Source organism: Tachyglossus aculeatus, chromosome 4 (assembly GCF_015852505.1).
Source record: "Tachyglossus aculeatus isolate mTacAcu1 chromosome 4, mTacAcu1.pri, whole genome shotgun sequence".
NCBI classification, from domain to species: Eukaryota; Metazoa; Chordata; class Mammalia; order Monotremata; family Tachyglossidae; genus Tachyglossus; species Tachyglossus aculeatus.
In genome coordinates, this window is record NC_052069.1 from 125,959,597 (window position 1) to 126,031,129 (window position 71,533).

A 71,533-nucleotide genomic window follows, 5' to 3' on the forward strand; every position below is an offset into this window, starting at 1 on the left:
TGATAGTTGAAGCCGTGGGAGCGAATGAGGTCACCAAGGGAGTGAGTGTAGATTGAGAACAGAAGGGGACCAAGCACTGAACCTTGGGGAACCCCCACAGTAAGGGGATGGGAGGGGGAGGAGGAGCCTGCAAAAGAGACTGAGAATAAACGATTGGAGAGATAAGAGGAGAACCAGGAGAGGATGGAGTCTGTGAAGCCAAGGTCAGATAGCGTGTTGAGGAGAAGGGGGTGGTCCACAGTGTCAAAGGCAGCTGAGAGGTCGAGGAGGATTAGGACAGAGTATGAGCCATTGGATTTGGCAAGCAGGAGGTCATTGGTGACCTTTGAGAGGGCAGTTTCCGTGGAATGTAGGGGACGGAAGCCAGACTGGAGGGGGTCGAGGAGAGAGTTGTTGTTGAGGAATTCTAGGCAGCGCGTGTAGACAACTCGTTCAAGGAATTTGGAAAGGAATGGTAGGAGGGATATGGGGCGATAACTAGAAGGTGAGGTCAGGTCAAGAGATTTTTTTTTAGGATGGGAGAGACATGGGCATGTTTGAAGGCAGAGGGGAAGGAACCAGTGGAGAGTGAGTGGTTGAAGATGGAAGTTAAGGAGGGGAGAAGGGATGGAGCAAGAGATTTCATGAGATGAGAGGGAATGGGGTCAGAAGCACAGGTGGCCGGAGTAGCACTTGAGAGGAGGGAGGAGAGCTCCTCTGAGGATACTGCTGGGAAGGATGGGAGAGTAGCAGAGAGTGTTGAGAGCCGGGGGGTTGGAGAAAGGAGGGGAGTGACTTTGGGGAGGTCGGACCTGATGGATTTAATTTTGTTAGTGAAGTAGGAGGCCAGATCGTTGGGGGTGAGGGAAGGAGGAGGGGGCGGAACCGGGGGCCTGAGAAGGGAGTTGAATGTACGGAAGAGTTGGCGGGGATGATGGGCATGGTTGTCAATAAGGGAGGAGAAATAGTTTTGTCTGGCAGAGGAGAGGGCTGAGTTAAGGCAGGAAAGGATAAACTTGAAGTGAACGAGGTTGGCATGGTGTTTAGACTTTCGCCAGCAGCGTTCGGCAGCTCGAGCATAAGAGCGAAGGAGGCGGACAGTGGCAGTGATCCAGGGCTGTGGGTTAGTGGTACAAGAGTGGCGAAGGGAAAGGGGAGCAAGTGAGTCTAGTTGAGTAGAAAGGGTAGAGTTGAGAGCAGTAATCTGATCATCAAGACTGGGCAGAGAAGAGAGGGAGGCGAGGTAGGGTGTGAGGCGCTCAGAAAGATGGATGGGGTCAAGAGAGTGGAGAGCTCTGTGAGGGAGTAATATGGATTTACAGGGGAAAGGAGTGTGAGTGAGGAGGCAGATGAGAAGATTATGATCAGAGAGAGGAATTTCAGAGTTGGTGAGGGTGGACACAGTGCAGCGATAGGAGATGATGAGGTCGAGGGTATGACCAAGTTGGTGAGTGGGTGAGGTGGGGTGGAGCAAGAGGTTGGCAGCGTCGAGGAGAGATAGAAGGCGGGCGGCAGAGGAGTCATCAGGGATGACAAACTTCATAGTGTCATACTTAAACACACAGTAAATGCTCAAGAAATACAATTGAATAAATGAATGAATATCTACCCCAATGCTTAGTGCAGAGCTAAACACATAGTAAGTGCTTACTAAATACAAACCTTCCTTTCCTTTTCTTTCCTTCTCTTCTTCCCCCAACCACCCCATCCCTTCACAATAAGCTGCCTTATTAGTGACCATTTGCCATCCCGCAAACAACACGGAAGAACCTCATGAAAGCCCTCATGGGCTCTACTTGAGGACAGGTGGTTGCCAGCCTGTTGAGTGTGGGATGGTAGGGGAATGAGGGGAGAGGGAACATGGAGGGAGGCATGGCTTTCTTTCCTTGTTCTACCCAGTAAAAGGCCTGGACCAATCAATGATTGTCACATAGAGCCACAGCTGCAACACCTAAAGTAGATTAAAGGCGGTTGCTTTGAATTGCTAGGGAGCAACTGGAAAAAAAGTATGCAGAAGCAACTATTCAAGGGGGGGTGAAGCACTCACAGGACAAACAAGAAGGAAGCGCAATGAAAGTAGAAGCAGCGAAAGAGGAACACTCAAAGACAGCAGCACTTGGAAGCAGAAAGAAGAAACAGGGGCAGAACAGGCTCCCTTGACTAGCAGACTGGAATTGGACCTTTGGTGAAGTGAGTGTTTGTGTGTGGGTCACTCTCTTGCACGTTGGTTAAGTTAAGTAAAAAACTTTGCACAGTAACTTTTTGGTGTTGGTGGTGTGGTTTGACTATTATGGGTCAATGAGGCTCCCCCAGTCCAGGAAAGTCATTCGTTCATTCAATTGTATTTATCGAGTGTTTACTGGGTGCAGAGCACCGCACTAAGTGCTTGGGAAGTACAAGTCCTAGTTGGTATGAGCCAGGGGCTCACGACACTTATCTCACTTCCTTTAGCCTGTCCTCCTCTATTCCTCACCCTGTATGTCCAACATCTTCTTTCTCTCATCACACCCACCCCATAGTGGTGGGCACATACTGACTTCTCTCCTTGCCTGACAATTGTGGGAAGTTTGGAAAAGTTGGGGTAGGTGCTAGGGAAGAGATTTCTGCTGACAAATTATAATGATTGTTAGTTAAGCACCTACTGTGTGCCAAGAATTGTATGCAGCTCTGGGGTAGATAAGATATCAGATGGTACAGACCCTATCCCATATGAGGCTCCCAGTTTTTTCTGGCCAGAGCAAGAGAACTGCCCTGTCTCTAAAAGGTGTAGGGAAATAATAATTAATAATAATAACAGTAATAGTAATAATAAGTGCTTGTATTGTCTTATGCTGGCAAGTTAATATTAAGTTATTTGCTATTTTAAATTTATTCACATTAATGTCTATCTTCCCTTTAATAATGGTATTTAAGTGCTTACTGTGTGCAAGGCACTATACTCAAACTTGGCAAATTGGGTTGGGCACAGTCCCTGCCCCACATGAAACTCAGTCTTAATCCCCATTTTATAGATGAGGTAACTGAGGCACAGTGAAGTGACTTGCCCAAGGTCACACAGAAGACAAGCAGCAGAGCTAGGATTAGAAGAACCTAGCACCTTTTGACTCCCAGGCCCGTGCTCATTATGGACAGGGAAGGTATCTGCCAACTATCTTGTACTCTCCCTAGTGCTTAGAATAGTGCTCAGCACATAGTAGGCGCTCAATAAATACCACTGAGTAATTGATTACTATGTGCCAACTAAGCACTGTATTAAGCACTGGGGTAGATACAAGATCATCAAGCCCACTTGGGGTTCACAGTCTGAGGAAGGAAAGGTTTCGAATCTCCATTTTACAGATGAGAGAACTAAGGCACAGGGAAAATTAAGTGAATTAGCCGAGGTCCCACAGCAGGCAAATATCAGCATTAGAACTCAGGGCCTCCAACTCCCAGGCCTGTGCTTTTTCCACTGTGCCATGCTGCTTCGCCCTGAAGGCCTGAGTAGCCCCTCAGAAGGGCAGTGATCTAAAGCCTGTGGGAGGAGTTGGGGCAGAGGCGGGATGGGCATACCTTCGTTCAGGAGCATTGCAGCATTGGCAGGTGTAAGATCCACGCTAAAGAAAAAGCTTCGGAATTTACTCTCCATTTCCCGTGTCACATATCTCTTCCGACTTAGAATCAGGAACAAAATCATAGCTTCAGAGGGCCAGGCTCCAGCTCTTAGATACCACAGCAGAAAGATTTCTAGCTTGTCCACGGAGGGAGGATGAGTGAACACAGGACACCCGGCAGATTGCAGCATGTATGAGGAGATGCTGAGCTTAGATGGAGGGTTGAAGTAGTGTGTGGCTAAGTGGATGCATGTGGCTAGAGATCGAATGCAGAATCAGAGGACAGGGTTTATTTTAGGGGTCCGGCCATGGGAGCGGGAAAACATTCATCAGTGGTAGCAAGTAATTGAAGGTTTTCCCGCTAGTGACCAGTGCGGGCCAGGGTCAGATCCTACATCACCCCTCCTGCCCCCTGGGGCAGAAGAGTCCTGGGCATCCTGGAGTGACAGAGGAAGAACAGACTCTAGGCAAGGAAGTGGTCAAGATTGATCCTCTTCTTCCTCCACCACTGCTGACCTCAGGGAGATCGGTAGTAGTCCCCAGGTTCTGTCTGGCTGCCCTCACTCTGAAACCAATGCTCAAGAAATCTTCTGTCTTATGATCAGTGGCACATCTGCCCCGCTCTGATTACCCAGGACCCATGCTCTTCTCATGGTTATGTTAAGCTAAAGGTCCACCTCCTCCAGGAAGCTGTCTTTGATTTTACCATCTAGAAATCTCAAGAACCACTCCATCTCTTCCCACCTATAGATTCCAAGCTTCTTGAAACGGGCAGGGAGCAACTTCTCTCCTTTCTGTTGAACTCTACCAAACTCTTAGTTCAATGTATTGTATGCAGTGGGGGTTCAGTAAGTACTCTAAATAGTACTTATTCCTACATGAGGAACATGCCAAGTTTCTAAGTTGTCCCACAGGAGCCTAGAGTGGCGCTTTCCAGCTCCCAGTGTAGTAGACAGAGCATAGGCTTGGGAGTCAGAAGATTATGGGTTCTAATCCCAGTCCCACAACTTGTCTGCTGTGTGACCTTGGGCAAATCACTTAACCTCTCAGTGCCTGTTACTTCATATGTGGAAAAATAGGGATTAAGAATGTGAGCCCAATGTATCCTAAACCTGGTTAACTTGTATCTACCCTAGCACTTAGAACAGTGCTTGGCACATAGTAAGCACTTAATAAGTACCATTATTATTATTATTATTCCTTCTGTACTCGGTGATGAGGGTGATGATAATTGACCTAATTATCTTATCTACCCCAGTGCATAGAACAATGTTTAACATAGTAAGCACTTAACAAATACCACAAGTATTATTATTATTATTATTATTTACAGGATAGTTTAAGTCCTTTTTTAATCAGCACTCTCAAGGGTCATCAGGGCTTCAAGTCTCCCCAAGTGAGCAGTACTTGCTCAGAGTTAATAATAGTAATAATTATGGTACTTGTTAAGTGCCTACCAAGTGCTAAGCGCTGTTCTAAACATTGGAGTATATACTAGTTAATCAGGTTGGATACAGTCCCTGCCCCACACAGGGCTCATACTCTTAATCCCCATTTTACAAATGAGGTAACTGACGCACGCAGTAGTTAAGTGACTTGCCCAAGGTCAGAGCAGTTGGTTCTCTAGGTCTTGGGCCTGGCTTCTCTTCACCCAACACAACCAGTTAATAACCATCTTCAACATACCATACAACATCAAATAGGAACTTTCTACTCCCTCCCGTTCTTCAAGGAGGTAAACTATAGCATATTCCATATAATCCGTATATAACACTCGGTAATCTTTTATTCCAAGATCTGCCAAAGAAAAGAATTAGCCACAGTCAGCAAATAGAGCCACAGTCCGTTGGTGCCACCTGGCATCTCCAAGCAGGGAATGACCCGATTAGCCAAGGCAAAGCCTTACCTGTGATTTTCTCAAAGGTGTCTAGGAAGGAGAGCTCCATCTGATCTGTTCGAATGGTTCATTACCTGACAGACAAGAGTCCTCTTCTTGGACTATTCTAATCTGTTTCCTTTTTTTTTCTCTCTGCCCTTGGTAGACATAGAGGACTACAGGACCATGCTTTGACCCACTTCATGAGTTCTCTACTGACCCCATACCTTTGCACATGATCAAAACACCTGTCCCCTTCCTTCTTCCCTCCCTAACCACCATCTTCAACTGTTCCCTCCCCAGTGGCTTCTTCCCCACTGCTTTCAAACATGCTGCTCTCTCCCTTATCCCCCACAAAAACCCTGCTTTGACCCCATGATTTCTTCCAGTTATCGCCCTCCTTTCTGCCATTCCTCGCTAAACCCTTGGAGTGTGTTGTCTACAACTGCTGCCTCCACTTCCCCTCCTCGACCCCCTCTAATCTGGCTTCTGCCGACTTCATTTCAACCGAAACTACTCTCAAAGGTCACCATGATCTCCTTCTTGCCAAAGCGAATGGTCTCTATTCCATCCTAAGCTTCCTTCACCTCTCAGCATTGTCGACCACCCCCTTCTTCTGGAAACATTATCCAACCTCGGCTTCACTGACACTGTCCTCTCCTGGTTGTCCTTCTATTTCTCTGGCTGCTCATTTTCACTCTGTTTCGTGGGCTCCTTCTCTGCCTTCCATCCCTGAACTGTGGGTGTCTCTCAGAGTTCAGTTCTGGGTCCCCTTCTAGTCTCTATCTACACCCACTCCCTTGGAGAATTCATTCATTCCGATAGCTTCAACCATCATCTCTATGCAGATGATTCTGAAACCTACGTCTCCGGCCTTGAGCTCTCTCTTTCTTTCAGCCTCAGTTTTCCTTCTCTCTTCAGGAAATCTCTACTTGGATGTCCTGCCAACATCTCAAACTTAACATGTCCAAAATAGAAACAGGATTAGAACCCTTGAACCTCTGACTTCCAGCCCTGTGCTCTGGATTTCTTGGCGATGGGTGGGCTCAGGTTGGCAGGGTGTCCACCAACACATAGGAGGTCGTCTTTCAGCCAACACTTAGGAGGTCATCTTCCAGCCAACACTTTCCCCCTCTCCTCCCCTGCTACCACCAACCTCTCCGGGTCCTTAATCCTCCCCCAACGATGGACTTTACTCCCCCTAGAGCCATCAGGACAGTGCCTGGCTCCTTGAGACAGTGAGTTTTCCTTTGGGGAGAGGGTCGGCAAGAGTTAATGAAAAGTTAACGGCAAGAGAAGCAGTGTGGCTCAGTGGAAAGAGCCCGGGCTTGGGAGTAAGAGGTTGTGGATTCTAATCCCAGCTCCGCCACTTGTCAGCTGTGTGACTTTGGGCAAGTTACTTCACTTCTCTGGACCTCAGTTACCTTATCTGTCAAATGGGGACGAAGACTGTGAGCCCCACATGGGACAACCTGATCACCTTGTATCCCCCTCCAGCGCTTAGAACAGTGCTTTGCACATAGTAAGTGCTTAATACCATCATTATTCCCCCTTCTAGATTGTGAGCCTGCCTCTACATGCTGCCGACTTGTACTTCCCAAGTGCTTAGTACAGTGCTCTGCACACAATAAATATGACTGAATGAATGAATAATGGTCGGCTTTCCATATTCTGGGTTGGGGCTAGCCAATTTTGACCACCCCGGTTTCCATTTAGCCTTTCTTGTTCTTTTCAGGGTGTTCACTTTTTCTTCCTTTCTCATTCTTCAGAGTGGACAAGAACCCAGCACTTGATTGAGTGGCAGAGTGCTGCGTTCCCAGGGGAAAGAGATGTGGAAAGGACAGCTCTGACCTCTCTCTGATCCCTGGAGGCAGGGCCTTCTTGGCTCCTATAGACAGTGGGTCCCAAATAGACAGATGTGGTGCAGCCAGCAGAAACTTCCAGGTCCACCTCCCACCCGCAGGAGAGAGTGGCCCTTGTGTCCCAGGGTCCATTTTTAAGGTCTCAGACAGCACACCCTTCCTCCTGGCTACTTAAGGCCTGGACCCTGTCGTGCGTACCTTCATTCCTGAAAATCCTTTTCGCCCTCTCCTTCTCCAAGGTGACTTTCTTTTTCTCACAACCTTCCTCCCTAGGAAAGAAATAGGACACTCGTGAGATAACCATGCCAGGGAAGGGGCCTGAATGACATGTGGTCCCTGCCTGCAGCTCTGGCTAGCAATTAGGGATCAGGATGAGGATTTGGAGCAGGGGGCACAGGGAAGACACAGCGGATGTCTCTCCAACAACTCTATGGGGCCCACTTGTCAGCTGGTTTGGGCAGCTGCAGGGCCTTTGGTGATTTGCATTAAAATTCCATCTTGTCCTGTGAGTAAGGGTGCTGCCCCTGCCATCACAGGGGCTTGCTATCTCACCCAGGAGCCACAGCAGTGTGGGCTTCAGAATCAGAGGACATGGGTTCTAATTCTGCTGCACCACTTGTCTGCTGTGTGACCTCGGGCAAACCACTTAACTTCTCTATGCCTAGGTAAACTCATCTGTATAATGGGTATTAAGACATGTGAGACAACCTGATTACCTTGTGTCTACCCCAGCACTTAGAACAGTACTTGGCATATTTAGAACAGTGCTTTGCACATAGTAAGCGGTTAACAAATGCCATTATTATTATTATTATATAGTAAGCACTTAACAAATACCATTATTATTATTAGCAGGCAGCCACACTGAGCCATTAGAGGGACTGGCCTCCCCAGGCAGGTAGGGCAGAAAATTCCTCACCCCATTTCACATTTTTCCAAGCCCCAGTGGGTCCCATTCAACTCTGGCAGGTGTGAGCCAGTGACAAACAGACATCTGATGGACCCGTCTGCAAGAAATGCCACAGTTCCTTGACTGACCAGCCTGGTAGCGAGAGATCATATGGAACCTGGGACATTTCCCAAGCAGTGAAGGTCAGTGGCCAGGGTCAGTGTCACATCAACTGCCCAGAGAGCCTATCTGCTAGATACTGACTGGGATGATGAGGGTGGTTGAATCATTCCAGTGGATCAATCAATCAATTATTTCTTATTAATAATAGTGGTATTTGTTAAGCGCTTCCTTTGTGCCAAGCACTGGTCTAAGTGCTGGGATAGATACAAGGTTATCAGATTGTCCCAGGTGGGGCTCACAGTCTTAATCCCCATTTTGCAGATAGGGTAACTGAGGCATAGAGAAGTTAAGTGACTTGGCCAAAGTCACACAGCTGACAAGTGGCAGAGTTGGGATTACAACTCACAACCTCTGACTCCCAAGCCTGGGCCCTTTTCACTAAGCCCCACTGCTCTTAGTATAGAGCACTGTACCAAACACTTGGGAGTATACAATACAGTTAGCAGACACGGTCTTTGTTGTCAAGGAGGTTACAGCCTAAAGGGGGAGACAGTTTTTAAATTGACCTATGGGTAAGTGGTGACCCAAAAGCTTAGTACAGTGCTTTGCACACAGTAAGCGCTCAATAAATACGAATGAATGAATGACTAAGATATGCATATGTAAATTTTGGGGTCAGAGATTGTGGGGGGAGAGCTAAGTGCTTTGGGGGTGGTACTAAGCACATCAGAGGGGCAGTGGGTGGGGGGCAATGAGAGCTACCTCTGGGAAGGCCTCTCGGAGGAGATATGATTTAAGTGGGACTTTGAAGTTGGGAAGAGTCCTGGTCTGTCAGATATGGAGGGAGAGAGAGTTCCAGGCAAGAGTGAGTGCATGAGCAAGGGGTTGCTGACGAGTGAGGTGTGAATAAAGGACAGTATTAATAATAATAATAATAATAATAATAATAATAATGACATTTGTTAAGCGCTTACTATGTGCAACTCAATCAATCAATCGTATTTATTGAGCGCTTACTGTGTGCAGAGCACTGTACTAAGCGCTTGGGAAGTACAAGTTGGCAACATACAGAGACAGTCCCTACCCAACAGTGGGCTCACAGTCTAAAAGCACTGCTGTAAGCGCTGGGGGGATACAAGGTGATCAGGTTGTCCCGCGTGGGGCTCACAGTCATCATCCCCATTTTACAGATGAGGTAACTGAGGCTCTGAGAAGTTAAGTGACTTGCCCAAGGTCACACAGCAGATATGTAGCGGAGCCGGGATTCGAACCCATGACCTCTGACTCCAAAGCCCGTGCTCTTTCCATTGAGCCACGCTGCTAGAGGAGCAAAGTGTGCATAATGGACTGTAATTGCAAAGGAGTGAGGATAAGTAAGAGGGAGAGCACTCAGTGCATTTAAACAATATTCATAATTAAATTAATGTCTTGCTCCCCCTCTATTTTGGAAGCTCACTGTGGGCAGGGAACATGTCTACCAACTCTGTATCACACTCTCCCACCTGCTTAGTACAATCCTCTGCATAGGCCTTCCCAGACTGAGCCCCCTGTTTCCTCTCCTCCTCCCCATCCCCCCTGCCCTACCTCCTTCCCCTCCCCACAGCACCTGTATAAATGTTTGTACAGATTTACTACTCTATTTTACTTGTACATATTTACTATTCTATTTATTTTGTTAATGATATGCATATAGCTTTAATTCTATTTGTTCTGATGACTTGACAACCTGTCCACTTGTTTTGTTGTCTGTTTCCCCCTTCTAGACTGTAAGCCCGTTGTTGGGTAGGGACCGTCTCTATATGCTGCCAACTTGTACTCCCCAATCGCTTAGTACAGTGCTCTGCACACAGTATGCGCTCAGTAAATATGATTAAATGAATGAAGTAAACTCAATAAATATCCACTGATTGATGGTGAGGAGCTTTTTGTTAAGGCGGAGATGGATGGGCAACCATTGGAGGCACTTGGGGAGTGGGAAGATGAGCACAGAATAATTTGTGGGGAGACCCAGGCAGCAGAGTGAAAAATGTCCTGGAGAGGCTGGAAGCTGGGCAGTAAGTGAGGAGGCTGATATAGAGTTGGTGGAAAATGACAGGTGCTTGAACCAGTGTGGTAGGAGTTTAAGTGGAGAGAAAGGAGAAAACTCTGAAGATGTTGTGGAGGTAGAATGGACAAGATTTAGTGTCTGACTGAAAGTGCAGGCTGAATGAGAGAGTTAAGTTGAGGGTAATGCCAAGGTTGCGGGCTTGTGAAGGATAGTGGTGTTGTCTAAAGTGAGGGGAAAGTAGTGGGGAGGAGAGTTTGGGAAGTACAGTTTTGGACACGTTGAGTTTGAGATGATGGCAGGATATCTGAGTAGAGATGTCCTGAAGGCAGGAGGAAGTACAAGATTAAAGAGAAGAAGAGAGGTCCTGACCAGAACCCGATTGAAAAGGGAAGGGAGCTGGGCAGTGCAGGAACTCATCGCACACACCATGGTGTCCCTTCACTGCTATCACCACTTTCTGGCCCCCAGGCCTGCCACTACACCCGAAGCGGAACCAAGTCTCTTGTCTTGTTTTTCAGCAGCTCTGGCTGAGAGAAATGATAGCCTTTCCCCACCTGTGTCACCTTGGCCTTCCTCCCTGGGTCACCTGCCTCAGGGCCTGACTGTTTTTGTCACCACACAGGTCACCCTCATCCAAAGGGAAGTGGGAAAGCGGGCTTCAGAGGGACTCTCAGGGAGGGCCCCCATCCTCCAATTACAAATCCAACACCATGCTCGAGAGCTGAACTTATCACTGGCCAAGGGGTTTCTATGGAGTACACGGCACAACCAGTCACTGGCTCTATGGGGAAGTTGTAGAAAATGGAATGCTTCACTTACCTATCAAAAGCATACAGTAAATCAAGGTTGTGGCCTTTCTCATAGAACTTTGGGATGGCGGCTCCTATTATTCTCTGGTTTATTGTCTACAGATATTTTGCAGAGTCAGTTGCAACACCCAAAATATACCAATTCCCTTCAAACTGGAGAAGGAAACAGATTGAATTGCTAACATCGCATTCCGCTTTTCTGATTTTGACCATGTCAGCAAGGGGGTGTCTGACATAGGGAACTCTGTGCACGGTTGTGATTACTGCATTGCCGGAATGACCAAATGGGACTGGAGAAGGGTCAGAGAAGGATGACCAAGGTGATCGGGGGAGGGAGAACTCTGTGTGAGTTAAGCAGCAGCATGGCATAGTTGATAGAGCACAGGCCTGGGAGACAAAGTCATGGGTTCTAATCTCATCTCTGCCACTTGTCCGCTATGTGATCTTGGGCAAGTCACTTTACTTCTCTGTCTGTTACCTCATGTGTAAAATGGGGATTGATACTGTAAGCCCCATGTGGGGCAGGGTCTGTGTCCAACCTGATTTGCTTGTATCCACCCCAAGGCCGGGCACATGGTGCTCAACAAATGCTATTATCATTATTATTATTATCATTATTATTGAGATACCAATTGGGTTAAGACTCTTGAACAAGTTAGGAAAGGGGGCAGACTAAGAGAGGACAGAATTGACACAGAACCTTGAAGCAAGGTGCCAGGGTGAATAGAGAATTGTTGTTTCTCACAATGCTCAGTACCAGACCTGAGACCAAAGAGTCTGGGATGACAGAGGGGAGCAGGGCATCTACTAAGCCTGAAAGTACAGGGTTAAGACAAATCAAAGGAATCTGTTCTTCACACTGCTGTTAGTGCCATCTGCCCCCAAGATAGCTGGGATCATGAGGATAATAATAATTCTGATACTTGTTAAGTATTTACTATATGCTAGGCACTGTACTAAGTACTATGGGGGGTTCAAGCAAATCAGGTTGGACACAGTCCTTGTCCCACATGGAGTTCACAGTTTCAATCCCCATTTTACAGATAAGAGAACTGAGGCACAGAGAAATGGTATTTGTCAAGCGCTTACTATGCGCCAGGCACTGTCCTAATCACTAGGGTTGATAACAGCAAATTGGGTTGAACAGTCCCTGTCCCACGTAGGGTTCATCTCAATCCCCATTTTACAGATGAAGGAACTGCAGCCCAGAGAAGTGACATCATCATCAATCGTATTTATTGAGCGCTTACTGTGTGCAGAGCACTGTACTAAGCGCTTGGGAAGTACAAGTTGGCAACATATGGAGACAGTCCCTACCCAACAGTGGGCTCACACTTGTCCAAGGTCACACAGCAGACAAGTGGCAGAGTTGGGATTAGAACCCATGACTTTCTGACTCCCAAGCCCGTGCTCTATCCACCCTTCCATCTGAGAAGCAGCATGGAATAAAGACCAGAGAGAGACCATTACCTTCTTATGATTGAAGTTTTGTATTTGCTTGGGAATCTCTGCCTCTAGCTGGGACACCCCAAAGAGAACCAGGAGACCAGACAGCACCTTGGCTCTCATTCTCCCTTTAGTCTCTGCTCAGTCTGACTTCCAGGGAGGCTTGAAGGGATAATGTGCGATGGCAACTCAGTTCCTGGATTTATAAGGTCCAGAGCGTCCCCGGACGGGAGGCAAGTCAATCATGCTGATGATAGACTGACTCCTCTGTATCAACTCTTGTGACTGATTATGCAACTGCAACTGTGAACATTTATAGCTCAGACATTTAGAATACAAAAGAATTCTGATTGTTTCCCTCTTCCGATGGCTGACAGACTGGCATTGGACAATTAAGCTACCTGTAAGATAATTTTCATGAATGGGTAGTAGAGGGATCCACATTGTTTGCAGTCTTGCATATAGAGCCATTCCTCTTATAGAGCTCTTCTTGAACCACTCTTGCATATCAAGTGTGTTTTCACTTTAATTCAGGGATTTGTTATAGCATTCTCGGACTTCACAGTATGGAAATCAAGTTTTCCTTGGTTTAAGCACTCCCCTTTTCCTTTCTTAGATGTATTTTGACATACTTGAGTGGAGGGACTATAGCCTGGTATACTTCAGCATACAAAATTCCAGCATACAGTAACAAATAATGGCGTGCCAAGCTTCATGAACCATAGAGCCCCAAACCAAAACTGTATTATGGTGGGAGGTCAAAGGCCAAACCCACAGGGAATGTTTCTGAGTGGGGGGAGGTGACAGAGGACTGGAGCTTGGGAGGAGAGAGAAGGGGCCAGTGGTAGTGAGGGGCAGCAGACCACTCTTCTATACTCCTGCTGGGATGTGGCATTGTTTGAGGGACTGGTAAAAGGATTAAAAGAGATGATCCCTGCCCTTTCCATGACAACTCAGGGGAATGATATGGAGATTGTCATTCTGTATAAAAGGATTTTTAGCTTATAGGATCAATCAATAGAATTTTTTTAGCATTGGGGAAGCAGCACGGCCTAGTGGAATGAGAATAGGCATGGAAGTCAGAGGACCTGGGTTCTAATTCCACTATTGCCACTTACCTGCTGTGTGACCTTGGACAAGTCAATTATCTTCTCTGGACCTCAGATTCCTCATCTGCAAGATGGGGATTCAATACCTGTCCTGGGGGAGCCTGATTATCTTGCATCTATCCCAGTGTGTGGCATATAGTAAGTGCTTAACAAATACCATAATCATTATTATTATCTATTGTTTTACAAAAGAAACTGTTCTAAGTGCTTGGAAAAGTTCAATAGACCTACTGGGCTTAATCCCTATATCAAGAACTTTATAATCATGCAGGGCAAGCACTGAAATAAATTACAGGTAGGAGAGAAGAATAGAGAATAAAGATATTTACACACACAGGGCTATGGGTGGGAGGTAGGGAATTGGGACTCCTGGATGGCTCCTGGAAACGCTCCAGTGGCGGTTGGGGACATAGGGTAATATGAAGCAGAAGATGTCCTGGAGGAGGTATAATAATCATAATTGTGGTATTTAAGTGCTTACTAGGTGCCAAGAACTGGGGTAGATACAATATAAGCAGATTGGACACAGTCTCTACCCCACTGGGCTCACACTGGAAGGAGGAGGGAGACCAAGTATTTAATCCGCATAATACAGATAAGGAAACAGGCACAGAGAAGTGACTGACCCCAGTCACATAGCAGGCAAGAGGCGGAGCTGGGGTTAAAACTCGGGTCTTTCGACTCTCAGACCTAGAACACAGACCTTCTGACTCTCGGGAGGGTGGCCTTTCCCCTAGGCTAGGTTGCTTATCAAATATGAATTCAGATGTGATTTCTGAAGGACTTTGAAAATGGGGAGAGTTGTGGTGGGACAGATGTGAAGGGGAAAGATTTGCAGAAGGGAAGGAAGGTCGGAGCAAGGGGAGCCAATAGCAGGGCCCAGGAAGTTTAAGAGGAATGAAGAGAGTGAGTTGGGGATTTAGTACTAGGTGGGTAAGGATGAGAAATGAGAACGAGTGCTTAAAGGTCAAAGGTCAGGAGTTTTGCTTTATATGGAGAGGAATGGATTTTGACCAGGGACTCCATCCAATTTGACCATCTTGTATCTACCCCAGCACTTGGTACAGCACTTGGTACACGGTAAGCACTTAAATACCGCAGCTCAAAATGAACCATTGGAAGTGTGTGTGGAATAGGGAGATCAGTGCAGAATGACATTTTAGAATAATGATCTGGGCAGCAGTATGAAATGTGGCCCAGAGAGGCAAAAGATGGGAGGCTGGGAGAAAGAGTTGATTTTATGGACTATAAGGTGCTGTTATCATTGCATAGATCACAGGGCACTGTGTTTGCTTTAGGGAATAAAACCTGAATAAATCTCTACATTGAATGGGTAAATATATTTGAATTGAAGCCAACACATTCAAAAAGGAAACTGGTGATTCAAGTTCAACTTGAAACTGCCCCCAAGCCCTCACTGACCTGATCTCAATGTCCCCCATAAGACAATATTGAACAACAGTGGCCCAGCTGGAGGCAGAGGGCATGGAGGAAGGAACATCTTGACATCAACTCTGGCCAAGCCAGCCAAGAAAGGTATGTAATAATAATAATAATAAATAATTACGGTATTTAAGTGCTCTCTATGTGCCAGGCACTGTACTAAGCACTGGGATGGATACAAGCAAATCAGGGTGGACATAGTCCTTTGTCCCACGTGGGGCTCACAATCTTAATCCCCATCTTACAGAGGAGGTAATTGAGGAATAGACAAAAGTGACTTGGCCAAGGTCACACAGCAGACAAGTGGCAGAGCTGGGATTAGAACCATCATCCTCTGCATTCCAGGCCATGCTGTATCCACTACACCAGTCTGCTGAAGAGAACACTCGCCTTGGCCTCACACCCATATAGAAACTGTGAGTAAGAGAGGATGGGGTGTAGTTATGACACAGACCTCAACTGTCCCAGGGATGGACACCTGTTACCTGTAAGAACAGGATACGGGAAACCAGCCAAGGAAGGTGACCAACAAACCTCAGACACCCAGTATCCATGACTCACATGGTCAATTCTCAAATCTAACTCTCCAGCCCTGACCTTTCTTCTCTCCAGTCTCGCATTTCAATCCTATTTATTGAGCATTCACTTCATGCAGAACACTGTACTGAACACTTGGGAGAGTACGATTAAACAGAATCGGTAGACACATTCCCTGCCCACAGTGAGCTTACAGTCAAGAGGGGAAGACAGATATTAATTTAAATAAATTATGGATATGTGGGTAAGTGCTATAGCGAGGGGTGAAGAAAGGGAGCAAGTGCAAGGGTGATAAAGAAGGGAGTGGGAGAAGAGGAAACGAGGGCTTAATCAGGGAAGGCCTCCTGGAGGAGATATGCTTTATATAAAGCTTTGAAGGTAGGAAGAGTAATTGCTATCAGATAGGAAGAGGGAGGCAGGTGTGGGTGAGAGGTCTGTGGAGAGAGCCCTGCCGTCGACCCCCGGCCCACGTCCTCCCCCTGGCCTGGAATGCCCTCCCTCCCCACATCTGCCAAGCTAGCTCTCTTCCTCCCTTCAAGGCCCTACTGAGAGCTCCCCTCCTCCATGAGGCCTTCCCAGACTGAGCCCCCACCTTCCTCTCCCCCTCGTTCCCCTCTCCATCCCTCCGCCTTACCTCCTTCCTTTCCCCACAGCACCTGTATATATGTATATATGTTTGTACATATTTATTACTCTATTTATTTTACTTGTACATATCTATTTATTTTGTTAATATGTTTTGTTTTGTTCTCTGTCTCCCCCTTCTAGACTGTGAGCCCGCCTTTGGGTAGGGACCATCTCTATATGTTGCCAACTTATACTTCCCAAGTGCTTAGTACAGTGCTCTGCCCACAGTAAGCGCTCAATAAATACAATTGATAGAGACAAGATCGAAGTAGGTTGATGATAAAGGAGTGAAGCATACAGGCTGAGATGTAGTAGGAAAGCAGTGAAGTAAAGTAGGAAAGGAAGTAGGAAGGTCACTGAGTCCTTTAATGGCTTTGGTAAGGAGTTTCTTTTTGCGGAGGTGGTGGGCAACCATTGGAGGCTCTTGAGAAGTGGGGAAACATGGACTGAATAGTTTTGTAGAAGAATGATCTGCAGAGCAGAGAAGTATGGACTGGAATGGGGAAAAACAGGAGGCAGGGAAGTCAGCAAGGAGGCTGATGCAGTAATCAAGAGGGGATAAGTGCTTGGATTAATGTGATAGTACTTTGGATGGAAAGAAAAGTGTGGATTTTAGTGATGTTGTCAAGGTTCTCATTGTGGAAGGTTCATGCCTATCTCGTCACCTACCCCTAGCCCATGTCTTGCATCTGGTCTGAAACTCCCTCCCTCCTCAACTTTGAGAGACAACTACTTCCCCCTCTTCGAAGCCCTAATGAAGACATATTTCCTCCAGGAGGTCTTCCTGGAATAAGCCCTTTCTTTTCTCTTCTCCCACCTCCTCCTGACTTACTCCCTTGGTTCTTCTCCCTTCCCAGCCCCATAGCACTTATGCACATACCTGTAATTTTATTTTTTTGAATTGATGTCTGTCTCCCCCCGTCTGGACTGTAAGTTTGTTCTTCTGGACTGTAAGTTTGTTGTGGGCAGGGAATGTGTCTGTTGCTGTATTATACTCTCCCAAACACTTAAGCAGTGTTCTGCACACATTAAGTGCTTGATAAATAAGACTGAATGAAAAGTTGAACCAACAGGATTTGGAGGCCTTCCCAGACTGAGCCCCTTCTTTCCTCTCCCCCTCGTCCCCCTCTCCATCCCCCCATCTTCCCTCCTTCCCTTCCCCACAGCACCTGTATATATGTATATATGGTTGTACATATTTATTACTCTATTTATTTATTTATTTATTTATTTTACTTGTACATTTCTATCCTACTTATTTTATTTTGTTGGTATGTTTGGTTCTGTTCTCTGTCTCCCCCTTTTAGACTGTGAGCCCACTGTTGGGTAGGGACTGTCTCTATGTGATGCCAATATGTACTTCCCAAGCACTTAGTACAGTGCTCTGCACATAGTAAGCGCTCAATAAATACGATTGATTGATTGATTGATTGATTGGAGACATTGAATATGTGGATTGAATAAGAGATGAGTTGAAGATAATGCCAAGGTTATGGGCTTGAGAGACAGGGAGGATGGTGGTACTGTCTACAATGATGGGAAAGTTATGGGGAGGACAGGGTTTTGTTGGCAAGATTCTGTCTTTCCCCAGATTTTCTCATTCCCATAGATGCTACCACCGTTCCCCTTGTCTAAGCCCATAATCTTGCCATTACCTCAACTCATCTCTCCAATTGAACACTCACATTGAATGCTACCAAATCCTATTGGTTCTACCTTCATAATATCATAAACACCCATTTCTCTCCATAAAAACTGCTACTACACTGATCCAAGCACTTACATCCTGATTTTACTTCTGCGCCAACCTCCTCACTGTTCTCCCTTATTCCTGGGTCTCCCCACTCCAGTCCATTCTTCGCTGTGCTGCCCGAATGATTGTTCTAAAAAAAACAAAAAACCAAAAAAAACCACCCTATGCCTCCTCAGTCCTCAAGAACCTTCAGTGCTTGTTCAGCCTTCCCCACATCAAACAGAAACTTTTTACCATGTGCTTTAAAGCAATAGGCCAGCTCATACCCTCCTATCTTACCTCACTGACTTCCTACTGCAATCTAGTTTGCACACTTTGCTCTTTTAACACCAACCTGATCAATCTCACCTATCTCGTGGCCAACCCTTTGCCCACATCCTTCCTCTGGCCTAGAACTCCCTTACCCATCTTACCTGACTGACTGCTACTCTCTCCACCTTCAAAACCTTGTTAAAATCACATTTTCTCCGAGATGCCTTCCTGGATTAAGCTCTATTTTCCCCTACTCCCTCTCCCTTCTGTGTTGCCCTTGCACTTGGTTCTGAATCCTTGAAGCACTTGAAAGTTCACCCAATCCCTGGCACCACAGCACTTATGAACATACCTATAGTTCATTTGAATGTCTTTCTCCCTCTTTTGATTTTTAAGCTTCTTTTGGGCAAGGAACATGTCAACCAACTAGGTTGTATTGTACTCTCCCAAGCACTTAGTACATTGCTTTGCACATAGTAAGTGCTCAATAAATACAACTGAGTGATTGATGGATCGATCTCTAGAATTCACTCTTTCCTTTCCAACCAAAATCCTATCACATGATCCAAGCACTTATATCCATGAGAAGTAGTGTGGCTCAGTGGAAAGAGCATGGGCTTTGGAGTCAGAGGTCATGGGTTCAAATCCCGGCTCTACCAATTGTCAGCTGTGTGACTTTGGGCAAGTTACTTAACTTCTCTGGGCCTCAGTTCCCTCATCTGTACAATGGGGAATAAGATGTGAGCCCCACATGGGACAACCTGATCACCTTGTATCCTCCCCAGCGCTTAGAACAGTGCTTTGCACATAGTAAGCACTTATCAAATGCCATCATTATTATTATTATTATTATCCAGACTTGATTTTGGTATCAGTCTTCTCCCCGATCTCTCCCTTGTCAAAAACCTCCAATGATTGCCCATAGTTATCTGTCTCAAACAGAAACTTCTTGCCATTAAAGCACTTAATTGCTCTTCCATTTCTACCTTACCTTGCTGATATCCTTCTACAACCAAACCAACATGTTTCACTCCTCTTTGCACCACTGACCCCTTGCCCACTTCTTCCCTCTGTCCTGGAACTCCCTCCCACTTCATATCCTCTAACCCACTTCTCTCCCCATCTTGAAAGCCCTACTAAATTCACATCTCCCAGACTAGGGATTCATTTCCCTATCTAAGCTCTCCCTTTCACACCACCTATGCTCTTGGGTCTGTACCCCTTAAGCACTTTGAAATCCTCCTACCCCCCAAACCTCACAGCACTTGTGTATGTATTCATCTGAAATGTATTTTAATGTCTGTCTCCCCTTCTAGTCAGGAAGCTCCTTGTGGACAGAACGATTTTGTATTGTACTCTTCCAAGTGCTTAGTACATTGTTCTTTCCACAGTAAGCACTCCATAAATACCTTTGATGACTTAAAAACCAGACTGCAGATGTAATGCGCATCGGTTTACCTACTGGTAACAAAACTGCACTTTTCCTCTCTTAATTGGTCCAAGCCTCCCAACTCATTCTCCTCATCTCTTGATGAAGTAATAATCTCTTATCTGTCTGGGTAGCTGAGGGAGAGGATTCGGGAAAGGGACTCTGTCAGAGTTCACCCTCCAATCAATCAGTTGTTTTTCCTTAGCAGTTATTGTGTGTCGAGCACTTTCCTAAGTGCTTTGAATATAACAGAGTTGATAGATACATTCCCTGCCCAAAACAAGCTAATACTGTAGAGGGGGAAGCAGACATTAATATTAACTTTAAAATTATGGATATGTATGTAAGCAGTGTGGTTTAGTGACAAGAGCCCAGGATTAGGAGTCTGAGGTCGTGAGTTCTAATTCAGGCTCCGTCATTTGTATGCTGTGTGACTTTGGGCAAGTCACTTAACTTCTTTGTGCCTCAGTTACCTTATCTGGAAAATGAGAATTGAGATTGTGAACCCCACAGGGGACAACCTGATAATCTTATCTACCCCAGCAAAACAGTGTTTGCAACATAGTAAGCGCTTAACAAATACCACCACCACCATCATCATCATCATGTACATATTTGTACATTTTTGTACATATTTATTACTCTTTATTTATTTATTTTACTTTTACATATCTATTCTATTTATTTTATTTTGTTAGTATGTTTGGTTTGGTTCTCTGTCTCCCCCTTTTAGACTGTGAGCCCACTGTTGGGTAGGGACTGTTTCTATATGTTGCCAATTTGTACTTCCCAAGTGCTTAGTACAGTGCTCTGCACACAGTAAGCGCTCAATAAATATGATTGATGATGATGATGATCATGTAAATGCTGTGAGGCTGGAAAGGTGAAAAAAGGGAGCAAATCCAAGTGCAAGAGTGATGCAGAAAGGAGTGGGAAAAGAGGAAGTGAGAGCTTAGTCGGGGAAGATGTACACATAATAATAATAATAATAATAATAATAATGATAATAGTTTCGGTATTTAAGTGCTTACTATGTGCCAGGCATTGTACTAAGCGCTGGGGTAGATACAAGCAAATTGGATTCTACACAGTCCCTGTCCCATGTGGGGCTCACAGTCTCAATCTCTACTGAGAGCTCACCTCCTCCAGGAGGCCTTCCCAGACTGAGCCCCCTCCTTCCCCTCCGCACAGCACCTGTGCATATGTTTGTACAGATTTATTTCTCTCTTTTACTTGTCCGTATTTACTATTCTATTTATTTTATTTTGTTAATATGTTTTGTTTTGTTGTCCGTCTCCCCCTTCTAGACTGTGAGCCCGTTGTTGGGTAGGGACCGTCTCTATATGTTGCCAACTTTTTATTCATTCAATCGTATTTATTGAGCGCTTACTGTGTGCAGAGCAGTGTACTAAGTGCTTGGGAAGTACAAGTTGGCAACATATAGAGACGGTTCCTACCCAACGGCGGGCTCACAGTTTAGAAGGGGGAGACAGAGAACAAAACAAATCATATTAACAAAATAAAATAAATAGAATAAATATGTACAAATAAAATAGAGTAATAAATACGTACAAACATATATACAGGTGCTGTGGGTAGGGGAAGGAGGTAAGGCAGGGGGATGGGGAGGGGGAGGATGGAGAGAGGAAGGAGCGGGATCAGTCTAGGAAGGCCTCCTGGAGGAGGTGAGCTCTCAGTAGGACTTTGAAGGAAGGAAGAGAGCTAGCTTGGGGGATGTGGGGAGGGAGGGCATTCCAGGCCAAGGGGAGGATGTGGGCCAGGGGTCGATGGCGGGACAGGCAAGAACAAGGCACGGTGAGGAGGTTAGCGGCAGAGGAGCGGAGGGTGCGGGCTGGGCTGTAGAAGGAAAGAAGGGAGGTGAGGTAGGAGGGAGCGAGGTGATGGAGAGCCTTGAAGCCGAAAGTGAGGAGTTTCTGCCTGATGCGTAGGTTGATTGGTAGCCACTGGAGATTTTTGAGGAGGGGAGTAACATGCCCAGAGCGTTTCTGGACAAAGACAATCCGGGAAGCAGCGTGAAGTATGGATTGAAGTGGGGAGAGACAGGAGGGTGGGAGATCAGAGAGGAGGCTGATGCAGTAGTCCAGTCGGGATAGGATGAGAGACTGAACGTGCAGGGTAGCGGTTTGGATGGAGAGGAAAGGGCGGATCTTGGCAATGCTGCGGAGCTGAGACCGGCAGGTTTTGGTGACGGCTTGGATGTGAGGGGTGAACGAGAGACCGGAGTCGAGGATGACACCAAGGTTGCGGGCTTGTGAGACGGGAAGGGTGGTAGTGCCGTCAACAGAGATGGGAAAGTCAGGGAGAGGGCAGGGTTTGGGAGGGAAAATGAGGAGTTCAGTCTTGGACATGTTGAGTTTTAGATGGCGGGCAGACATCCAGACGCCAACTTGTACTTCCCAAGCGCTTAGTACAGTGCTCTGCGCACAGTAAGCGCTCAGTAAATACGATGGAATGAATGACTCCCCATTTTACAGATGAGGTAACTGAGGCCCAGAGAAGTGAAGTGGCTTACCCCGCGTCACACGGCAGAACAATGTCGTTAAGCAGAGCGCATCTTAACGAGGTGCAAAGCGAAGCGGAACGAAGTGCCAAGTGGAGTTTAACGAGGTGGAAACGTCGGGTGGGAAGGGGCGGTTGCGGCTGTAATTTGAGGGGAATTTCTGCCCTGGGCTGGATGCCTAATCCGCGAACCCCGAAGTGCCCTGAATCCCGGGAATAATAATAATAATGATGGTATTTGTTAAGCGCTAAGTATGTGCCAAGCACTGTTCTAAGCGCTGGAGTAGATACAAGGTAATCAGGTTGTCCCAGGTGGGGCTCACGGTCTTCAACCCCATTTTACAGATGAGGGAACTGAGGCACAGAGAAGTTGTGACATGCCCAAGGTCACATAGGAGACAAATGGTGGAGGAGGGATTAGAACCCACTCCCAAACCCGTGCCCTTTCAGTGGCTGACCCGCCAGCCAGCCCCTGGTTCCCCCCTCCTTCTGGGGGATTGTTTTTTGTTTTTGTTTTCTGACTCACCCTCCCGTTCTCGAAGAGCCCCCCGGATTTCGCCCCCCGACACACACACACACACGCACACACACACACACACACACACACACACACAGAGTTTTCAAACGTCCCTCTGGCTGCCCGTGGCCTTGGAGATTTGTCTTCCATTAAGGCTTTGAAAGTGGAGAGAGTTACTGTCTGTCAGATATGAAGAGGGAAGGTATTCCAGGCCAGGGGCAGGATGTGGTGAGCCGTTGGTAGTGAGATAGGTGAGATTCATTCATTCATTCGTATTTACTGAGCACATACTATGTGCAAAGCACTGTACTAAGTGCTTGGGAAGTACAATTCAGCAGCAGAGACAATCTCTGCCCACAGTGGGCTCACAGTCTAGAAGGGAGGAGACAGACATCAAAACAAGCAAACAAGCAAACAGGCATCAGTAGCATCGTTATGAATAGTTATAGATATATGTACATCATTAATAAAATCAATTATAATTATAAATATGTACATATATACATAAGTGATGTGGGGCAGGGATGGGGGAAGAGCAAGTTGGGACGATGAGGAGTGGAGGGGGAGCAGAGGAGAAAGGGGGACTTATTCTAGGAAGGCCTCCTGGAGGAGGTGAGCTTTCAGTAGAGCTTTGAAGGGGAGATTGAGATACAGCAAGTAGGTTGGTAGTTCTAAGCACTGCCCCAGTGCTTAGAACAATTCTTGGCACATAGTAAGTGCTTAACAAATACCATCATTATTACTATTATGTTGGCATTAGAGGAGCTAGGTATGTGAGCTGGGTTGTTGTGGGAGAGTAGCAAGGTAAGGAAGGAGTGGCCAAGGTGATTAAGAGCTTTAAAGCTGATGGTAAGGAGTTTCGGTTTGATGCAGGGGTGGATATGCAGCCACCAGTGGTTCTTGAGGAGTGGGGAAACAGGGACTGAATGGTTCTGTAGAAAAATGATCCAGGCAGCAGAGTGAAGTAAGGACTGGAGGCGGGGAGAGACAGTAGCTGACAGGGGTAAGCAAGAAGGCTGATATAATAATGATAGCATTTGTTAAGTGCTTACTGTGTGCAAAGCACTGTTCTAAGCACTGGGTATGGTAATCAAGGGGTAATAGGAAAAATGCTTTCTTCCATGATGAAACTGAAAAGTGTACTTCTAATCAGAGGGGTTTTTTTCCATCTTTGGGTTGATCTGATGGAGCAAAAGGGGAATTCACTGGGTCCCAATGGCCCATAAATTAATCTTGAGGTGTGGCCACAGATAATGCTGAGAAGCAGTGTGGATCAGTGGGAAGAGCATGAGCTTGGGAGTCAGAGGTCATGGGTTCTAATCCTGGCTCCACCACTTGTCAACTGTGTGAATTTGGGCAAGTCACTTAACTTCTCTGTGCCTCAGTTATCTCATCTGTAAATTGGGGATTATGACTGACCCCCATGTGGGACAACCTGATCACCTTGTATCCACCCCAGCGCTCAGAACAGTGCTATGCACATAGTACACGCTTAACAAATGCCATTACTATTATTGTTATTATAAAAATGACAGTACTGTCCTGTTCTCTGATCCTGGCCCTGTCATTAAACTCCAATGGACCTCATAAGATTCAGATTAGTGTCAACATGGTAATTTGTGCGGGAGCTGACAGTGCTGCTGGGGACAGACTGGCTGACTGGCAAACCTGCTGCCCAGGCCTGCACTTTGGCCTCGCGGGAAGACTTGCACCATGTGGGAACCAAGTCCACTCCTGGGCGCACACAATTGCCCCAGGCAGGATAGTCTCAGCTCCAACTCCACCATGCAGTCTGTGAACTGGACAGTTTGTCTCAACACCTGAAGGACAGAAGAGCTCCTCTCTGAAATCCACCGGCATGTACTGTTCCACTAGTGCCCCATTCAGGATGCATCAAACTTCCCCCAACCCCAGCTCCTCCTCCTTCTGTGGCTTAGTGGTTAGAGCACGGGTCTCGGAGTCAGAAGGACCTGGATTCTAATCCCAGGTCTGCCACTTACCTGCTGTGTGACCTGGGGCAAATTAGTTCAGTTCTCTATGCCTGTTACCTCAACTTTCAAACAGGGATGAAGACTGTGAGCCCTACGTAGGACATGGACTGTATCCAATCTGATTAGTTTGTATTTACCCCAGTGTTTAGAACAGTGCCTAGCACATAGTAAGGGCTTAACAAATACCATTTAAAAAAATCAACAACAAAATGTGCATGTCCACTCTGTGCTTACTCATCTCAGTGTTTACTATTGGGCCCTGTTATCGACAAGTAGGGTGCAAAATAGGTTAATCGGTGTAAATCGGCCGCAGGGTTCTTGTACCCAGGGTGGTGACGCAGATAGGAAAAATGACTCGGAGACGTGAGTTCAGATAAAGCAGTAAAGAAGGAAAGTGGCTACTTGCCCGTTCACTTCCCTGGAGAGGTACGAGTGACAAGCGGCCCCGATCCCATTCTCACTGTGTCTTTTATTGAGTTACAGCAACATGGGAGCGGAGCACCTGGGAATTTCAGGAATCCAATTAGGACCGACAGGATGCTATAAATTCTAATTATTCTCTGTTTTCACTGCCTTGTGCCGGTTGTTGTTATCTGCCCTATGGCCTTGCCTAGATAGGTGTTACTGGCCTTGAAGACATCTGTTGCTGAGCCTTGCATAAAATACAAAAAAAGAAGTTGTTCTCACGGCCTGCACAAAATGGAGTGTTATTGTCAGCATACACAAAATGGAGTCAGTCATGTCAAGTCTGCTAGTGGACAACAATCCCCCCTTTGATCCTTCCGAGGCCCATGGCCACCAGGAGGATCACACACGACCCTCCTCGGGATAACAAAGTTCTTCCGCAAAGCCGGCGCCTAAAGCATAGGACAAGGAAACGACAAAAAAATACAGGCATAGCTTTACACACACAACACACACAACAATCTCCCTCCTCAGTGAAACACAGCATCCAGACCACGGTGCATGTCCATGATCTCAGCCTTGAACAGGGGTATAGTCAGGGGTTGCAGAAGCATCAGGGTAGATGAAGCACATCAGAGGCAGGCCTTCAAGAGCTGAAAAACACAGCACAGCAAAGAAACCAAACCAGCGGCAAGACACACAAATAAGAAACCAGACAAAATCTCACAGGACCGAGGCCCATCAGGTAGAAGTTTGACGCAGCCGTAAAGCTGGGACAGCGGGTGGCTCAGGATCCTGAGAGTCAAGGCAATTCCTTCCGGATCACAAACCAAAGTCACATTCAAACGGCATAATAGATCTCGTCCCATTAAAGGAGATGGAGTGGAAGGAATGATTAGGAACGGGTGGTGAATGTAAATCCCCTGTAACCAGCACTGTAGGGGCTGTGTTCTAGAAACAGTTTGAACTTTCCCACCTACCCCTACTATACTTATCCTTTCCTTTCCTCGGGCTCCAGGAGGAAAGGAAGGGAGCGCTGAATAGGTTGCACCCGTATCAACTAGCAATTTATAGGACTCTGTATTAATGGGCAATTCACAGAACGACTCAGGGGAACGGGTGACGAGCCGGTCATCAGTCACCACGGGAGCCATGCCATATGGCTTTACCCGCGGTTCATCATAGAGGCTCAGATCGGGGAAATCAATCCCCAGGGAGCATCCAGCCAGTAGGGAATGCACATCGGGATACTCATGCCCAGGGGATCGCATATTTGGGGGAAATGAGAGGGGAACTGAGAGTCATTGGGGTCCCTCTGGGTCCCAAGGTCCAAAGGGGCCAAAGTTGGGACCTGTGTTTTGGGTTGGGGGCATACGAGGTCCATTCCTCGGGGCTAGACCCTGATTGGGTCTAGTACTGTTCGGGCAACCTGGGGGAAAAACCCGTGGGTATCTACCCCGCTTATTTCCACGCAATTTAGGACAATCTCTCTTAAAATGACCCTCTTGTTGACAATGAAAGCAACGCCCCAGGGAGTAGGAGTTGCCCATAAGCAGGACCTTTGCAGCATTAGTGGGTTTCATATTTTGTATATGACGCGCAATCTCTCGCAGCTCTGACAGAGGTTTTGCTGCCCACCCGGGAATATACTTATCAAAATAATTGGCGAACCTCCCCTGTTTCACAAAGGCAGTAGCTAGGGCTCTAGCGTCTCTTTCATTATTCAGATTCAACTGTACAAGCGTCTCTGCTCCCTCGCTAAGTCGAGTGAAAAAGTCATCGGAGGTTGCCCCTTCCCTCTGGATCATCCCATGGAAGGAGTCCCAATTAGGGGGTTTACGGCCCAATTCTTGGATGGCTGCCAGGAGAGTCTGCCGCGCCAGATTAAGGCGACTCCAATCTGCTTCCACATTTAAATTCCAATTAGGCTCAATTGTTGGCCAAGCCACAGGAGGCTGACCATTGTTCTCTAACTTTACAGTCAAGGCTCTGAGACAGGAGCGCTCATCAGAAGTGAAAAACAATTCAAGCAGCTCTTCTACATCCGCCCAAGTAGGAAAATGGGTTCTAAAAATTCCCAGGACCCTTCGATACACTTCCTGAGGATTTTTTTGAAAGGGTGGAGTATTCTGCTGCCAGGTTATAAGGGTTTGGGGCTTGAAAGGGACATGAGCCCTTATTCCGGCTACTACGATGTTCCCGCCTGCCCCTGGGATCTGCTGGTAGTTCTCACGAACAGGGGCTAGAAGTGGTACCGGAGGTAAATAAGCAGGGGGGGGATAGGAACTGGGGTACCTATCAGGTCCGCTGAGTGGGACTGCAGACTCGGGACTGAAGGCAACGCAGCCTTTTCTGCCACAGGTGACAATGTTGCTACTTCAGTCTGAGAGGACTGATTCTTACTAACTTCAGCCCAACAATACCAATAGCACATTTCATCAGACCGAGAACAAGATAAAACCTCCCAGAGTTTGCGAAGAGTTTGAGGATCAAAAGACCCTCCCTCGGGCCAGAAAGAATAACCCTGTTGGTCCCGGAACTTAGGCCAGGCCTTGTGACACCCTACAAGTTGTTTTTTAGACATTCCTTTAGTTACAGGCAAGTCACCCTCATCCCATGATTGGAGAACTTTAGCCAGGCACCAACTAGTCTTAGAGAGACTCGCGCCCATAGTTCCAACAACCTGAACCCCCTTTCCGCTCAACCCGGAAAGAACACCTAGGACGTCTCCTAGGCCCCCTCAGAACGTCTTCTGAGGTGAACAAACCACCTCCTAACCCAGGAGGAGAAACCCCCCGCCCCTTCTAACCGAATAGTCTTCTTTTATTTGGAAAGCCTCATCTTTAAAAATAGAAGGTATGTTTTAAGAGAATATGTAAAAACTGTTGCCTGCCACAAAAATTGTCACTGGTGCCACATCTTTGACATACAGGTAGTTTTCTTTTGTTTTCAGAGCCTCATCTTTAACAATAGAAGATGTGTTGACAAGAATATTGAAAAATTTTTGCCTTGTCTGCCGAATTCCCTCCATGTCTGCATGACCCGTACGGTATAGCACTCTACACTCGGGGGTGCTCACTAAGTAATGCTGATGACGATCAAGGAGCTCCTCTCAATGGCAGCCTGTTTTAACTGTACCCTATCTGTGTCAACTGTCTGCTGAATATGGGAGTTGGGGATTGCTGCTGGTTAGGAAATCCTTTTCCTGCCATGGTCTGGATAGGAACATTTATGTGGTTTACCCTCTTGAATTTCCTCTTTCCAAAATGGAATCATAATCGACTCAGCCACCCACTCCTTCCCTTCTCCTAAATCTACCCCTCAGAAGCCTCCACTACCCCAAAACACTCCCCTTCCCTGTCTAGCTGGAACCACTCCCAGCTAGGAAATGGGCGTGGAAGCCTATTCCAGACCGTAATCGATCCTTCCCCTTTTCATTCATTCATTCATTCAATTGTATTTATTGAGCAGAGCTGTGTGCACAGTGTGCAGAGCACTGTGCTAAGCGCTTGGGAAGTACAAGTTGGCAACATAGAGATGGTCCCTACCCAAAACCGGGCTCACAGTCTAGAAGGGGGAGACAGACAACAAAACAAAACATGTGAGAAGGTGTCAAGTCATCAGAATAAATAGAAGTAAAGCTAGATGCACATCATTAATAAAATAGAATAGTAAATATGTACAAGTAAAATAGAGTAATAAATTTGTACAAACATATATACAGGTGTTGTGGGGAGGGGAAGGAAGTAGGGCGGGGGGGATGGGGAGAGAAAGCTCAACATGTCAGTCTGAACTCCTTGTCTTCCCTCCCAAACCTTGCCGTCTGCCTGACTTTCCCATCTCTGTTGACGGCACTACCATCCTTCCTGTCTCACAAGCCCGCAAACTTGGTGTCATCCTCGACTCCGCTCTCTCATTCACCCCTCACATCCAAGCCGTCACCAAAACCTGCCGGTCTCAGCTCCACAACATTGCCAAGATCCACCCTTTCCTCTCCATCCCAACCGCTACCCTGCTCATTCAAGCTCTCATCCTATCCCGTCTGGACTACTGCATCAGCCTTCTCTCTGATCTCCCATCCTCGTGTCTCTCTCCACTTCAATCCATACTTCATGCTGCTGCCCAGATTATCTTTGTCCAGAAACGCTCTGGGCATATCACTCCCCTCCTCAAAAATCTCCAATGGCTACCAATCAATCTGCACATCAGGCAGAAACTCCTCACCCTCGGCTTCAAGGCTCTCCATCACCTCGCCCCCTCCTACCTCACCTCCCTTCACTCCTTCTACAGCCCAGTCCGCACCCTCCACTCCTCCACCACTGATCTCCTCATCGTACCTCGCTCTCGCCTGTCCCGCCATCGACCCCCGGCCCATGTCATCCCCCGGGCCTGGAATGCCCTCCCTCTGCCCATCCGCCAAGCTAGCTCTCTTCCTCCCTTCAAGGCCCTGCTGAGAGCTCACCTCCTCCAGGAGGCCTTCCCAGACTGAGCCCCTTCCTTCCTCTCCCCCTCGTCCCCCTCTCCATCCCCCCATCTTACCTCCTTCCCTTCCCCACAGCACCCGTATATATGTTTGTACATATTTTTTACTCTATTTATTTATTTATTTTATTTGTACATATCTATTCTATTTATTTTATTTTGTTAGTATGTTTGGTTTTGTTCTCTGTCTCCCCCTTTTAGACTGTGAGCCCACTGTTGGGTAGGGACTGTCTCTATATGTTGCCAATTTATACTTCCCAAGCGCTTAGTACAGTGCTCTGCACATAGTAAGTGCTCAATAAATACGATTGATGATGATGATGATGAGAAAGGAGGGGGCTCAGTCTGGGAAAGCCTCCTGGAGGATGTGAGCTCTCAGTAGGGCTTTGAAGGGAAGAAGAGAGCTAGCTTGGCGGATATGCAGAGGGAGGGCCTCCCTCCTCCCTTTTGAGGGCTTCTGTGAAGTGAGGAAGGGAAGTTCTTCTCTACATCTCAGCTGCCTTCTAATCAGTCAGTCAATAGTATTCACTAAGCCATTAAAGTGTGAGGATCACTGTACACAGCGCATGGGAGAATACAATATAACAAACACATTCCCTGACCACAGTGAGTTTACAGTTAGAGGGGAAGACAAAGATTAATATATATATATATATATATACATACATAAGTATGCAATAAGTATGCAGTATATATATATAAGCAATCTATTCATGTATGCGTGCTTTGGAACTGGGAGGGAGGGATGAATAAAGGGAACAAGTCAGGGTGAAGCAAAAGGGAGTGGGAGAGGAGGAAAAGTGGGGCTTAGACAGGGAAGGCCTCTTGGAGGAGATGTGCCTTCAGTAAGGCTTTGAAGGAGGGGGAGAGTCATTGTCGGCTATGATGAGAGAGGGCATTCAGGCCAGAGGCAGGATATGGGCGAAGGGTCAGTGGCTAGATAGATGAGATAGGGGTTCAGTGAGAAGGTAAGCATTAGAGGAGCCAAGTTAGTGGGCTGGGTTGTAATAGGAGAGTTAGGCGGGGGTAAGATGATTGATTAAGTGCTTTAAAGCCCTTGGTGAGGAGTTTCCAGTTGATACGGAGATGGATGGGAAAACTTCTACACTCTGGATCACCCCTTCTCTTGGAAATATTATCCATACTTGGCTTCACTGACACTGTCCTCTCTTGGCTCTCCTATCTCTCTGGATGCTCATTCTCAGTCTCTTTCGTGGGCTCCTCCTCTGCCTCCCATCCCCTAACTGTGGGTGTCCCTCAAGATTCAGTTCTGGGCCCCCCCTTCTACTCTCCATTTAAACCCACTCCCTTGGGGAACTCATTTTCTCCCATTGCTTTAATTACCCACCTATGTGTAGATGATTCCAAATTTACCTCTCCAACTCTGACCTCTCTCCTTCTCTGCACAGGACCACCTCCCAGTGAGTTAGAATGGGAGTTTCAGGTTTTCTTTCTAGGATTCCAGGATATTCCCCTCTAGACCGGAACGTCATTATGGGCAGGTAACATGTTCACTAACTTTGTTGTATCGTACTCTCCCAAGCACTTAGTACAGTGTTCTGCACAGAGTAATTGCTCAATAAATACCATTGGTTGATTGATTGGGGAAGACCATTCACTTCTCCAACCCCTGTTCCCAGAGCTGTCACTCCTTCACTAAGACTCTCGGCCCCTAAAATGCACCAGAGAGGACCAAGGTCACCAGAATGTCTTACATACTAGATTTGATTCTCTGAAAAGAGCGCTGGACCCTGCCCCTTTCAGGCTCTCGTCCCAGCTTCCAGGAATGTGGTGAGAGTTTGGCCTGGAAGTTGCTCAAGTCTCTGTAAGTGATTTTGTGTGTGTGTGTGTGTGTTTGTGCATGTGAGACTCTTGTGGGTAAGGGTACAGGGCCATCAATATATCAATCGTAAGAATAATAGTAATTATATTTGTTAAGTGCTTACTGTGTGCCAGGCAATGTACTCAGCACTGGGGTGGATACAAGCAAAAAGGTTTGGACACAGTGGGGCCTACAGTCTCAAGGCCCATTTTACGCATGAGATAACTGAGGCACAGAGAAGTAAAGTGACTTGCTCAAGGTCATACAGCAAATAGCAGAGATAGGATGAGAATCCATGATCTTCTGACTCCCAGGCTTATGCTCTAACCACAATGCTATGCTGCTTTTCAATTATGTTTACTGAGCACCTACTGTATGCTGTGCTCTGAACTAAGTGCTTGGGAGAATACAATAAAATTCATAAACGTGGTCCCTGCCCTCAAGAAGCTTTCAATCTAGATGGGGAAACAAGTACAAAAATAATTTACAGCTCAGGAAAGAGGAAAAAAGGGGCTACTGTCTATGAGATGGGAGAGAGCATGAATCTGGGATTCAGAGGACCTCTGATCTAATCCCTGCTCTTCCCGCTGTGTGACCTTGGGCAAGTTGCTCAACTTTTCAGTGCCTGTTTCCTCATCTATAAAATGGAGTTTCAATACCTGTCTTCCCTCCTTGGATTAGGAGCCCCATGTGGGACAGGGGTTCTGTTCAACCTGATTATCTTGTATCTACACCAACCCTTAGTACAGTTCTTGGAACATAATACGTACTTAATAAATACAACAGTTTTCTTATTATTAGCCTCCTCCTCCTCCTCCTCCTTCTTAGTATTGTTATATGTACATAAGTGCTACAAGAGGTTGGGAGCTTACAAGTGCTGAGGTTGGGGGAATTTAACCTAGAAGTAGGAGAAATTAATCAGGGAAGGCCTCTTGGAAGAGATGTAATTTCTGGGGGGCTTTGAATATATAAAAATCTGTGGCCTGTCACGTTTGTAAGCTAGTCTATAAACTCCTTGAGGGGAGGTGTCTGGTCTACCAATTATATTGTACTCTCCCAAAAGACTAGTACGGTCTTGGGCCAAAGTAAATGTTCAATAAATATGATTGATTTGAAGTGAGAGGGAATTCCAAGCAGGGAGAAGGGCAAGGGTAGTAGTAGTGGTATTAATAGTAGCATTGATTGAGTGGTCCATCTGATGCAGTGCACTGGCAGGGAATGTATCTGTTTGTTGTTATACTCTTATACTGTATGTTGTTGTACTCTTCCAAGCACTTAGTACAGTGTTTTGCACACAGCACATGCTCAATATATACGGTTGAATGAATGGATGGAATAACTGCACTGGGCATTTGGGAAACTCAGGATAATGTAGTGACCACAAGGAGCTTCCACTCTAACAGCAGAGATGGACAAAAAATATTTACAGTACTGTGAAAGTAAATAAATTGAGTGGACATAGATGTGTGTGCTAAAGCGGGTGTAAATAAGTTCACAAGTGCTAGGGCAACTTGAGGAAAGAGATTATGTCTACTACCTACTGAATTCTCCCAAGTGCTTAATAGAGTGCCCTGAATAGAGCTAGTCAGTCAGTCAATCAGTCATAGTCATTGAGCATTATTGTATGCAGAGCCCCGTACTAAGTACTTGGGAGACTACAATATAACAATAAACACATCCCCTGCCCAAAACGAGCTTACAGTTTAGAGGAGGAAACAGACATTAATATTAAATTTAAAATACGTACATAGTGCTAGGGGGTTGGGTTGGGGGATGAATAAATGAAATAAGTCAGGGTGACAGAAGGAGGTGGGAGAAGAAAGGAGGGCTTAGTCAGTGAAGGCCTATAGAGCTCAAGTGCTCTCTAAGTATTATTAACAAGTGAGTGACATAAACGTATTGCTAAGTCATATTGGTAATTCCTTCAAAAGATGATGTCACTTTCCCCATTAGCCAATGGACTTGAAACTCAGGGGAAGGGGACCCAAGAATACAGATGGGGCTCTATGTGTACCCTGAGAAGCCTCTGAGCAGGAAGGGGTTACATAGGCAGTCTAGGTTGAAGGGCATCATGTAGAAGTCCAAGGCTCTGGTGAAAAATGCAGTAAATGGTCGACCACTTTGTCCATGGTCTGTTAGTTCTGTTAGTTCATGCTGCTAACTAACGAGTTCCACCAGTGCTCGCAGCAGTTAGGTTTTACCTATTGCCACGTACTGGTTAAACTTCATTCCATCTGACACTCAGTAACTTGAATGGAAAAGCCATGAACCCCACCTGGGAAAGCTCATTCAGCTTAAATTCCCTTCCACTCTTTCTTTCCTCTCTCTCTCTTTCTTGTCCCAGAAGCTGAGGCCTGTTTGGGAGTTTTTTTGGTGTGGAAATATCCATGACTGCATTATGACAGGATTTTTTCCCCTACCACTGCTACTCACAGGAAAATATCCAGATTCTCATGCTTCAGTAAGAGCCCCTTGTCTTCCTATGGGATTCCCTTTCACTCAATAAACCTCACCAAGCAGACAACAGCTAGCTCACCAAAGGGGACCTCTACTCAATCAATCGATCAATCAACCAGTCTACCAGTGAATTTATTGAAGGCTTACTGTGTGAAAAACACTGTACTAAGCACTTGGGAGAGTATAGTACAACATACTTGGTAAATATATTTCCTTTTAATTCAGTTCAGTCGTATTTATTGAGCACTTCTTGTGTGCAAAGCACTGTACTAAGCACTTGAGAGAGTACAATACAACAACAGAAACATTCTCTGCCCACAATGAGCGCACAGTCTAGAGGGGGAGACTAACATTAATATCTATGAATAGATAAATTACAGATATGTACATACGTACTGAGGGGATGGGAGGGAGGATGATTGAAGGGAGCAAATCAGGGTGATGCAGAAGGGAGTGGGAGAAGAGAAGATGGGGACTTAGAGTAGGCTTCTGGGAGGAGATGTGCCTTCAATAGGACTTTGGAGTGGGGGAGAGCAATTATCTGACCGAAATCAGGAGGGAGGGTGTTCAGGTCAGGGATAGGATGTGGGTGAGATAGATAAGGTCAAGGTACAGCGAGAAGGTAAGCATTAGAGGAACAAAGTGTGCAGGCTGGGTTGTAGTAGGAGAGTGGAAAGGTAAGGCAGAAGTGGGCAAGGTGATTGAGGGCTTTAAAGCCAATGGTGAAGAGTTTTTGTTTGATGCAGAGGTGGATGGGCAACCACTGGAGCTTCTTGAGGAGTGGGGAAACATGATCTTTATGTTTTTAAAGGAAAATGATCCAGGCAGTAGAGTGGGATATGGACTGGAGTGGGGAGAGACAGGAGGTAGGGCAGTCAGCAAGGAGACTGATATAATAATCAAGGCAGGATGAGATATGTGCCTGCATTATTGTGATAGCAGTTTGGATGGAGAGGAAGGGGCTATTTCAGTGGTGATGTGAAGGTAGAACTGACATGATTTAGTGATGGCGTGAATATGTGGGTTGAATTAGAGAGAGGAGTCAAGGATAATACCAAGGTAATGGGCTTGGGTGACAGGAAGGATGATGGTGCCGTCAACAGGGATGGGAAAGTGAGCGGCAGAGCCGGAATTAAGTGGCAGAGCTGGCCCTTACGCACAGAAGAGAAGCTGCTCATCATTCCCACCCCACCATTCTACCAGACTCCTACTGGTCCCTGATCCAGCCTGGGAAGCACTCAGATGCCATCAGAGGGAGGCAGCCTCAACTTCTATAACTCTGGGAAGGATGGAACTATGACTATGAATTTTCCAACTTTGGGGCTGAGCTGTGAGGTCTCTGAAACACTTCTACACCAGCCACAGTACCCTACTTCCTCTTGGCATTCGTTGTTAGCAGGGAATGCATATACCAACACTGTTATATTGTACTTTCCCAAGTGCTTAAAAGCATGCTCTGCACACAGTAAGTGCTCAGGAAATACAATTGATTAACTGATGGATTGTCCTATGTATTAATAGCCTTGTCTCTTATATTTGGGTTTCATCAATCCTCATGTATTACCTGTCTCTCTCTCACCCTCCTTACATCTGAATTCTGAGCTCCATGAACACCAGACACTGAGTTTATATTACATTGCATTATGTTTTCCCCATTCATGTATATACATAAAATGGGTATAAGTACAGAAGTGCTATGGGTGGCTAGGATCGACACAACTTGGAATGTTGGGACTTAATCAGGAAAGCCTTCCTGGAGTAGAGTGTGTTTTTAGGAGGACTTTCAACATGGGGAGGTATGAGGTCTGGCGTGCTTGGGCAGTTGCATGGAAAAATCCTTGGAGATTTTTGAGCTGTCAAGTAACATGTGCTGAACAATATTTCAGAGAGATGAACTGGGCAAAGGTGGACAGACTTTAGATTGTAAGCTCGTTGTGGGCAGGGAACGTGTCTGTTTATTGTAGCATTGTACTCTCCCAGTCACTTAGTACAGTGCTCTGTGCACAGTAAGCACTTAATATGATTGACTGAATGAACAAATATGCTTTTTATGTGCAGAGCACTACATTAAGCCCTGGAATAAATGCTGCCAACCAGTTAATTCCCACCCATATTTCCAATTAATGAAGATCTCTTTAATGTTAAACTCCTGTCTTTCAGTGTATTAATAATTGTAGTATTTGTTAAGCATTTACCAGGTGCTGACTGTTCTAATGCCTCATGAGGTAGATGCAAGATAACCAAATTAGATATACCCCTGACCCACAGGGTGTCCATAGTTTAGGAATTAACCCAAGTTAATATTTTCTTCCTATTTGATCAGTCAGTTGTTAATTTATTTGTCCAAGTCATCAGTAAAACTAACTGAATAGATAGATCCATGTTCAGGACCACACTGAATTGACTGAATTCTTAGTTCATCACCTCAGTTTGATATGGAGCCATAGATCCAACAGAACAGTAGTATCAAATCCAAACTTTTCCATCTGCTCCTGAAGAGGACTAAGCAGACAGCTCTTATGCTTTGGGGGCTCCCTGGGCTATGGCTCGTCTTCAGGGAAACCTCAGAGAACATCTGTGCAGTCTCCTTGGCTCAGCCTACTGGGCAACTCAGGGCAATCAGTGGAATTTAGTGAGCACTTACTGTCTGCAGAGCAGTGTACTAAGCACTTGGGAGAGTACAGTACAACAGAGTTGGTAGACGAAATCCCTGGCCTCAAGGAGCTTGCAGTCTAGAGGGGAAATCAGACCTTAAGATAAATTACAGATAAGGGAAATAACAGAGCATGAGGATGTGAATGTAAGCGCTGTGGGGCTGTGAATGCTTAAGGTGTACAGGACCAAGTGCATAGTCAATGGGGATGGAAGGGATAAATAGGGGAAGGGAGGGTTTAGTCAGGGAAGGCCTCTTGAAGGAGATTTGATTTTAGTAGGATTTTGAAACTGGAGAGAGTAGTGGTCTGTCAGATATGAAGGGGAGGGCGTTCCAAGCCAGAAGGAGGATGTTGGTTAGGAGTTAGCAGTGATATATAAAAGACCAAGGTATCATGAATAAGTTGGCGTTAGAGGAGTGAAGTGTGAGGATTAGGTGTAATAGATCATCGAGGTAAGGTAGAAATGGGAGAGCTGATTGAATGACTTAAAGCCAATGTTAGTAATAACTACTGAGGTATTTGTTAAGCTTTTGTTATATGCCAAACCTACACTAAATGCTGGGGTAGATTCAAGATAATTGAGTCGGGTACAGTCCCTGCTCCACATGGGGCTCACACTCTAAGTAGAAGAGCAAACAGGTATTGAATCCCCATTTTACAGATGAGGAAACAGAGGCAGAGAGAAATTGTGACTTGCCCAAGTTCACACTCTGCAGGCATGTGGAGGAGCTGGGATTAGAATTCAGGTTCTGTTGATTCCCAGGCCCATATTTAAGCCACTAGGTGTAATAGATCATCGAGGTAAGGTAGAAAGGGGAGAGCTGATTGAATGACTTAAAGCCAATGTTAGTAATAACTACTGAGGTATTTGTTAAGCTTTTGCTATATGCCAAGCCTACACTAAATGCTGGGGTAGATTCAAGATAATTGAGTCGGGTACAGTCCCTGCTTCACATGGGGCACACACTCTAAGTAGAAGAGCAAACAGGTATTGAATCCCCATTTTACAGATGAGGAAACAGAGGCAGAGAGAAATTGTGACTTGCCCAAGTTCACACTCTGCAGGCATGTGGAGGAGCTGGGATTAGAATTCAGGTTCTGTTGATTCCCAGGCCCATATTTAACCCGCTAGACCACTGATGCTAGTAAGGTGTTACTGTTTGATGTGGAGACGGATGAGCAACCATTGAATTTTTTTTGAGGACTGGGGGGATATGAACTAAAGAGTTTTTCAGAAAAATGATCTGAGCAGCAGAGTGAAGTGTGAACAGTAGAGGGAAGAGAAAGAAGGCAGGGAGGTCAGTGAGGAAGCTGGTGCAGTAGCTAAGATAGCATGTGATAAGTGTTTGGGTAATAATAATAATAAAAATGATGGCATTTGTTAAGTGCTTACTATGTGAAAGCACTGTTCTAAGTGCTGGGGAGGTTACAAGGTGATCAGGTTGTCCCACGGGGGGCTCACAGTCTTTATCCTCATTTTACAGATGAGGTAACTGAGGCCTAGAGAAGTGAAGTGACTTGCCCAAAGTCACACAGCTGACAATTGGCGGAGCTGGGATTTGAACCCATGACCTCTGACTCCAAAGCCTGTGCTCTTTCCACTGAGCCACGCTGCTTCTCTGAATCAGTGGGCTGCAGTATGGAGCACTTACAAAAACAACGATTGTGATTATAATCACTGTATGCAGTGCACTGTTCTAAGCTCTTGGGAGAGTACAATACAACAATAATCAATCAATCAATCGTATTGAGCACTTACTGTGTGCAGAGCACTGTACTAAGCGCTTTGGAAGTACAAGTTGGCAACATAACAGACACATTCCCTGCCCTCAATGAGCTTAGAGGGGGAGACAGACATTAATTTTAAAAAATTAATTCCAATATGTACAGAAGTGTATGGAGTTGGGGGTGGGGGGAATGGGTGAATGGAGGGAGCAAGTCAGGGTGACATAGAAGGGAATGGGAGAAGACGAAAGGAGGACTTAATCCCGGAAGGCCTATTGGAGGAGATGTGTTTTCAATAAGGCTTTGAACAAGGAAAAAGTAATTGTCTGTCGGATATGAGGAGGGAGAGCATTCTAGGCCAGAGGCAGGACTTGGGCAAGAGTTCAGGGGCATGATAGCCAAGATCAAAGTACAGAGAGAAGGTTAGCACTAGAGGAGTGAACTTTGCGGACTGGGTTGTAGTGAGGAGTTTCTGTTTGATGTGGAGGTGGATGGGTGACCAATGGAATTTCCTGAAGAGTGGGGAAACATGGCCTGAACATTTTTATAGAAAAATGATCTGGGCAGCAGAGTGAAGTATGGACTGAAGTGGGGAGAGTCAGGAGTCAGGGAGGTCAGCTGGGAGGCTGGTACAGTAATCAAGGCGGGATAAGAGAAATGATCAGATTAATAATAATGATGGTATTTGTAAAGTGTTTTCTACATGCCGAGCACTGTTCTGAGCACTGGGGAAGGTTCAAGGCAATCAGGTTGTCCCACGTGGGGCTCACAGTCTTAATCCCCACTTTACAGATGAGGTAACTGAGGTACAGAGAGGTTAAGTGATTCGTCCAAAGTCACATAGCAAACAAGTGGTGGAGCTGGGACTAGAACCCACATCTTTTGACTCCCAAGCCCGGGTTCTTACCACTAAGCCATGCTGCTTCTCTAATGAGGTAGTAGTTTGTATGGAGAGGAAAGGGCAACTCTCACAATTTCTTGCCAGAAATATAACCTGGGAACTCTGACAAACGTCTGATTTCTGACCAGCCGAAACACTCTGCTGAATCAGACTTCTGCCCCATGAGGTGCAGCGCCAGTCTTCTCACTTGGATTTCTTGCCAAAGGGACGACCCCAACTTGAGCCTGCTTGTTTCCTTTCCTGAGTTCTTGCCAGACATAGGACGGGGTTATTTGCCTAATCAACCACCGATTGCCTCACAGCCAGTTCTAGTCCATGTATCCGATGTGAGGGAACTCTAATTGGTCCTGCACATCCTTATCAGATGACATGTTCCAAAAATGACAAAAGCGTGGTTAAGCATAAAGGTCCAGGGGTGAGAGCAAGGAGGGCAGCTGTCCAGGCAGAAGAACCTGCTCTGAGAAGCAGTTTTGCCTAGTGGGCAGAGCATGGGCCTGGAAGTTAGAGAGATCTGGGTTCTAATTCTGCTCCACCTCGTGTCTGCTTTGTGACCTTGGGCAAATCACTTAACTTTCCTGTGCCTCAGTTACCTTATCTGTAAAACTGGGATTAAAATTGTGAGCCCCAAGAGGGACAGAGACTGTGTCCAACCCGATTTGCTAGCCCAGCACTTTGAACAGAGTTAGCACATAGTTACGTGTTTAACAAATAACACAATTATTATTATGAACCCAGTGGCGGACAAAGAACTATGCAGGGATGGAAAGAGGCAGGAAGGAAAGAATTCAGCAGGGTCTTTGTACCCAATGATGTGCAGCTCTTCACACTCCTGCCCCAAGAGCCTCATTGCTAGCCTACTTTCAAGGAGCTCAAGTCAGACAGTTAATTGTATTTATTGAGTGCTTAGTGTGTGCAGAGCACTGTACTAAGCATTTGGGAAAGTACAATATAACAGACATATTCCCTGCCCACAACAAGCTTACTGTATAGAGGAGGAGATAAACATTGATATAAAAGATAATTATTAATAATAATGACAGATCCGCCGAGGACAGGAGTGATCCGCAGAGGACAGGAGTGATCTGCCGAGGACAGGAGTCACAGCTGTGATTGTGCTGTCACAGCCTCTTGGTGAAGGAGGAGGGGGGAGGCTATGCAGGCCGAGGTGGGCATTGTTGCCCCCTTGGGCATGGGGGAGCAGGCATTTGAGGGCTTTCGGGACCGTGGGAGGGAGGTGGGGAAACGAAGTCCTTGTTCTTAAGGAGTGGGAAATGGAGAGGGGGTGGCAAGATGGCGGGCCGATGTGGGCGGTTTAGGGTGGGAAAAGCGTGGGTGGGAGAGGCCGCCCCTCAGGTCTCAAAGGGGTCGTTAGTCAGCAGGAGCGGAGGAAATCGAGCGACTCCGAAGTGAGTGGCGGCTATTAGATAAAAGTGGTTTCATCGTTTGGAGTGGCGGGGGGGGATCATAATGGTGAAGGGACGCACGAGTTTGGGCAAGTCACTTCTCTGTGCCTCAGTTCCCCCTCCTTCCTCTCTCCCTCCTCCCCCTCTCCCTCCTCCCCCTCTCCATCCCCTCCGCCTTACCTCCTTCCCTTCCCCACAGCATCTGCATATAAATATATATGTTTGTACGTATTTATTACTCTATTTATTTTACTTGTACATATTCTATTTATTTATTTTATTTTGTTAATATGTTTTCTTCTCTGTCTCCCCCTTCTAGACTGTGAGCCCACTATTGGGTAGGGATCGTCTCTATATGTTGCCAACCTGTACTTCCCAAGTGCTTAGTACAGTGCTCTGCACACAGTAACCACTCAATAAATACGAATGAATGAATGGCATTTGTTAAATACTTACTATGTACCAAGCACAGTTGTAAGCTCTGAGGAAGATACAAGCAAATTAGGTTGGACACAGTCCCTGTCCAGTTTTACAGATGAGGTAATTGAGGCACAGGGAAGTGAAGTGACTTGTCCAAGGTCATTCAGCAGACATAAGGCAGAGCTGGGATAGCAATCATGACCTTTGGACTCCCAAGCCCATGCTCTATGCACTATGCCATGCTGCTTCCAATAATAATGATGGTATTCGTTAAGCACTTATCATGTGTCAAACACTGTTCTAGTGCTTGGGTAGATACAAGCTAATTAGGTTGGACATAATCCCTATCCCACATGGGGTGCTCAGCCTTAATCCCCATTTTACAGATGAGGAGCAGATAAGTACATAAGTGCTGTGGCATGCAGATAAGTACATGAGTGCTGAAGGCATGCAGGTTGTGGGCATCATGACAGGCTGATTATCATGGCCCTCTGCATTCATTCATTCAATTGTATTTATTGAGCACTTACTGTGTGCAGAGCACTGTACTAAGCGCTTAAACTGCTTTACAAGCAGCAGACACCCATGGTGTCTCCTCCCTGCATCAAATAAAGAATTGTGGCACTGTTTAAATGTTTATTATTTCTATTTATTCTGATGACCTGACACCTGTCCACATGTTTTGTTTTGTTGTCTGTCTCCCCCTTCTAGACTGTGAGCCCGTTGTTGGGTAGGGACCGTCTCTATATGTTGCCAACTTGTACTTCCCAAGTGCTTAGTACGGTGATCTGCACACAGTAAGTGCTCAATAAATATGATTGAATGAATGAATGAACGCCAAAGCACTATGCTATTTGCTGGGAAAGGAAGTCCGTAATCAGATCAGCCACAATCACAAGCTCCAGGGAGCCATGGGTATGACTTGTCCCTTGGCACACCCAAGAAGGGCCACAACAGATCAAGACCAGGGGCAGAGCTGGCTGCCCTGAGCTGGCTCTGAAATTCTCTGTTCCTGAGTCAGAGGGCCACAGATTCTCCCAAAATGAGATCCTGGCTTGCTGACCCGCTCCTAGTCAGGGACCTTTGAGCTCAAGGTGGTTGGCTCTACTGCTGTCCTGAGCTCCTTGCGAATCCCTCAGTCCACCAAAGGCATTTTTTCAGTACCTACTGGCAGTAAAGCACTGGACAGAAGGGTTGGGAGAGTACAACATGAGAGTACACACATTCCCTGCAGTTAAGGAGTTGACCCTCTATTGCAGAAGACAGACAAAAATCATTTAGAAAGAAAGGGAACAGGAGGAAGAATAAGGAGTTAACAGGTCTTTATCCAGTTATGACAGGATGAAATAATGGGATAAAGAGTCAAGGAAACCCTCCCCACTCCCTTTCAGCTCCAGATACTCTACTATTTCCCCTTTCTGTAAGGCAATTTAATGTCTGTGACCTCTTCTATATTGTAAGCTCCTTGAGGGCAAGGATCATGTAGACCAACTCAAGTGTATTATACTGTCCCAAGCATTTAGTACAGTGCTCTGCATGCAGCAAATGCACAATAAATACCATTGATTGATAAATAAATCAATACCATTCATTCATTGTCATATTTATTGAACACTTGTGTGCAAAGCACTGTAATAAGTGCTGGGGAGAGTACAATGTAACAATAAACAGACACATTCCCTGCCCATAATGAGCTTACAGTCTAGAGGGAGCTTATTATTGCCACAGATAGATGAATTGACAGATTTCCTCTCTGCAATAGTGTTGTTCAAGGATTTTCCCCAGAGATTACTGGCCAACTTTGATTCATTTTAGGTATTTGGAAATCTTCGGTTTTGCAGGTTTAAGCATCCTCTGCTGTGTTGCTCACAGAATCAGCTGCTTTCACCAAGGAGTCATTTCTCACACTGCAATCCTACCCAAATTCGGTTGGACCTCTGACACCTCACTGGGTGACCAGGTAGGAGATGGTTAAGGAAGGGCTTTGGAAACATTATTGCCAAGAAAGTCAAATATTTGTGGACTCAGAAAGCTAAAATACAGTGCTGCATAGAAGGATGAGCCATTGGTCAGAGGCATTCTTCCCACTCATTTCAGTGGGCACTGGTTAAGTGCTTACTATGTGCCAAAGCACTAGGCTATATGCTGGGAGAGGAAGCCTGTAATCAGATCAGCCACAATCACATGCGTCAGGGAGCCAGGGGCACGACTTCTCCCTTGGCACACCCAAGAAGAGCCACATCAGGATGAAAATAGCCAGTGACGGCTCGAGACCAGGGGCATGGCAGAGAACTGCACAGAACTGGCTCTGGAATTCTCTGTTCCTGAGTCAAAGGGCTGCAGATTCTCAGATTCAATTCTTCGCCAGAAGAGATTAAGCTTTAACCGGTGTAATAACGTGGCTGAACTTTATTCTGACTGGCCACCTCCAAAATGTGAGTGTGGGCTCTGTTAAAAGCTGATTGAGAAAGCAGTTTAGCCTTGTCTCACTCTCCGTTCCTCTGAGACTGGTCATGGGCAGAAGACGAGGGCCCACGCCCAGCATAGGAGTTTCTGAGTCTGGCTGTTCCGCGGGAGAATGTGAGTAGCTGAAAAGTTCTCCCTGAAAACAACAGAGGAAAGCAGTGATCAAGGGCCTGGGGCCAACATTCTCCCTCCCTCCAATCACTTTGCTCCGGTTGGAAGTAAAAGACAGCATAAGAGCGAGTCTCCAACTTAGTACCGCTGGACCTTAGGACCAGGACACGGTGCTTTTCTCAATTCTCTTGAGCCGACTTAGACCCGCGATCTCTCCAGCAGTGCTCCCGACCAGCAGAGCCTGCCTCTCCGGGCAGGCGCCATGGGTTTTGATGATCTGCTGGATCAGGTTGGAGGTGTGGGAAAATTCCAGGTTATCCAGTTTGCTTTCCTCGCCATTCCCATCTGTTTCACCACCCCACAGCTCCTGCTGGAGAATTTCTCCGGGGCCATTCCTGCCCACCGCTGTCGAATCCCTCTCCTGGACAACCACACTGATTCCTCTGGAGTCCTAGGGAATCTGAGTGCAGAAGACCTGCTGAAAATTTCCATTCCCCTGGACCAGAACCAGGAGCTCGAGAAGTGCTTCCGGTTCTCCCAAACCCAGTGGCCACTCTTAACCGAGAATGGGACAGGCCCACGGCCCCACGAGCCAGCCACCGAGCCCTGCGAGGACGGCTGGGTGTATGACCAGAGCGCTTTTGCCTCCACCTTCGTGACCGAGGTAAGATCTGGACTGCCCAGCCCTCCTGAGGGGACCGCACCTTGAGAGGAATAATTCCATGAGCCGGAAAAACCTGGATAGGGCTGGGAATCCAGGGCAGTGACTGGCCTCGTCAGCCCATTTTTCTGGCCCAGAGCTTCTGTTCTGTCTAAACCCTGAACTTCTGAATTCCGTCTGTTCCAGTGGGACCTTGTGTGTGAACTGCTACCTCAGAAGGCAATGTCTCAGTCTATTTACATGGCGGGGATTCTGCTGGGAAGCATCGTCTGTGGCCACGTTTCGGATAGGTGAGTGCCTTCAGCCTGTGGCTGTCACCCCTACCCCAGAAAACTCGGCAATGGTTCCCCAAGCCCTGAAGCTCAGCCCAGGGGGCGGGGAGTGAGTCTCTGCTCCCATCTCTGGCCTCGACTTGCTTTTCTGTGGCTTAGGTTCGGACGAAAGTCTGTGCTGATCTGGGCCTATCTGCAGCTGGGGATGGCCAGTACCGGCGTTGCTTTCTCACCCACATTGACTATTTACCGCCTGCTCCGCTTCCTGTCGGCCTTTGCCTTGGCTGGGATCATGATCAACACGGGGTCTCTCAGTAAGTCTGTGGTTGATGAGCTACCTGGTTTCTCCTACTAAATATTTTTCAGTCTTCATTTTTTCCTTTGTATTTGGGAGAGACTAGCTATGAATATTCCCTGAATATGGAGGGGACGAGCATTTCAGAACTGGGGTGAGAGTAAGTGGCTGTTTGTATAGACTGTGCCCTCCCTCTAGCACACGCCATGCTAGCTAGCATCTGTGAGTCTCTGTCCAGCTGTGGGGAGTAGTAACAGCAAGAAGCCTGCCCTCCTGAGTCTTGTGCTCCCACATCCCCTTGCCCTAACTCAATGAAACAGAGAGAGATGCTGCCTTTGGACATACTCTGAAGTTAGGATATTATCCTGACACTACTACATTGCTGGAGACAGGTTTTGGAGAAAGGAAGGAAAGGAGGGAGGGAGAGAAAGAGAGAGAGAAAGAGAGAGCAACTGAAAGGAAGAACTAGAGAGAAAAGGAAGGAAGGAGGAGAGAAAGAAAAGGAAGGAAGGGACAGAGGGGGGAAAGAGGAAAGGATAGAGAGAAAGAGAACGAAAGGAAGAAAAAATAGAGGGAAAGAAAAGAAGGGAGAAAGAAGGAGAGAATGAAAAGAAAGAAGTAGGAAGAACTTTGGTTTCACAGGTCTGAGGTACTAAGCAGTGTCAGAACCAGGTTTCACTACAGTGGAACGGGGAAATGAATGCATTCTAGACTGCCCAGGATCCTTCTTTCCAGAGAGATCATTGCTGTTTAACGGACGAGAGTGAGATCTCAAGTGGTTCCTTCTCCACTGGGTGATGCAGCTTCCCCCTACTTGGCCTCATGGGGGAGATGGCAGGGGAGAGGAAGGAGTGGACAGGAGAAGCTGGATCTTAGTTGTTGAGGAATTTGGGGGAAACCTGGGGGCAAGGGGGTGGGCTGTATTAGCGGAGAAGGAATGTGTTGCACTTCTGTCAAATCGGGAGGGTTCTCATGGAAAGCAATGACTCCCTGATAGTGAAGATGGAAGTTTTGGGGGAGAGAAGGTAGCATTGCTTGAAAAGGGAGGGGATTCCAAGTATGTCCAGCTTCTGGAAATCAAACAGGGCTGGAATGTCCTCATTCCACTCCTGGCCCAGACCTCAGAGCACAAAGCTAACTTTCCTCTTGTGGTTTCCTTTCAGTTCTGGAATGGATTCCAACTGTATCCCGGGCCTTCTTCATGATGATGTTTGTAGCCTGCTACAGTGTGGGCCACTTGGTGCTGGCTGGATTCGCATATGCCATCAGAGACTGGCGCAGCCTCCAGGTGGCTGTGTCTGTGCCCTTCTTTGCCATCTTCTTGTATTCCTGGTACCTAGTTAGTGTTTCTTTCTTTTGGATCCATGTGCCCTGGGGAGAGGAAAGGGGATGGGAGTCCGAGTCATTGCATTTGGCATCCAGGCTGGGATGAACATCTAGGGAGTGAATGAGTGGTCTAATGAGGCAAGCCCCTTGGCCGAGCAACCCTTGGGAGCCCAATATTCTCTAGGCTCAGGGAGAGAGCGCAACCTCTTGGAGCTTAGGGAAGACCCTACTCTCCCCCCGCCCTGCAGGCTTGCAGCACACTGAAATGAACTGAAAATCAGCACATGGGAAGGTTGGGATGAGGTTTATGAGGGGAAGAATTTCTGCAGCTAGACCAGGTGGCAGGTCTGGAGTGACTGGAGATGCCTGTAGACTGTAAGCTCGTTATGGGCAGGAAATGTGTCTGTTATATTGCTGTATTGTACTCACCCAAAAGCGCTTAGTACAGTGCTCCGCACACAGTAAGCGTTCAATAAATACGAGTGACTGTCTCTATCACCCATAGCCTCTTCCTCTAAGCTGAAATTCATGAAAGAGTTCTAATACTGTCAGAGGGATTGCCCTCGCAGGCCCAGTGCACGCTTATGCCCTGTTGTTCTCCCTATTTGCCCAGGGGGTATGCAGAATCCGCTCGATGGCTCAGCGTGGCAGGGAAGCCGGGCCAAGCACTGAAGGAGCTCAGGAAAGTTGCCTGGATAAATGGGAAAGCAAATGCAAAAAGCTGCCTGACAATAGAGGTAAGAAGGAAGGAGCAAAGCTGACTGGACCACTGCTCGTCCTCTAGACGGGAAGGAAACGTGTCTGCTAATTCTGTTGGATTGGACTCTCCCAGGAGCTTAGTACAGTGCTCTGCACATAGTAAGTGCTCAATACCTACCATTGAATGATTATAATCATGCAAGCTCATTATGGGCAGTGAACGTTTATGTTCATTCTTTTGGATTGGACTCTCCCAGGCACTTAGTACAGTGTTCTGCACACAGTAAGTACTCAATATACACCACTGAATGATTATAATCATGAAAGCTGCTTATGGGCAGCAAAGGTGTATGCTAATTTTGTTGCATTGGACTCTCCCAAGCGCTTAGTATAGAGTTCTGCACACCGTAAGTACTTAATAAATACCATTATTATTAGCTCCTTATGCGCAGGGACTGTGTCTGCTACTTCTGTTGGATTGGACTCTTCCAAGTGCTTAGTACAGTGCTCTGCACATAGTAAGTGCTATATAAATGATTAATTGATTGATTGCTCCCTCTGGCCACCCTGATGGTGGATCTAGTGGATGAAAGAGGACTGTGGCTATGCGGGGACATGGTTCCCGGAATGCCCTACCCCAGGACACTCAATAACTTTACCTCAGGCCCTTGCCTTCCGCAGAGTGCAGTAGTAGTAGCAGTAATAGTAATAGTAGTGATAGACTGTAAGCTCCTCTTCAAGTCTACAGTCCTGTAAGGGACAGGGAAGGTGTCTACCAGCTCTACTGTATTGTATTCTCCGAAGTGCTTAGTACAGGGTTCTGCACACAGTAAGTGCTCAAAAAATACCATAGTTTGATAAATAGCATTTGTTGAGTGTTTACTGTGTGCAGAGCACATTACTAAGTGCTGGGAGAGATACAGATGGGAAGAGCACTGACTTCATTCATTCATTCTTTCAACTGTATTTATTGAGTACTTACTGTGTGCAAAGTACTAAGTGCTTTAGAGAATACAATATAACCACAGACACATTCCCTGCCCACAGTGAAGTTACTAGAAGTCAGAGAATCTAGTTTGTACTCCCAGTCCTGCCATTTGTCTGCTGTATGACCTTGGACAAGTCATTTCACTTCTATGTGCCTCAGATACTTCATCTGTAAAATGGGTATTAAGACTGGGAGCCCCACGTGGGACATCATCATCATCAATCGTATTTATTGAGCGCTTACTGTGTGCAGAGCACTGTACTAAATGCTTGGGAAGTACAAATTGGCAACATATAGAGACGGTCCCTACCCAACAGTGAGCTCACAGTCTAAAACGGGGAGACAAAACCAAACATACTAACAAAATAAAATAGAATAGATATGTACAAGTAAAATAAATAAATAAATAAATAGAGTAATAAATATGTACAAACATATATACATATATACAGGTGCTGTGGGGAAGGGAAGGAGGTAAGATGGGGGGATGGAGAGGGGGACGAGGGGGAGAGGAAGGAAGGGGCTCACTCTGGGAAGGTCTCCTGGAGGAGGTGAGCTCTCAGTAGGACCTTGAAGGGAGGAAGAGAGCTAGCTTGGCGGATGGGCAGAGGGAGGGCATTCCAGGCCCGGGGGATGACATGGGCCGGGGGTCGATGGCGGGACAGGCGAGAACAAGGTACGGTGAGGAGATTAGCGGCGGAGGAGCGGAGGGTGCGGCGTGGGCTGTAGAAGGAGAGAAGGGAGGTGAGGTAGGAGGGGGCGAGGTGATGGACAGCGTTGAAGCCCAGGGTGAGGAGTTTCTGCCTGTGTCCAGCCCAATTAGCCTGTATCTACCTCAGTACAATGCCTGATATATAAAAAGTGTTCAACAAATACCATTTTCAAAAAATTAGACAGGGTCCCCTCTTCGGGGAGGGTTCAAATCTAAAACACAATTGATCTAAAGCAGTTTCTGTGCCACTTGAGCCTCACAGTCTTGGTAGGGGTAGGATTGCGATAACAGAAGCAGTGAAGTCCAGGACCCAAGTGAAAGAATGGATTTTGGAGTTAGGAGTCCCCAGTGTTCCCATTGCCCCAGGTAACAGCCCTTAGTTACAAAAAATCCTCTAGATTGTAAGCTCGTTGTGGGCAGGGAATGTGTCTGTTTACTGTTATATTGTATTCTCCCAAGAGCTTAGTACAGTGATCTGCACCCAGTAAAGTGCTCAATAAATATGTCAGTGAAACCCCCACAGCCTCCCTAGGGTTCACGGGGCTGGGGAAAGCTGGACCTAGGGGTGAGAGCAGACCCAAGAGCTTTAAGGTGGCACCCAGCCACAATAGCATTCATTCATTTATTCAGTCATATTTATTGAGCACTTAGTGTGTGCAGAGCACTGTACTAAGCATTTGGGAAGTACAAGTTGGAAACATATAGAGACGGTCCCTACTCAACAACAGGCTCATAGTCTAGAAGGGGGAGACAGACAACAAAACAAAACATGTAGACAGGTGTCAGAGTCATCGGATCAAATAGAATTAAAGCTAAATGCACATCATTAACTAAATAAATAGAATAGTAAATATGTACACGTAAAATAAATGCAGTAATAAATCTGTACAAGTATATACCCAAGTGCTGTGGGGAGGGGAAGGAGTTTAGGTGGGGGGGATGGGGATGGGGAGGAGGAGAGGATTAAGTACCCATTTGGAGCTGTACTAGACCCCTGGGAAGTACAGAATAACCGACTCGACACATTCCCTGGCCATGAGGAGCTTGACCCTCCAAAGGGGGAGACAGTAACCATAGCCATCCGCTGGTGAACTAGGGCTCTGCTCACCAGGTGGTGATGATGGTGAGGCCTCCTGCTGGGTCTGCTTCTCTCCCTGAAGGTGCTGAGGTCCCTCTCGCAGGATGAGCTGACAGCAGCGAAATCCCATTATACTGTGATCGACTTGTTCCGCCTGCCCGCCCTGCGCCGGATCTCCTGCTGCATCACCTTGGCATCGTATGTTTCCCTCATTCCGCCCCTCGGGGAAGCCTGGGTCCATAACATTCGTTCCTGTGGCCTCTGTTCAGGTGGAGAGTGGGGCCCAGTTCCCCAAGGGAAATGGGTTGTTGTCCATCAGGGGCGGCCCCTGTTTTCTGGCTTGCTGCTGCCCCAGGGAGGGTCTCGGCACCAGTCCAGTAGGTCGCCGGTGCCAAGTTTGGATGGGGAGGAAGCAGGCATATCCTCCCCAGGCTGGTTTTTCCCCATGGGGCCATGGCTTTCTCTCATGAGTCTGTGCAGCAGGCCTGGCCCAAGAGATTGGTTCCTATGGGGGCGTATTCCCCGGGCGGAATGGCAGCGTGAGCTCCCCATTGAGATGAACTGAAGAAACCATTGTCCCTAGAGAAAGACTCTAGCCGCTCTGATGCTCGCACTGCCCAAGGTTGTTGGATTTTCAGGTCTCCTGCCCCAGGGCTTTATGCAACTGAACAGTTTGGGGGTAGAAACCTGGGACTGCAAAAAATGTAGCCCATGACTACCTATGGCTTTGCCAAGTAGCTTTTTCCCCCACCTTCTAAACCGAATGCCACCTGTGAGCAGGGAGTGTGTCTTGTTACACTGTTATATTGTACTCTTCCAGGTCCTTAGTACAGTGCTCTGCACACAGAAAGCACTCAATAAATACAATTCAATGACTGACTGACTGGCTAACTGGCCACCATCCTCCTTTCAGGCAGATCCATTTGCCAATCCCAGCCCTGCCTTGAGGGGAGACTGGCCACTTCTGCACGAGGACAAAACACTGTCTCCAAACCCATGCACACCTCTCTGTGGCAGGAAATGAGGGAACCTTGTGTGAAAAACGTCTCCATCTGAGAACCTGAACAGGACCTTCAGAAAGTTAAAGGCTCGGAAGGTTGTCTAGCCAGAGAGCTTCCCGATGTTGAGGGGCCGTGGGGAGAAGGAGAGGGACCCAAAATGCAGAGCAACTGGATAAGCCCGACTAATGCCTCTCCCTATCACTCATCTCCCTTTCTCTTCCTCCCTCTCCCCTCCACAGCTCCTCACTGTCTCTCCTTTGCCCTGGCCTCGAGCAGCTTTGGTCTCCGAGTTAAAACCCCAAAGACCAATTCAATTTCTATTTCAACCTTGTGAAATACAGAAACTCCTTCAAGAAGGGAATAGGCTGAACAGGGTCCAGGATGGAGCGAGTTTTCCTTAAGGTGTTAAGGCCGTGACACCCTTGGACAGTCCAGTGATCTATCAAACCCAGCCCAACCAGGGCACTAGGTCTGCTGGGGAAACACATGCTGATTGCCCTCCAGGAGCCTACACCATAATTAGGGATGGCTCCCTCCCCTCCTTGACACCCCTAGTTCTCCCCTCTCAACTCTGACTTTTCCTCCAGTATCCTAGAAGCTCCTGCTTATCCATGAGTCAAATCCTTCCCGATGCTACTGGTATTTTCTACCCTCAAAGCCTCCTGTGAGGAATGAATCCCACCTTCTTCCACCTCTTGCCAGTGGGAGTTAGGCGCTCTGGCCAGTCACCAGTTTCTACAGAGCAGCATCTTTGTCCCACTCCGGCACCTCATCTGGAGCTGAACGAACGATCATTAGCTTTCAGGCAGTGGATAAGGAGATTGGGTCCTCCAGCTCGGTGTTCTTAGACTTGCTACAGTGTGGCTCCACCCAGGAGTTTCTGAGAAGAAACAGCCAAAAGATGCCCCTAGAGAGGTCACCCTGGAACCTTGGGGGAGAGATGTGTTAAAGTTCCTCCTGCCTCCGCATCCCCTCCTGACTCCCCACATCTCTCCCCTGCCATCCCCCATACAGCGGAGGTTCAGCGATAGCCCCCAGTAACCTTTTATTAAAAATGGTATTTGTTAACTGGCAGCATGGCATAGTGGATTTAATGTGGGCGTGGGAGTCAGGAGCATGGGTTCTAATCCCAGCTCCACCACTTGTCTGCTGTGTAACCTTGGACAAATCATTTCACTTCTCTGTGCCTAGTACCTCATCTGTAAGATGGGGATTGCGACTGTGAGCCCTGCATGGGACAAGGACTGTGTACAACCCGATTAGCTTGAATCCAACCCAATGTTTAGTATAGTACATGGCTCATAGTAAACTCTTAACAAATACCACTACTACTAAACACTGTTGTAAGTGTTGGGGTAGATATAAGTTAATTGGGTCGGATACAGTGCCTATCCCTCATGAGCTCAGAGTCTAAGTAGGAGGGAGAACAGATTTGTAATCTCCATTTTACAGCTGAGGAAACTGAGACACAGACAAGTGAAGTGACTTCCCCAAGGCCACACAGCAGATAACTGGTGGAGCTGGGACTAGAACCCAGGTTTTCTGATGCCTGGGTTCTATCCACTAGACCCAGCTGCTTCTCCAACACTGAGAGTTGTTTCCAATTTTGCCCTGGCACTGCACCTTGCCTTCCGAGGAACGGTATTTCCTGCTGAACTGAAACCTTTCTCCAAGGGTCTGGACTTCTCCTGCACCTGCCCAGCTCTCAGAGATGCTCATTCTTTCTAACCTGGGATCAGTGGGACCCCACAACACCCTTGGCTACCAGAGCTGCTGCCTTCCTTGAGAAGCAGCATGGCCTAATGGATAGTGCCCGGGCCTGGGTTCTAATCCCAGATCTGTCACTTGTCTGCTGTGTGGCCGTGGGTAATTCACTTCACTTCTCTGTACCAGTTATCTCATCCCTAAAATGGGGATTAAGACTGTATCCAACCTGATTTGACTGTATCTCCCCCAGCACTTAGTATAGTGCTTGGTACATAGTAAGCGCTTAACAAATACCATTGAAAAAAATTCTCCAGAGAAGACTTCCTGATTCTCAATCAATCCATCATTATAATTGAGAAGTTACAATATAGTATTATAATTTAATATTGTATTGCATAACTAAATAATATTTTGATATAATAATAATGGTATTTATGAGCTCTTACTGGGTGGAGAGCACTGTACTGAGCACTCAAGCAATCTCATTTATTGAGTACCTGGAGGGGGCCGATCACCGCCCTAAGCACTTGGAAGTGGACGAGGAAGGTAGGAGACGTGATCCTGGCCTTCCAGGAGCATACGAATAATTGGTGGGGGCAAACACAAAAAAAATTCCAAACAGGAGGAAGAAATGTTCTAATGGTAGGGTATGTAAAATAATGTGTACCGAAAGACAGTGGGAAATCATGAAGACAGAAGTGCTGTGAGGGAGCAAAAGTCCCCAGCTGACAGTCGGGAGGGTGCAACCTAGGGGAAGAAAAACTAAGTCCTGGTGGAGGTGCTGTACTTTGCACCCAGTAAGAGCTCAATAAATACAATTTATTGAATATGAATGAATGAGGTGGGATTGCCGAGGGACTTTGGAGATGAGGTGAGCTGTGTTTGATGGATATGAAGTGGGAGGAAGTTCCAGGAGAGAGGAAGGGCGAGAGCCAGTGATCGGGGGCTAAAGTGCCGAGAATGAGGAGGAGTGAGGAAGTGGACCCGGCAAGGCCCACCGCTGGCCTTTCCTTGCACCAGGACCCAGCAGGTACCATCCAGGGAAATACCTTCTCCCACCAGAGCCATTAGATTTGCTTCCCTGTCCCTCCCACTGAAGGGCTGTGGAAATGTTTTATCATTGGGGGATTTCCTGGAATTCTGAGGTCAGTGCGATTGTATTTACCTGGGCAGAGTGACCCGCGGCCACCCTTAGCTGGGTCACACGGTCACCAGCCACACAGGTGCTGGACCGACTGGCTAAGACTCCCCCGGGGTGACATGCCCTGGTGGCCAGCAGGAAAGGTTCGCTAGTCAACCTGGTCCAGCTGGCCTCCCGCCAAACTGTGGGAGGCCTAGGGGGCAGGGCTGGTGACCCACCCCTTGCTCTCCCCTGCAGGTTTGCAGTCACCTTTTCCTTCTATGGCCAGTCCTTGAACCTGCAGGACCTCGGCGGCAACGTGTTCCTGACCCAGACGCTGTTCGGCTCAGTCGACGTTCTGGCCAAGGTCGTGGCCTACGTCTTCGTGAACCACCTCAGCCGGCGCACGACTCTTTCAGTGTTCATGGTCCTGGCTGGGCTTTCCCTCCTGGCCAACATCTTTGTGTCTGCAGGTGGGCCCTGGGCAAGGAGTGGGGAATAGGTGGATGGGCCCTGACATTGACTTTATAGCTGAAGGAGTGGACAGAAGGAGGTGGGCCATGTCTGTGCTGTTGCTGCCAGAGAGGAGGACAACCTGTGTCGATGCCTGGAGGCTATCAGTCCAGGGCTCCAAGGGAGGTGGGGGAGGTCAGAAGGAGTAGAGTCACAAAGTATGCATTGGGTGGGGGTCCCCCAGATCCTCTTCTCCCAAACAGATTGCCCCTCGTGGCCACCCCCTTCCTTGGGGAGTGAGCTGCCCTCTCCAAGGCCTGGGCAATGGCCCCACAATGCCTAGGGAAGCATTGATTTCTGCCCCAGGCCATGTCCTTCCAGTTATACTGGCATCTTTGATCACACTGCCCAGGTCGATCTGCCTTGTCTTCCTCGGAGAGGACTACCCTGCTCAGGACTAAAGCATGTCCCCCTTCTCGCTCTTCCCTTCCAGACCAGCCGGGCCTGCGCGTGGGATTTGCTGTAATTGGAATTGGGTTTCTGGGAACGGCGGTCAGCTGCATCACCCTGTGTGTGGGTGAGCTGTACCCCACTGTGCTCAGGTAGGGGTATGGGAGAAGGCCCAGAGATCAGAGGGAGTGCTAAGGGGGTTGCGGGGGGAGACGAGCCAGAGCGGCGCCCTTCTTCCAGCTTTTCTGGTAGTGACTGGGGCGGGGAGCAGCTTGGAGACCCACTCGGGGGGCTGTCGTTCCTTCAGGCAGTAGCAGAGGATGAAAGGGCTGAAGTGCTTGATTCTCTCCAGAAACTGGAGGCTTTCAGTCAGTCAAACATCTTTATTGAGTCCTTACTGTGAGCTGAGCACTATACTGACTGTAAGCTCATCCTTCTAGACTGTAAGCTCACTGTAGACAGGGACTGTGTCTGTTTATTATTATATTGAGCTCTCCCAAGCACTCCATACAGTGCTCTGCACACAGTAAGCTCTCAAATATGAATGAATGAGTGAATAAGAGCTTGGGAGAGTACAATATAACAATATAACAGATACATTCCCTTCCCACAATGAGCTTACAGACTGAATGATGATGATGATCATCATCATCATCAATCGTATTTATTGAGCACTTACTATGTGCAGAGCACTGTACTAAGCGCTTGGGAAGTACAAATTGGCAACATATAGAGACAGTCCCTACCCAACAGTGGGCTCACAGTCTAAAAATGATGGCGTTTAACTGCTCACTATGTGTCAAGCACTGTCCTAAGCACTGGAGTAGATACAAGGTGATCAGGTTGTTCCATGTGGAGCTCAAAGTCTTAATCCCCATTTTACAGATGAGGTAACTGAGGCACTGAGGCCCAGGGAAGTGAAGTGACTCACCCCAAGTCACACAGCTGACAAGTGGCAAAGTCAGGATTAGAACCCATGACCTCTGATTCCCAAGCCCGGGCTCTGTCCACTAAGCCATGCGAGACAGACATTAATATTAATAAATAAAGTAAAGATAGGGACCAAAGTGCTGTAGTGCTGGGAGCGGGGCTGGGCAGAGCCCGGGGTGGCAAGAGGAACAGCCTGAAGTTGGGGTGTGGTGGACCAGTGAGGGTGACTAGAGGAGCAGCTTGGCCTGGCAGAAGGAACACTGGAAAGGGAGTCGGGACACCTGGGCCCTAATCCTGTGTGACCTTGGGCAAGTCACTTAACGTCTCTGTACCTTAGTTCTCTGATCTGCAAAATGGGGATAAAGTATCTGTTCTCCCTCTCCGTTAGACTATGAGCCCCATTTGGGACAGGGATTGTGTTCAATCTGATTGTATTGTACCTATGCCAGTGCTTAGCTTAGTGCTTGGCACATAGTAGTAAGCACTTAATATCACAATTAGTATTACCGATGATGCTCCGCCTGTCCAGAAGGGCTTTAGGGTGTTGTGGCCCGAGGAGAACTCTGGACTGCGCAGCTGGCTCTGACCCTTCTGTGGGCATTGCCCACCTGTCTGGAAGGGCACCTCCCCTCCAGGCCCCAGATTCTGGTTTTCCACATTGGTAAAGTCACCAATCAATAGATTGGTAATATTTATTGGGAGCTAACTCAGGGCAGAGCACTTTACTCCGCTCATGGGAGAGTATGATAGAAGGACCAGACACTACTTGGGCTCGAGGAGCTTACAGCCCAGCAGACGGAGAGAGAGAGAGAGAGAGACACTAAAATAAATTATAAGTTGGGGAAAACTCTCTCTACTCCTTCTGGGGTTTTGTCTAGGGTTCTGGCCTAGTCCCGGGGACCACAATCCCGGGTCCAGGAGCAGTGGCCGACTCCACCTGTGACCAGAGGTGCTTCTGTTGTGCTGCAGTTGCTCCTGCTGCTGTGCTACTACTATTGTGCTGTCCCTGCTGAGCAACAACAATAAGGAGGGTGGGCCCTGTGGGCCCCACCATGCCCTGCCCTCTGCAGGGTGGCCTCTTCCCCACAAAGCAGAGACCAGGACCTGGGGGAGGCAGAGATGAAGCAGCCTCTGGGTCATGCGGTCTGTCTCTGCAGGCAGACGAGCATCGGGCTGGACCACGTTTCGAGGCGCGTCGGAGGCATCCTGGCCCCTCTCTGGAGAATAATGGGGGGACATTTCTCACTTCTCCCCACAATTTTCTACGGAGCCATCCCCATCACTGCTGGAATAGGGGTCCTCTTCCTCCCTGAGACCCAAAACCAGCCACTGCCGGACACCATCCAGGATGTGGAGGACTGGTGAGTGTTGGGGGCCTCTTTGGGCAGTGGTGGTGAGGGGAGGAGGGGCAGAAAGCGCTGCTTGGTCTGGGATTGAACCCAAAAGGCCCCTGGAGGGTCTCAGCTGCCCCTGGATGGATAGGATGGGTTTGCCCACTGCTCGGCCCCCTCAGCAATCCCCATAGAAGTCTAAATCTCCAGGAGGTGAGAACACCAGACCCCATCTAGCTTCCAGTGTCTTTGGAATGGTAGTGGTTGTAGTAGTAATAGTATTAGGAGCTTACTGGGTGCCAAGCACTGTCACTGGGAAAGAATACACTGGTAGCACTTAGCTAGAATATTCGGTATATATTCATAGTAACGCCTGTCTCCCCCTTTCGTCTGTATGCTCCTTGTGAGGAGGGAACATGTGTACTTACTCTGTTGTACTTTCCCAAGTGCTTAGTACAATGCTCTGCATTCAGTAAGCACAGAATAAATATGATTGGACTGATTGTGTCCCTGACCTTTAAAGGGCTTACAATCTAAAAATAAAGTGGGGAAAGGGGACTGGTGACAGGCACATAAGAAAAGATGAAACAATAAAACACCAAAAGAACTGAGACTCAGAACCACAACAGATCTGAGTGCCATTTGTTCAGTTTTTATGTAGGTGCACTCAACACTTTGTATTTTTTTTAATGGGACTTGTTAAGCTATTACTATGTGCTACTACTATTACTACTGTACTGAGTTCTATACAGCGTGATTAGGTTGGACACAGTTCCTGTCCCAAACGGGGCTCACAGTCTGAATGGGGAGGATTTAATCCCCATTTTACAGATGAGACAACTGAAGCACAGCAAAGAGAAGAGACTGGCCCAAGGTCTCACAGCAGAGTCCTCTGATTCCCAGGCCTGAGCTTTTTCCACTAGACCACACCACTCTTTGCCTCAGGGTTGTGAGTTGCTGCAGATGGTACCCTGGGCCACCTGGGCAGCTGCAAAAGTTTTCCCTCTTCGGGTTTTCCAGCCTGATGGAAGAGGAAACCCATTGAGATGGGCCTCGGAGGTGAACCTCTGTTGGATTGGGCCTGGGCGCTGGCCACGGGCTCCTAGGTCCGAGTCCCAGACATCTCATGAGAAAACCCTGGCCAAAGTCATGGCCAAAATCTGTATGGCTGAGTGAGTCTGGGAAAGGATTTTTCTTACAATGTATCTGAATTGATCTCTGGCAAACTTAACCCTGAGCACCAGAGTCCAATTTTTAGATCATGAGCCCCCCTGAAGGAACAGGGACTGGGACTGTGTCTAATTCCCACATGGGTATTACTATTACTTGTGGTATTTGTTAAACACTTATTATGTGTCATGCACTGGGGTCATGCACTGTACTAAGCACTGGGGTAGATGCAAGGTAAACAAGACCCGCATGAGATAATCAGGTCTCACAGTCTAAGTAGGAGGGAGACCAGAGATTGAATCTCCATTTTGCAGATGAGGGAACTGAGGCAGAGAGAAGTTAAGTGTCTTGCTCAAGGTCACACAGCTTACAAGTGATGGAGCAGGGATTGGAACCCAGGTCCTCTGACTCCCAGGCGCGGGTCTTTCAATTAGGCCACGTTGCTTCTCTGCTGCTGCTGCTACTAAGGGCTGGGAATTATTTCCCAGTCTTTAATACAGTGCTCGGCACCCATGCTTAATAAATACTACTACTACTACTACTATTGCATCACACTCCTAACTGGGCAGAACCCATGCCACTGGTTTCCAATCCAGCATGTACCAGGGACCTCGATGCCAGCACCTCCTACCCTGTCCTGTCTCCTGGTTGCCCTCCAAGAGAGGTCACTTATAAGCAGAGCCCGGGCAGCCAATGTGGGGAGTGCAGAGACCAGCATATGTATCCTCACGGCCACCAGCTACAAGCAGAGACCCACACACTCTCTGTCCAGCCAAAGCCACCACCCCTCCATCCCAAGCATTCACAGAGGCCTGCTAAGATGCAAATGAGAAGCAGCATGGCCTAATAGAAAAAGCATGGGCCTGTGAATCAGAGGAACTGGATTCCAAACCCGGCTCCACTACTCATCTGCTGTATGGCCCGGGGCATGTCATTTAACTTCTCTGGTCCTCGATTACCTCACCTGTAAAATGGAGATTAAGACTGTCCCATGTATCCACCCCAGCACTTAGTACAGTGCCTGGCACATAGTAGGTACTTAACGAATACCATAAAAATAAGTATGAGGACCTATTGAGCCCTGGGCAGTCAGGGCAGAGGGCACAGGTGTGGTCACAGCTGGCAGCCATCATGCCTACTTAAATAAGCTGTCTTTGTTCTTGCAAAAGGAAAAGCTCCCGGCAACAGCGACTTCAAGATCCCGAGAAGGAAGACTTCTCTGTCAAAATCACACAGTTTTAGGCCTGTGTGCTGGTGCCAGGGAAAGGAATGGAAAATCAGACAGGTTCCATCTCCTCCCCCACATCCCGTGGTAGGGTCGGAAATGGGGGTGGAGGGAGCCGGTGTGCCCCCTGCTCCCCATCTCCTTGTCTTCCTCCATCCCTCTCCTCACTCTTGGAGAAATATTCTCTTGCCTCTCCCTGCCTCGCTTCTCCCAAGACATATTCTAATTCCCTCGTTGCTGCAGCTGTCCCAAACCTCAGCACAAAGAAAGAGACCTACCGCTCCTTATCAGGCCTTTCCTTAATGTCCATCTCCCTGTCACCCCCCTTCTTTCTTCTCCCTTCCCCATCTTCTCCCTATATCTCCTTCCCTCTCCCCCCATTCCCCTGGTCTGTTTTTATCTGGTGGGCCGTAGTGATCACATACTCAAGTTGGAGCTGTAAATGGTTTTCATTGCCATGCTATTGATGTCGATAGCGCTGATCAGTAAAACATGGTCCTTTCAACACTGCTGAGTCTGCTTCTTTGGGAGAGAAAGCCAGCCCATATAGCTTCCTCAGGGAGTCACACCAAACCACACCCACTCCATCCATGGGTTTACTATGAATTCAGAAATTAGAAGGTCCATAGTCTCTCCTTTGTTTAGAACAGTCTTTGTTACGTGCTTGATATGTGGCAGGCACTAAACTTAAGTGCTGGGCTAGATGCAAGATAGTTGGGTTGGACACAGTCCATGTCCCCTATCGGGTTCACAATCAATCCCCATTTTACAGATGAAGTAACTGAGGAACAGAAAAGTGAAGGGACTTGCTCAAAGTCACCCAGCAGACAAGTGGCAGAGTCAGGATGAGAACTCAGATCTTTCTGACTCAATCAATCAATCGTATTTATTGAGCGCTTACTGTGTGCAGAGCACTGTACTAAGCGCTTGGGAAGTACAAGTTGGCAACATATAGAGATGGTCCCTACCCAACAGTGGGCTCACAGTCTAGAAGGGGGAGACAGACAACAAAACAAAACATATTAACAAAATAAAATAAATAGAATAAATATGCACAAGTAAAATAAATAGAGTAATCAATCAATCAATCAATTGTATTTATTGAGCGCTTACTGTGTGCAGAGCACTGTACTAAGCGCTTGGGAAGTAGAAGTTGGCAACATATAGAGACGGTCCCTACTCAACAGTGGGCTCACAGTCTAGAAGGGGGAGACAGACAACAAAACAAAACGTATTAACAAAATAAAATAAATAGAATAAATATGCACAAGTTAAATAAATAGATTAATAAATCAATCGGTCAATCAATCAATCGTATTTATTGAGCACTTACTGTGACTCCCCGGATGTACTCGATTAAGGGCTGTGCCCAGCTCAAGTGGGTCTATTTAGGGGGAGATTAGCTCAGATTGAATCATAAATGCAAGGATTTTCTCAAAAGTTGAGCCTTTCTTCTGAGCTGAGGGACAACTTGGCCAATCCCAGCTCCTAGATGACTACACTTGCACGGTGCTCTCACTCACTGATGATGATTATTATTATTAGTGATAATAATAATAATAATAATTGTGGTGTTTAAGCACTCATGTGTGCCATGCACTGTGATAGATTGCAAAATAATCAGATCAAACACAGGCCTGTCTCACAAGGGGTTCACCGACTAAGGGGGAAGGGAGTACAGGTGATGAATCCCCAATTTACAGATGAGGAAGCAGAGGCACAGAGATGGTAAGTTCTAGACTTTAAGTTCTTTGTGGGCCGGGAACATATCTACTAACTCTGTGCATAGTATACGTGCTCTGCACACAGTGCATAGTACAGGGCATAGGACATGTGCATAGTACAGTGCTCTACACACAGTAAGCCCTCAGTAAATACAGTTGATTGATAGCTAAGTGACTTGCCGAAGGTCACGCAGCAGACAAGTGGAAGAGCCAGTATTAGAACCCAGGTCTTCTGACTTCCAGGCTTGGGATCTTCCCACTAGACCATGCTTACTAGGGTTAGAGGTGACTGTGACTGCCCCCATGTTGTAGTCTGTGAGCCCCTATGGGCCAGGGATCGTAGCTGAATCATCACCAGGGAAACCTAATAGATACAATTATTATTGTTGTTGTTATTATTTGTTAAGCAATTACTACTTTTCAAACATTTTTCTAAGTCCTGGGGTAGATACAAGCTAATCAGGCTGGACACAGTTCCTGTATCTCATGGGACTCACAGTCTAAGGCAGTCAATCATATATATTGAGCATTTGCTGTGTGCAGAGTACTGTACTAAGTGCTTGGGAGAGTACAATATTACCTGCCCACAACGAACTTGTCTACCCCTTCTAGACTGTGAGCCCATTGTTGGGTGGGGACTGTCTCTAAATGTTGCCAACTTGTACTTCCCAAGCACTTAGTACAGTGCTCTGCACACGGTAAGCGCTCAATAAATATGATTGAATGAATGAATGAACTTACAGTCTAGAGTGGGAGACAGACATTAGTATAAACAAATATATATAAGTGCTGAGGGGCTGAAAGTGGGGGTGAATAACAGGAGCAAGTCGGGGTGACAGAGAAGGGAGTGAAAGAAGAGGAAAGGAGGGCTTAGTCAGGGAAGGCCTTTAATGGGGCTTTGAAGATAGGGAAAGTAATTTTCTGTCAGATATGAGGAAGGAGGATATTCCAGGCCAGAAGCCTGCTGATGAATTTATCCCCGCCCTTCTGGAACCAAAGTAAAACCCAGATCCATCCAATCAAGTACATTCATTCATTCACCTGAAAGCCACATGAAGTCTCTGCCTCTGAGTCTTCACATCTGGACTGGGATCATTCAGGCTTTTACCATGGAAGATTCCTTTAGCAGCATTTGATGATACTCTGGGAGTCTAAGCAGCCCAATTTTGGAAGCCACCAAACACCCTACATGGTCAAGGGACTAGAAAAGGAGTCATAAACTTCACCTGCCTCAACAATCACAAGGCCGCTTCACTGGGCTGTTCTCCCGTGCGTTACAGGGGTCTCTGTCCCGGGTCTGACTCAGAGATTATGCAGCTGGCTTCCCCCAGACATTGCGAGGGAAGCAGATGGGTTGGTGGCTCTTGGTGGTTAGCAGACCCCCAATCTTGCATTCAAAACCAGACTAGTATGGAGGACTCAGTGGGCAGATTTTCCCACCCACTGTGGGCCAAATAAGCCCTGGTTCTCTGCTCCAGAATGTCAGCACTTTCAGCAGTGGCCAACCTCTATTTCTTTAGACAGGAGTGAAAGTCACATCCCCACAATCCCACCCTAAAGAGGCTGTGTGTCGTGGCAATGCCGGGGGCCCCACCCCGCCATCCCCTTTGAGTTTAGGCCCCCTCGAAGCTGGGGTGGGAGTTTAGGGAGCACTGTAGGCACCCAGGCCCAATCCATGATCCAGGAGGATTCTGCTAGAGAATACCAGTCAGGTCAGGATCCACTCGGCAACGGCTGAGAAACACTCTGGCAGATATTGCATGTGGAATCAAGTAGAACGTGGGGAATAGCAAATCGGCACCCCGACTTTGGAGGTGCTGAAGCCAGCGTAAGTCTGAGAGTGCTTCTTGGTGGAGATGGCTTTTTAAGAGGACATTGGAGTTAGGAAGGAAAGTGAAATTAGGAAACTAGGAATGGCAAGAGGGACAGGCTTGGGCAGTCTACCAATGAATGATATTTGCTGAGTGTTTACTGTGTATAGAGCACTGTACTAACTACTTGAGAGCTTACAATAGAATAAGTAGACATGGCCCCTGCCCTCAAGGAGCTTACAGTCTAGCTGGAGGGACAGATAATAAAATATATTACAGTTACAGAAAATGAGTATAAAGACAAGGGCTTTAGGGTGGGGTGAATACCTAGGTGCTAGGCCGGTATGGACTCAAGGGCATAAATGATGCAGGAGAAGGGAAATAGGGTGGAGAGTTGAGAAATGACTCATGGAAGGCTTCCTTAGGGCAATAGGTCAGAGACAGGAAATTCACTAGAAAGGGATATCCTCCTCTAAACTGTAAACTCACTGTGGGCAGGGTGCATGTCTATCAACTCTGTTATACTCTTCCCAAGCACTTAGAACAGTGCTCCACACACGGTAAGCACTCAATAAATGCTACGGATCAATTGACTGATTGATATCTGAGAGCCACGCTTGGGAAGAGCAAAGAGTAGGAGCCGGGATGTACAGGGAGAAGACAGCGGTGAGAGGCTGAAGAGAGTAGCAAGGAGAGGGCAGAGACTCGGAGCAAGGATTTGAGGTGGGGTGGGGTTTCAGAGACCAGCTAGCAGGGGCAAGATTTTGTGAGCAGGCAAAGAGACGTGTTCTAGTGAGACAGCTGGTAAGGAAGGGAGTGTACCCATGGGAGCAGGAGAGAGATGAAGAGGGGAAAGGGAATTGGGGATGTTTGCAACAAGTCCCGGATATTTGGGATTCTGTGTTTGGCCAAGTGCAGATGGTGCTGAGCAGATTCCAGGAGCGGCACAGGTCCAGTAGCACCTGGAAGCTCCAACCGTTCCTGCTCCCCCAAACAAAGCCCGCACCAGGCTGGGATGCGGGAATCATGAAGGTGTTTGGCTAAGGGAAGGATGGAACACCAAACCCCTGAAGAATGTTTCTCTAAGTCTGAGTTGCCATACTCAATGATGTCCCAGGCCCTGGATCCAATCATACCTTAATCTAGTGTGACCACCCTCTCAAACCACCCCAAATTCTGGGCTTCTTGTCAACTCCATGGCAAGACAACTGCTTGAGGGTGACATTTCTGGAAAGAAATGTGAATTTTGTTTTATTTCTCTAGGCTCTTTGTTAAGCGCTTACTGTGTGCCAGACACTGTACTAAGCAGCAGAATAGATATAAGCTAATCAGGTTGCCTGATTAGAGAATCAGCATGAATCAGTTAGAGAAACAGCAAGAATCAGTTAGAGAAGCAGCATGGCTCAGTGGAAAGAGCACGGGCTTTGGCATAGTAGGTCATGGGTTCGAATTCCAGCTGCCACTTATCAGCTGTGTGACTTTGGGCAAGTCACTTAACTTCTCTGTGCCTCAGTTCCCTCATCTATACAATGGGGATTAAGACTGTGAGCCCCCTGTGGGACAACCTGATCAATCAATCAATCAATCAATCAATCAATCGTATTTATTAAGCGCTTACTGTGTGCAGAGCACTGTACTAAGCACTTGGGAAGTACAAGTTGACAATATATAGAGACAGTCCCTACCCAACAGTGGGCTCACAGTCTAAAAGGGGGAGACAGAGAACAAAACCAAACATACTAACAAAATAAAATAAATAGAATAGATATGTACAAGTAATATAAATAAATAGAGTAATAAATCTGTACAAACATATGTACATATATACAGGTGCTGTGGGAAAGGGAAGGAGGTAAGATGGGGGGGTGGAGAGGGGGACGAGGGGGAGAGGAAGGAAGGGGCTCAGTCTGGGAAGGCCTCCTGGAGGAGGTGAGCTCTCAGTAGGGCCTTGAAGAGAGGAAGAGAGCTAGCTTGGCGGATGGGCAGAGGGAGGGCATTCCAGGCCTGGGGGATGACGTGGGCCGGGGGTCGATGGTGGGACAGGCGAGAACGAGGCACGGTGAGGAGATTAGCAGCAGAGGAGCGGAGGGTGAGGGCTGGGCTGTAGAAGGAGAGAAGGGAGGTGAGGTAGGAGGGGGCGAGGTGATGGACAGCCTTGAAGCCCAGGGTGAGGAGTTTCTGCCTGATGCGCAGATTGATTGGTAGCCACTGGAGATTTTTGAGGAGGGGAGTAACATGCCCAGAGCATTTATGGACAAAGACAATCTGGGCAGCAGCATGAAGTATGGATTGAAGTGGGGAGGGACATGAGGATGGGAGATCAGAGAGAAGGCTGATACAGTAGTCCAGATGGGATAGGATGAGAGCTTGAACGAGCGGGGTAGCGGTTTGGATGGAGAGGAAAGGGCGGACCTGATCACCTTGTAACCTCACCAGCACTTAGAACAGTGCTTTGCACAGAGTAAGTGCTTAATAAATGCCATTATTATTACAGTTATTATTATTGCCAAGCTAATTTGAGCCGATTCATGCAAAGATGTTTGAGCCACAATGAGCATATTCTACCACTCTTGACTACGAGCCCAAAAAGAGATCCCTGCTGTGATCTTATTTGCTTCATTGGCAGAAATAATAATAATAATAATTGTATTTGTTAAGAGCTCCTATGTGCCAAACACTGAACTAAGCATTGGGGTAAATACAAGATAATTAAATGGGACATAGTCCCTGTCCCATATGGGGCTCACAGTCTAAGTAGGAGAGAGAACAGAGACTTAATATCCACTTCAAGATGAGGAAAGTGAGGCACAAAGAAGTTGAATGACTTGCCACATGTTGCTCTGCAGTCACGTGGAAGAGCAGGGTTTAGAATCCGGTTTCCTCCGACTCCCAGGCCTGTGTTCTTTCCACTTGGCTTCAGCCACGCTGCTTGTAGATTTGTAGGTTGCTTTGCTCCAGCCTGCCCTGATCATGCTCCAGCCTGCCCTGATCATGCTTCAGCCACCCTGAGGCCCAAGAACCATCCGGGTAGAGAGATTGCAGCATACCCTGAGTAACAGGTGTCATAGGAAAGAAAACTCTCTCTGCTGTGGTATTTGTTAAGTGCTTACTATGTGCCGGGCCCTGTAATAAACACCGGGTTAGCTATGAGATCATCAGGTTGGACACAGTCCATGTCCTACATGGGGCTCACAGTTTTGATCCCCATTTTACAGATGAGGTAACTGGGGAGAAGTGAAATAATTTGCTTAAGGTCACTCAGCAGACAAGTGGTAGACTGGGACCAGTCCCAATCCATGCTCTTTCCGAAAGAGTATGCTGCTTCTCTCCACCTAGTGATACCACTCCGTGCTTCCATACTGAATTGGTCTAGACCGTAAGCTCACTGTGAGCAGAGAACGTATCTGTTATATTGTTATATTGTACTCTCCCAAGCACTTAGTACAGTGCTCTGCGCACAGTAAGTGCTCAATAAATACAATCGACTGACTGACTGCTCCACTTTGGCCATTTCTGCTCCCCTAACCCCCAGTGGTCTCAGCCTGGGATCCTGGAAGTGCCTCCCTATAGCGTGGCTCAGTGGAAAGAGCACGGGCTTTGGAGTCAGAGGTCACGGGTTCAAATCCCAGCTCTGCCAATTGTCAGCTGTGTGACTTTGGGCAAGTCACTTCACTTCTCTGGGCCTCAGTTACCTCATCTGTGAAATGGAGATTAAAACTGTGAGCTCCATGTGGGACAAACTGATTACCCTGTATCTATTCCCTGCACTTAGAACAGTGCTTGGCACATAGTGAGTGCTTAACAAATACCATCACTATTATTATTATTATTACTATCATCCATGAGTTTCCATGAGAAATGTATAGGGACCAGGGGGCTGGGCTGCGGGATAATCATCTACACACTTGGATAATAATAATAATAATTTTGGTATTTGTTAAGCGCTTACTATGGGCAAAGCACTGTTCTAAGCACTGGGGAGGATACAAGGTGATCAGGTTGTCCCATGTGCGACTCACAGTCTTAAAACCCATTTTACAGATGAGGTAACTGAGGCACAGAGAAGTTAAGTGACTTGCCCAGAGTCACACAACTGACAAGCGGCAGAGCCGGGATTTGAACCCATGACCTCTGACTCTCAAGCCCGTGCTCTTTCCACTGGCCACGCTGCTTCTCTTGTACAGTGCTCTGCTTGGAGTAGGCAGCCAGTGTTAGTGATTGATCCCCCTTCAGAAGAACTGTGGCCTTTAGCCATTTGATATTCACCCTACTGTCCAACCCCCAATACTTATATACATATTTTTAAATCATATATTACAAATTACTTATATCAATGTCATCTGAGGTGGAAGAAGGATTGGTGAACCTTAGGGTTTGGCAGATGGCACCATCAGGAGCCCGTAAATTCCAACTGTTTCTTTCTACCACCCATGGCAGCCTGGGACAGGGTGACCTTGTCTTCCTTGAGAAAACAAGAGAAAACACTGAGCAGTCCCTGACCCTCTGATGTGCCCTCTGGAGAATCTACATCAGCTCGTAATGGGTATGTTGTATTGTACTCTCCCAAACGCATAGTACAGTGCTTTGTGTACAGTAAGCACCCAGCGCTTAGAACAGTGCTTTGCACATAGTAAGCACTTAATAAATGTCATTATTATTATTAACAATAATAATAATAATAATAAATATGAGTGAATGAATGAACAGTCTTATCAAGGCTAAGACCTCATTGGTCCCCAGTCACTGATACCCTTTCTATTCTGTGCATGATGACGGAAAGGGTATCTTGCTTTCAGGTGAATTTGATCCTCAAATCTAAGAGACAATGACTCTCCCCCCACTTCAGGTCTTATTGAGAGTACATCTCCTCCAAAAAGCCTTCCCTGATTCAGCCCTCCTTCCCTCTTCTCCCACTCCCTTCTGCATCACCCTAACTTGCTCCCTTTATTCATCCCCCCTCCCAACCCCATGGCACTTGTGTACATAGCTGTAATTTATTCTTTTATTTATTTAGTCATATTATCTGTCTCCTCCTCTAGACTGTAAACTCATTGTGGACAGTAACTGTGTTTGCTTATTGTTTTATTGTACTCTCCCAAGCACTGAGTACAATGATCTGTACTAAGTACAGTACAGTCCCCAAGTATTCAATACATCACTAAATCCGGTCCGTCCCACCTTCACATCGCTAAAATTCATTTTTTCCTCTCCATCCAAACTGCTACCATATTAATACAATCATTCATCCTATCCCACCTGGGTTACTGCTTCAGCCTCCTTGCTGATCTCCCAGCCTCCTGTTTCTACTCACTCCAGTCCATACTTCACTCTGCTGTCTGGATCATTTTTCTACAAAAATGTTCTGGACATCTCACCCCCTCCTCATAAAACTCCAGGGGTTGCCCATCCATCTCTGCATCAGAAAAAAACTCCTCACCATTGGCTTTAAATCACTCCACCACCTCGCCCCCTTCTACCTCACCTCACTTCTCTCCTTCTACAACCCAGCCCACACACTTGGCTCCTCCTAATGCTAACCTTCTCACTGCGCCTTGATCTTACCTATCTCACTGCCGATCCCCAGCCCACATCCTGCCTCTGGCCTGGGGTGCCCTCCGTCTTCAAATCCGATAGACAATTACTCTTCCCCCTTCAAAGCCTTACTGAAGGCTCATCTCTTCCGAGAGGCCTTCCCAGACTAAGTCCTTCGTTTCCTCTTCTCCCACTCCCTTCTACATCACCCTAACTTGCTCACTTGGTTCTTCCCCTGTCCCAGCCCCATAGTACTTATGTACAAATCTGTAATTTATTTATTTGGATTGATCCTTCCTGGCCCTTGTTCTGGGTGTCTTTGGGTGAACATGCACGGTGACGGGACGCTGGCCACTCTCCCTATCCTCACTGGCTACCTCAATTCACCTCAGTGTTGTTGTGGTGAATGTATAGAGTGATTTCTTATTCTGCTTTTAGACTGTGAGCCCACTGTTGGGTAGGGACTGTCTCTATATGTTGCCAACTTGTACTTCCCAAGCGCTTAGTACAGTGCTCTGCACACAGTAAGCGCTCAATAAATACGATTGATGATGATGATGATGATATCTGTCTCCCCACTCTTTAGGCTGTTAGCTCACTGTGGGCAGGGAATGTGTTCATTGTTGTATTCTCCCAAGTGCATAGTACAGTGCTCTGCACGAAGTATGTGCTCAATAAATGCAATTGAACAAATGGCACATAGTAAGCACTTGGCAAATACCTTTTTAAAAAAAAGAAAAAAACCTTACAGTTTTACGGTCTTCAGCCGTAGGTCCCAGAATACACCCTGGCTCCAGGGCAAGCTAGTGAACTTGAAGTCAGGATTTAAAAGGTTTCATTTCCGTGAACCTTGAAGCCACATCCTCACGGCATTTATAAATCTGTGCAGGCAGGGAATTCTGGCCAAGGTGAATTTTACCCAGTTGATCAGGATATTGAGCTTAGTTTTCTCCTTAGGGACTGATAGGACTGAAAAATTCCTTTCTTATTAATTCCTTTTTTTTTGGGATCAGTTTTTCATACTAATGTTGGGACCTCAGGCAACACAAGAAATTATCGAAAGACAATCCACCAAGATCCCTCTAGTGATGCTGGTGGTGCCGGAAATGCTGCTGCTGATGTCTGACCCCTTCGGCTCTTTATTTCTGCTTTAAGTTCAACGAACCCAAACCAGCAGTCTTTGAGGAGATAACACTCCCCGGCCCCACCAAATCAATACTGTTCAGTGACATAAGAAAGACGTAAGGATCACTGTGGGCAGGGAACACATCTACCAAGTCTGTAATACTGTACTCTCCCAAGCACTCATTTCAGTGCTCTGCAAAAAAGTAAATATCGCTGATGAAAAATATGATCAATTGATCTGGACTCTCTGAGGAGGCTGAGGGGGATTTCCCAAACTCCTATTCTCGGCCTCCTTCCTACATGTGCTATCAAACATGCTATCCTTCTGATGCTCCCAACCAGCTGAGTAGTGACATTTGAAATCACCAAATGGGCTGTGTAATGCAAGTAGACGAACCTTTTTTTTGCTTGCTTGTTTTGGGCTTTTTTAATGGCATTGGTTAAGCACTTACTATGTGTCAAGAACTTTTTCTAAGCACTGGGGTAGAGACAAGCTAATCGGGTTGTACACAGTCCATGTCCCATATGGGGTTCATGATCTTAATCTCCATTTTACCTCTGTAACTGAGGCCCAGAGAAATGAGGTGACTTGCCCCAGGTCCCAGAGCAGACAAGGGGCGGAGCCAGGACTAAAACCCAGGTCCTTCTGACTCCTAGGCCCATCCTCTAACCATGAGGCCACGCTGCTTCTTATTTGGGATAGGGACCTTTGCGCTGAAGGGGGTGTTGGTGGTGATTACATAACCATTTTGACAGACAGAAGTGTTTTTTAAGGCTCTGATTGGCTGGTCTCCTTTAGAGGAGGAAGCCGAAGGACAATAAATCCTGGGGCAGCCCAGCGGCTGGGCCTGTCCATCCCTGGGGTTGTGATTCAGGTTGTGTGGAGTGGACGCCTGGGAAGATGAAGACGCTGCTGCTTCTGAGAACGTTCCTGGTGCTGAACTTTGTGCTCCTAATTGAAATGCACGTTTACTTACAGATGCCGTTCATCCTCGAAAAGGTAATGGCCAAAGGCCTCCCTCCCAGCCGTGGGAATGGTGACTCACTGCACCTCTCTGGCCTCTTCCTGACATCAGGAGCGGCTTGGGCTTGGGATCAAAGTAAGAGAGGGAGGGCAAGGGTACCAGCCCCGGGGTGAGGGGAAACTGACAGGGGCCACCACCTTGGAAAGGGGCATGTGAGGGACGAGTTATTAGCCAGTTGATTGTCCAATCTCAGAGACAGAGGGGCAGCTACAGCTAACCTGCTCAGCCCCAGGAGCCAGATGAGGCTGTCCCAAAGCTAAAATCATCAAAATGGAGGCTCAACTTTGGCCTATGCTCCAACCCCTTCGAGGCTGTGTGTGGATTGATAGTGCAGTCCTGCTACTATGCCAGGGCAAGGCAGGCCTCCAAGCCTGCCATGGTCCTGGCGATGCCGTGAAAGACTTTTGCTCCTCCCCAAGCCCAATCTCCACCCGTGGTTGGTGGTGGGTGTGCCACACCCTCGGGGGTGGGAATAATAATAATTAATAATAACTGTGGCATTTCTTAAGCGCTTACCATGTGCCAGGCACTGTTCTAAGCACTAGGGCAGATACAAGCTAATCAGGTTGGACGCAGTCCCTGTCCCACATAGAGCTTCACAGTCTTAACCCCCATTTTACAGATGAGGAAACTGAGGCACAGAGAAGTTAAGTGACTTGTCCAAGGTCACACAGAGGACAAGTAGTGAAATCAGAATTAGAACACAGGTCCTTCTGAATCCCAGGCTCATGCTCTGTCCATTAGACCGCACTGTTTCTCCTCTGGGCCCATGTCCATGCCCATGCCCTCCCTCCTACCCTGATCTTGGCAGGAAGCTGGCTTCCAGCCGTCCCAGCAGGGATTAACCTTTGCCAGGGGTAGTCAGGTCCCGGGGTGGACAGCAGCAGAGACCCTAACTCCAGTGAACCCTAGGAAAATGTCTCTGTTTCCCTCAACTCTGACTCTCTCTCTTTTCTGTCTCCCTGGGTTCTCTCTCCTTTCTAACCTCCAGGCTCAAAATGAAGAGCCATCTGGAGGCCCGCTGACCCCTTAATTCATTAATTCGATCATAAATTTAATAAGCACTTCGTGTATGCAGAGCACTGTACTACGTGCTTGGAAGAGTACACTATAACAATATGTTACAAGAAGCAGCGTGGCTTAGTGGAAAGAGTCTTGGGACTTGGGAGTCCCAAGGCTTGGGAGTCAGAGGACGTGGGTTCTAATCCCTACTCCACCACTTGTCTGCTGTGTGACCTTGGGCAAGACAC

General features: G+C 47.2%; 1 protein-coding gene and 1 long non-coding RNA gene across 4 annotated transcripts; both read left to right on the plus strand.

Moving 5' to 3' along the window:
- Nucleotides 1-14,529: 14,529 nt before the first annotated feature.
- LOC119926710 lies at nt 14,530-28,247 on the plus strand. The gene is made up of 3 exons (XR_005450362.1): nt 14,530-14,813; nt 15,179-15,269; nt 28,161-28,247. It is a non-coding gene; the product is annotated as an uncharacterized LOC119926710 (long non-coding RNA).
- Nucleotides 28,248-43,549: 15,302 nt separating this feature from the next.
- Nucleotides 43,550-59,575, plus strand: LOC119926709 (steroid transmembrane transporter SLC22A24-like). 3 transcript variants are annotated; one of them, XM_038745022.1, is made up of 10 exons: nt 43,551-44,312; nt 44,496-44,599; nt 44,741-44,895; nt 46,040-46,208; nt 46,816-46,939; nt 49,762-49,877; nt 53,766-53,980; nt 54,454-54,562; nt 56,498-56,701; nt 59,011-59,575. In XM_038745022.1, the coding sequence occupies exons 1-10, from the start codon at nt 43,911-43,913 to the stop codon at nt 59,081-59,083; spliced, it is 1,671 nt and encodes a 556-aa protein (XP_038600950.1). In that variant the 5' UTR covers nt 43,551-43,910; the 3' UTR covers nt 59,084-59,575. The 3 variants fall into 3 exon arrangements, with proteins under 3 accessions (XP_038600951.1, XP_038600953.1, XP_038600950.1); XM_038745023.1 differs by lacking the exon at nt 59,011-59,575 and having other exon boundaries at nt 43,550-44,312; nt 54,454-54,537; nt 56,498-56,666; XM_038745025.1 differs by lacking the exons at nt 54,454-54,562; nt 59,011-59,575 and having other exon boundaries at nt 43,550-44,312; nt 56,498-56,666.
- Nucleotides 59,576-71,533: the final 11,958 nt, after the last annotated feature.

Excerpts from the sequence above, each read along its gene's own strand:
- LOC119926709 (XM_038745022.1), top strand. The coding sequence starts at position 43,911 with ATGGGTTTTGATGATCTGCTGGATCAGGTTGGAGGTGTGGGAAAATTC. Across the intron at positions 44,313-44,495 it reads CCTCCACCTTCGTGACCGAG|TGGGACCTTGTGTGTGAACT; the intron begins GTAAGATCTGGA and ends CGTCTGTTCCAG. Across the intron at positions 53,981-54,453 it reads CAACATCTTTGTGTCTGCAG|ACCAGCCGGGCCTGCGCGTG; the intron begins GTGGGCCCTGGG and ends CTTCCCTTCCAG.